Source organism: Capricornis sumatraensis, chromosome 2 (genome assembly GCF_032405125.1).
Source record: "Capricornis sumatraensis isolate serow.1 chromosome 2, serow.2, whole genome shotgun sequence".
Classification (NCBI taxonomy): Eukaryota; Metazoa; Chordata; class Mammalia; order Artiodactyla; family Bovidae; genus Capricornis; species Capricornis sumatraensis.
Window position 1 is genome coordinate 88,832,366 of NC_091070.1, and position 72,089 is coordinate 88,904,454.

At 42.5% G+C, this 72,089-nt stretch overlaps 2 protein-coding genes across 3 annotated transcripts; one reads left to right on the top strand and one right to left on the bottom strand.

Moving 5' to 3' along the window:
• Window positions 1-5,859: 5,859 nt before the first annotated feature.
• Window positions 5,860-31,547, top strand: SPG21 (SPG21 abhydrolase domain containing, maspardin). Of its 2 annotated transcripts, none has more exons than XM_068964754.1 (9): window positions 5,860-6,071; window positions 9,884-9,970; window positions 12,617-12,778; window positions 19,918-19,998; window positions 20,935-21,080; window positions 22,929-23,037; window positions 23,697-23,804; window positions 25,837-25,977; window positions 30,921-31,547. In XM_068964754.1, exons 2-9 carry the CDS (start codon window positions 9,908-9,910, stop codon window positions 31,035-31,037), a joined length of 927 nt encoding a protein of 308 aa, XP_068820855.1. In that variant the 5' UTR covers window positions 5,860-6,071; window positions 9,884-9,907; the 3' UTR covers window positions 31,038-31,547. The 2 variants fall into 2 exon arrangements, with proteins under 2 accessions (XP_068820855.1, XP_068820856.1); XM_068964755.1 differs by lacking the exon at window positions 5,860-6,071 and adding an exon at window positions 9,511-9,610.
• A 2,024-nt stretch (window positions 31,548-33,571) lies between these two features.
• ANKDD1A (ankyrin repeat and death domain containing 1A) lies at window positions 33,572-58,771 on the bottom strand. Its single transcript, XM_068993510.1, is given in 11 exon segments — window positions 33,572-33,613; window positions 36,276-36,316; window positions 44,053-44,121; window positions 44,124-44,177; window positions 47,615-47,793; window positions 50,111-50,208; window positions 51,802-51,900; window positions 53,299-53,324; window positions 53,327-53,396; window positions 55,840-55,930; window positions 58,389-58,771. Coding segments are annotated over 11 exon segments (1,152 nt in total).
• Between the last annotated feature and the right edge of the window lie 13,318 nt (window positions 58,772-72,089).

A 72,089-nucleotide genomic window follows, 5' to 3' on the forward strand; every position in this document is an offset into this window, starting at 1 on the left:
TACTGATTGCTAGTCCCCTTTCTAAGGATTCAACCCGAGCTTTCTCATTTTATCTTTACAATAACCCTATGAGGTGGGTAGTGTTATTGATCCTCGTTTTTCCAGACGGTTAGATAGCTATTAAGTGGTAGAGCTAGAATCCATACTTGAGTAGTCTGACACCAGACTGTAGGACTAACCACTTTACCTCCCTGCCTCTATTACAAACGCTTTTTATCCATGATCAAGGAATTAATGTACTAGGCCTTGGTGCTCAGAAATTAAGAAGTAGGAGCACATGTTAAATTGGCTGTCATATGCAGGAACTAGGCTAGGCATTTCAAAAAGGTTTTTCCATTTTAGTTACTATTTAACCACTGTCTTTATCACCTCTAAGAATTCATGAAATTTTCTAGAACCCTACAGATAGAAGCTGCTTTATTTTGAATTATAATAGTGCAGCTCTTGTTTCCCAGGATTTTTTAACTGCAGCTCTCCTTCCAGAAGGTAGGTTATCACATTGTTATTTATGGAAGAAACACTAACGAGATGCTAGGTTGACAGATGATACAAGATATGTGGTACCTTTGCTTCAGCTCAGTTCAGTTCAGTCGCTCAGTTGTGTCCAACTCTTTGCGACCCAATGGACTGCAGCCTGCCAGGCTTCCCTGTCCATCACCAACTCCCAGAGCCTACTCCACTCATGTCCATCATGTTGGTGATGCCATCCAACCATCTTGTCCTCTGTCATCCCCTTCTCCTCCCGCCTTCAGTCTTTCCCAGCATCAGGGTCTTTTCAAATGAGTCAGTTCTTCATATCAGGTGGCCAAAATATTGGAGTTTCAGCTTCTGCATCAGTCTTTCCAATGAATATTCAGGACTGATTTCCTCTAGGATAGGCTGGTTGGATCTCCTTGCAGTCCAAGGCACTCTCAAGAGTCTTGTCCAACACCACAGTTCAAAAGCATCAATTCTTTGGTGCTCAGCCTTCTTTACAGTCCAACTCTCATATCCATACATGACCACTGGAAAAACCATGGCTTTGACTAGATGGACCTTTGTCAGCAAAGTGATGTCTCTGCTTTTTAATATGCTGTCTAGGTTGGTCATAGCTTTTCTTCCAAGGAGCTTTCTTTCTTTTAATTTCATGGCTGCAGTCACCATCTGCAGTGATTTTGGAGCCCCCAAAAATAAAGTCTCACTGTTTCCATTGTTTCCCCATCTATTTGCCATGAAGTGAGGGGACCGGATGCCATGATCTTAAGTTTTCTGAATGTTGAGTTTTAACCCAACTTTTTCACTCTCCTCTTTCACTTTCATCAAGAGGCTCTTTAGTTCTTCACTTTCCGCCATAAGGGTGGTGTCATCTGCATATCTGAAGTTATTGATATTTCTTGTGGCAATCTTGATTTCAGCTTGTGGTTCATCCAGCCCAGCATTTCACATGATGTACTCTGCATATAAGTTAAATAAGCAGGGTGATAATATATAGCCTTGACCTACTCCTTTCCTGATTTGGAACCAGTCTGTTGTTCCATGTCCAGTTCTAACTGTTGCTTCTTGACCTGCATACAGATTTCTCAGGAGGCAGATAAGGTGGTCTGGTATTCCCATCTCTTTAAGAATTTTCCAGTTTGTTGTGATCCACACAAAGGCTTTGGCATAGTAATGACCAAACACTAACTTGTCTGAGAAGTCAAAATACTGTTTCCATAAAGAGCAGTTTTGTGTGAGCCTACTTTTTTAAAAGTTTGATTGGAGGTAAGTGATGGTGGGGGAGTTATCAGAGCAGAGCAGCTTTGAGGAAAGGCTATTGTGAAGATTCTGTAATATGGCTCTCATAATTACATGGAATCTAAAATCTTGGAATTGGAAAGAACTTAGAGATCATTTAGGGCTTCCCTGGTGGTTCAGAGGTTAAAGCGTCTGCCTGGAATGCGGGAGACCCGGGTTCGATTCCTGGGTCGGGAAGATCCCCTGGAGAAGGAAATAGCAACCCACTCCAGTACTCTTGCATGAAGAATCCCATGGAGGGAGGAGCCTGGTGGGCCACAGTCCATGGGGTCGCGAAGAGTCTGACACGGCTGAGCGACTTCACTTAGAGATCATTTAGTCTAACTTTGGACTCATTCTACAGAGAAGAAAACTGCACCTAGAGAGAGGAAGTGTCTTTCCCAAAGATAGAACTCGGGTTTCTTAACTCCCCTACTCTGTGGCCAATCCCTGTAATCCAGTATAAAATATCCATGTCACAGACTGGGTCTGGCAATGAGGAAACAGTATTCTTTTTCAAACTTGGTTCTCAGCATAATTTGATATATAACGCTGCAGTCAGTTGTACCCTGAAAAACTTAAAAGGATGGTATTCCAAGAATTGATATTGTTTTGCTCCTCTTTTGCTTTTTCACACATGCTTCCCAGGGGCAAAATAAGGGAAATTCAGTCTGGTGGGTAAAGTGGGGTGGGGCAGGTTTGAGACCCCTTGAGAAAGTCAGACCCTGCTGTAGTCCATACAGTTTGCACTTTAACTTGAAGGCAATGAGGAGCTATTGAAGGATTTAGAGCAGCATTTAAAGCATGAATATAGTTGCTTTTAAGTATTTTTTAAAAATCACAATAACATATGGGTTGTTGTGTAAATTCAGACACTAAGTCTAAAGCCAAGTTCTCCTTCACCACCCCTTCTATTTCCAGTCTCCCCTCAGAGGTAACCACCACTCTGGTGTGTATACATGCATATCAGATATAGCTAGGATTATTTCGCACATGTGTTTTAAAACAAATATTATCCTGTCAAAAAAATCAATTTGAGGAAGAGCTTGGGTTTGGGCAGTTTTGAGAAGCAGCTGGCCACCTGTTTACTCTGCTTGGTGTTCACAGAGTATTTTGTGAACATTCCAGTTTGTAAATGAGATTCTCACACAGGGACTGGTGCTGTGGGAACCGTCTGGCAGACCCCAACCATGACAGCTGCAAGCCCTCCCAGCCACACCCACCAGGCTGGCTTGCCCTTGGCTTGCCCTGGGTCCAAAGTTTGCTTCCTGCAGTTGTGCGATTATAGGGCAGCTGGAATCCACAGATATTAACTGTTTCTTGTTCACAGATTAGGGAAAGGACATGTGCTTGCCATGTGTTATGGAACAACTGAAGGTCCAAATATGACCACGAGTTCCTTTTCTAAGGGAAACAAAAGATTCATGATTTGGGGTTTGATCTTTTAACGAAAGTATAAATATAACAAAATAAACAACGTAATGAGTACCTATAATGGGTTTTGCATGCAACCAGTGATTTGCCAGTTATTCTATTCATTAAACTTCTCTAAATCTTTAAGAAAAACACTCAAGGTTAAAATTCTTCCACAAAAACATTCAGAACCTATGCGGTGTGAAAAACAGAAGATCACTTTCTGTTGTTGTATACTCAGTCGAGTCTGACTCTTTGTGACCCCATGGACTGTAGCCTACCAGGCTTCTCTGTCCATGGAATTTTCCAGGCAAAAATATTGGAGTGGGTTACCATTTCCTTCTCCAGGGGATCTTCCCATCCCAGCAATGGTCTCTTGTATCTTCTGCGTTAGCAGGCAGATTTTTTAACCACTGTGCCACTTGGAAAGCCTACTTTCTGTTATTGATTTGAAATTCTGAAAAGGTGATTTGGCAGGGGTTTAGCGGGGTGGATATGTTACTGTGTTCTTGGGAAATGTGTCTGGGATTTGTCCCAATTCTAGACTGGGATCCAAGGCTCCTAAGCAGGAAGGCAGAGGTCATGATGCAGTTTACTCAGATTCTTTCCTGCCCTTAATCCCCAAAAACATTTGCCAGGATAAAGGCAAAGGACTTTAATAAGGTACAAGTTTTCCCTGAAACAGATTAGGGACAGGTTTTTTTCAGCAGGATCTTACTGCGAGATCACTAAAAAGCTTCAAACAAGGAGCTTTATATGTTATTCAACGTTTTCATACCTCCAAATATTTTAATGAAAAGGAGGGTCATGAACTTTGCAAAATCTTACATAAGTGATTATAAATATATTCAGTTCAGTTCAGTCGCTCAGTTGTGTCTGACTCTTTGTGACCCCATGGACTGCAGCATGCCAGGCCTCCCTGTCCATCACCAACTCCCAGAGTTTACTCAAACTCATGTCCATCACATCGGTGATGCTGTCCAACCATCTCATCCTCTGTTGTCCCCTTCTCCTGCCTTCAGTGTTTCCCAGCATCAGGGTCTTTTCAAATGAGTTAGTTCTTTGCATCAGGTGGCCAAAGTATTGGAGTTTCAGCTTCAGCATCAGTCTTTCCAATGAACATTCAGGACTGATTTCCTTTACGATGGATTGGTTGGATCTCCTTGCAGTTCAAGGGACTCTCAAGAGTCTTGTCCAGCACCACAGTTCAAAAGCATCAATTCTCTGGCACTCAGCTTTCTTTATGGTCCAACTCTCACATCCATACATGACTACTGGGAAAACCATAGCTTTGACTAGATGGATCTTTGTTGGTGAAGTAATGCCTCTGGTTTTTAATATGCTGTCTAGGTTGGGCATAACTTTTCTTCCAAGGAGCAAGCATTTTTTAATTTCATGGTTGCAGTCACCATCTGCAGTGATTTTGGAGCCCCCCCAAAATAAGGTCTCTCATTGTTTCCATTGTTTCCCATCTATTTGCCATGAAGTGATGGGACTGGATGCCATGATCTTAGTTTTCTGAGTGTTGAGTCTTAAGCCAACTTTTTCACTCTCTTCTTTCACTTTCATCAAGAGGCTCTTTATTTCTTCTTTGGTTTCTACCATAAGAGTGGTGTCATCTGCATATCTGAAGTTATTGATATTTCTCCTGGCAATCTTGATTCCAGCTTGTGCTTCATCCAGCCTGGCATTTCACATGATGTACTCTGTATGTAAGTTAAATAAGCAGGGTGACAATATACAGCTTTTTATTTTGACAATATACTCCTTTCCCGATTTGGAACCAATCTGTTGTTCCATGTTCAGTTCTAACTGTTGCTTCTTGACCTGCATACAGATTTCTCAGGAAATCTGTAGGTAAGATTTCTTCAGGTAAGATGGTCTAGTGTTCCCATCTCTTTAAGAATTTTCCAGTTTGTTGTGATCCACATAGTCAAAGGCTTTGGCATAGTCAATAAATCAGAAGTAGATATTTTCGTGGAACTCTCGCTTTTTCCATGATCCAATTTGATCTCTGGTTCCTCTGCCTTTTCTAAATCTAGCTTAAACATCTGGAATTTCACTGTTTACGTACTGTTGAACCGTGTTAATAATGTTAATAAATATATGAACATTCTCTATTCCTTTAAGGGAAAGTGATGAAGGAGCTGGCGGGTCAGCGGGAGCTGTTCCTGGAAATTCCCAAGACCTCAGCACAAGCCTGGAAAGGGAGGTGAAGGTGTTACAGTGGAGGATTATGGGGGGCATTTGTGGCCGTGCCAAAGGAAAAAAATTCTTGTCAAGAAAAGAGAGTATACAAAGCCCTGTTAATCAAAGCCTGTAACCTAAAGGAGTTCCCTCAAAGCTTTATGCCGCGAACTGCAGGCGAGGCAAGTCCCAAGGGTCAGGCGCCCCTTTCTTCCAGTCCCACAACCTTTCCCTTGGTGCTCACGTCACATGAGTGACCTAGAACTGACCCTTGAGTCTCTCTGGGCCTCCTCCCGGAGCCCCCGCCCCCGCCAGAGCAGATGCCAACTCTGCAGCCGGCAGGATGTAGGGAGATCGTCGAAGTCTCACCCTGTGGTCCAACCCGCCCCGTCGCCATGGTGACCGCTGGAGTCACGCAGCTCCACCCCTTCCTCGCGACGTGGCCCCACCCCTCCGAACCCGGAAGCTCGCGGCTCGCGCTAGCTGCGAGAACAATTCCGGAGGAGGGAGGGCGGCGGTCCAGTCTCGCTCTGCCGCGCGCCCCGCCCCTCGGAGGCCGGCCCTCCAGCGCGCCCCCACGGCTCGCGGCGCTTGCAGATACTGAGCGCTCAGGCCTCCAGCCCCAACCCGGGCCCCAGCAGCCTCCGAGGCCGGCCCCCTTTCTGGAGGGAAGAGCCGCCTTGGGAGGAGGGACAGGGACCCGGGGGTGGCCACGGCAGGTGAGGGGTGGGAGGGGTCCTGGGAAGCCTGGGATCTGGGTGTATGATGTGTTTGTGGCAGCAGGTGAGAGTGGTTTGTAGCGAGCACGGCTGCCTCTGTCGGTGTGACTCTGTGTGTGTGGCCCTGAGTGGGTCGGCTCATGTGACCATGCACGTGATTGCACGTCCCTGTGTGTGTCTAAGGTCGTGTCTGAGTTCATGGGGGTGATCGGTGTGCCTGTGACCCTGCCTTTGTGTGGCTGTCACCCGTGAGACTGGAAGAAGGTGGAGATCTGTGTGTGGTTCTCCTGGGGTGGGGGGTCGGGTACTTGACCTGGACATACTCCTGTAATCCCATACTGGGGCTACACTGCTACAGCCCAGGAACGCATTTTTCCTGTAAACTTTGAAGAACTCTGAGCAGACTAGTCATTTTGGAGATTGCACCTCAAGCCTGAAAGTGATAAATGCCTTTGTCATTGCTGAGCACGGGCCAAGTGTGAGGAAAGTGGCAGGGCTAAGCTGTCTCCTTTCCTCTTCTCCTTGTCCTCGGGAGTCCTAAATTCTGCATTTATGCTGCTTCTTTGTCTCCAGCTACAATGTTCCAGCTCTTCTTGGCACAGAACTTCAAGAGACTGAGGGGTAATTGAATAGCTGTGTGCAAATTTCCAAAAGCTTTAGTACTAAGACAGGGTACAAGATGAGATGTGACGGTCAAAATGTCAAGTAGTCAGCTTTTCCTCCCATGAGGTTTAGAAGATAATAGAATAAGTTTCTGAAGATAAGGATAAATCTTCCCCCCAGGAAACCTAAAAAAAGAATAGCTCTGTATTGGTGTGGTGAGGTAAGGAGACTTGCATTAAACAGCCAATGGCATCATCCAGAGACCCTTAGGTTCTAATATTTCGCTGTTGCTTGTGTCAGTAAGAATCATAGATTGTCCGTACGTAGAGCATATGATTGAGGAAAAGGATCAGAAAATCTCTGACTAGTTGAACTGGTTAGATGACTTAAACATTTGTAAAGGCGATTTCATTGGCTGTGAGTTGGCAGGGTCTGTTGAAATCCTGAAGGATAAGTGGACTGTAAAGTGTCTGGTTCTGGTGAAACCTTGATGGAGAAGTGCATGGAATTCTTGGTGCACACTCAAAACTGGCAGTTTTATCCTGGAGCAGCACAAGGGCCAGAGAGGACTGTGTGTCTAGCGCTCTCTCTGAGAAGGGGGTTTCCTTAAGCAAGATGAAGGGAAAATTCCTGCCACCCATTTCCCAGCAGCATGAACAGGTGCTTTTGTTTTTGTGAAGAACTGTGAGAGATCAAATCAGCGTTGAGCTTCTGGTCCACATTCTTTCTTATTTAATACCGGTCAGTTGGATCACAGTCTCAGTGAACCTTTTTTTTTTTTTTTTTGCCATATGCAGAATGTTCCCCTTGTGACTTGGAAAAGTATTCCCTTGTAGTGGATGAAAGAGAGCTAGGAGAACAAAATTCCTTTTCATACCACTCACAGCTGCTTTCCCTTTGCAGCAGTTTTTTTTCCCTCTTAAATGTCAGTTGGTCATATGCGACATTTGGTATCTGTCTTACCTTTCATGTACTGCCAAATTAGCACAAGTGTTCAAATCACTTGCTTCTATAAAAATCTAGTCACCGTTCGATGGAATCTCTCTAACCAGTGAGATTGGTTATAAAATAAATGTTATAATATTGAGTGGTTGTGGATAATACTGAAGACTGTGGTAAGGAACCTCTTTCTACTTACTCCTGAGGGAAGAAGTGAATGACAGTGAATGTGTATGTCTGTGTACAGTGTGTGTGTGTATGTTTGTATGATAGTTTGGTTTGTATGTTACAACTGATTCCAAACTATGAATCATTTATTTTATCCCAAGTTTGGTGAATCTAGAAGCAAAATTTCTGAGTTTAGTTAGCCAAAGTGTTTTGAGTAGGTGTTTTGTTCTGATCTGTTGAGTAGGGATTTTTTTTTCTAAACATGTTTTTGATACTTCCTCCTGTAGAATAATGATTGTTTATAGTAATTGTATACTAGAAAATGTCTTGATTAGGCAATAGTTAGATGACATAGGAATAGTTCAAGTCTGTCCAGGTAGAAAATTTTCCAGAATTAACTATATGTGCCAGTTGCTTTCAGTTAAAAGCAGTGACCAGCTTAGAGAAAGGCTATAGTTCAAATGGCTTCAGTTTTTTAACATGTTAATATTTGTTAAGAGAAAATGGGTATGCAAAGAATGATTTTCTTTATTTCAGTATGAATAAGAACTACATCCATGCACATTGATTGTCTGTATAATACTGGCTGATGATTTTCTTCATATGTTAGAACCACTGAAGATTTCAATAAACTTTTCTCAGAACCATCCCAGCCTTGAAAGAAAAGGCCAATTATTACAGTGTCAAGGTTGTAAACCTAGTTTAATATTGGATGTCTACATTTACCATCTCCTTGGGGGTCAGTTTAGTATCCCCCAAGGCTAGAGGTAACAGTTGAGATTGCTGAGTGCCCTGTGTTTTGAGGGAGCAGATGTGGAGGGCCAAAGAGGAAGATTCATTGGCTTAAGAATCCCTGGCACCTGACCAGCCCAGAAAAGCCCCTCTAAGTTCTCAGTTCACAGTCAAGCCTAAGACTTAAGTCCTAGGGTCTCAAACTCATCCTAGCCCTGCTAGGAAAACCCAGGCTTGTGCTGCAGTAGAGGACATGGTGCAAAGGAGCATTTGAGTCCTTCCAAACCAGTGGTTAGAATTTCTTCATCTGGCAATAAGAATCTGCAACAAGGAACTATAATTTTCAAGTTCCTGTTACGACACAACATAGATTTTTAAGCAAACAGGGGCAGCTTTAAGTTGGGCAGGCCCGGCCAATGTAACACTCATAGGTACCCAGGTTAAAAGGGATTCTAGGATTGACTAGTTTGGCCTGCTTAGGATGTAGTCATTCATTTAGTCGACAGCTAATGCCTGCTGTGTATGAAGCACTATTCTGCACTTTAGGGAGAGAGTAGTGAAACAATCCTGGATGAGAAAACAAGCCCCCGAAGGGTCAGTGACTTTTCCCAGGTCATAGAACTGTAAAAGCTGGAAATCGCTAATCTCACAATAGAAGACCACCTGTGTTTTAAAGGCACATGTTTTATTTTGTTGCTAGTTATTGTGCCTTCAGGAATGTTCTGGTACCTTATCATGGATCTTTCAGAGTGTATTATATCACTTTCACCACATCCATATGAACAGCAAGTTTTTCCTGTGGTTTGCATTACAATCTATGTGTGTTTCTGAAGCTGTCTCTCCTTCTAGAGTTAGATTTATGGCATTTTATGAATTTATGAGGAAGCAGGCTTACATGAACTCCTGTTTCTAGTGTGGAACTGTTCCCTAGAATTCTGCCAGACAGGACCATCTTTATTAACATAGATTCTTAAGATTTTGTTGGCAGACGGGTTATTCTACTGCATTTGGAGTCACGTAACTAGGACGGGCAGTCAGGTGTCAGGAAAGACTGTCCTCTGTCTGGTCCTGGTTTTGCAATGGCCATGGGATCCTGGGTAAGTCATTAACATTTTCTAGACCAGATTCCTCTTTTGGAGGAACTAAGGGGGTTGGAATAATTCTCTCTCAGGGTACTTTTTGCTTGCTCTATGATTATAGGATTTCACCAGTTGTTTTCTGTAGTTTTAGTATATGCCGGCAAGGTAAAACAGCCCATTTCCTCAGTTTTACCTTTTAAAATATTGTTGGTAGAACCAGACCAGATTCTACATTTAGTTCTGATGTAAACATGAATTCTTGACGTGAAACATCACATGCTTTTATTTCAGGGTTAACCTCCATTTCAGCCAACCATGGGAGAGATTAAAGTCTCTCCTGATTATAACTGGTTTAGAAGTACAGTCCCCCTTAAAAAGGTATGTATGGTTTTACTACAACTCTTCTTTGCAAAATCTTGTATTGTTTTTCATGTGTGATTTAGACATTATGTCTTAGTAGTGTTTGAGAGTAAAGGTTATTGCCAAATATCACGACTGGATTGCAGAACATAACGTTCAGCCCCTTCCCTGTCAAGTATAATCAACTTTTGAGACTCATTCAAGAGTAAAAGCGAGAATACCTGTACTCATTATTTTACAGTTGCTTGTACGTATTCAAGCAAGCAGGAATATGTGTACTCCTCTGTATAGTTTGGTGGAAAGCATAAGCAACAGCACCTGTACAGTAAGTGCAGTTAGATTCTATTAGAAACCATTTTCCTGTTCTTCAAGATTGCAGATTTACATTAGAGATCCTCTGTTTGCCATAATCTGTACTCATTCTGCCATAGTCATCTTTCAGAAACTTTATTTGCCTGGGTTGTCCAAAAACCCCAAACACTTATGTTGAAGTCTGTTGACTGTGAGTCTCAAATTCATCCCAAATGCTTGGGGATCGCATTGACAAAAGTTGTGTCAGAATGAAATCTTTGCTGATCCCCTTGCAGAAGTATTAGAGTACTGTGATCTGAAGATCATCTGTGTTTCTGTGAAAATTATTTTGTCAGGGTAGATAGCTGTGGAAGTAGCATGCAAGTTTGAGTTAATAACAGAGTTACTCTTCCTGTAGAAATTTGAGGTAGAGTTTCCACATATAGACAGAATATCTTTCACTATTGTAGGAAGCCCCCAAATATCTTAATTATTTCAACAGTTTAACAAAGTGGGTAGTGATGTGCCCATTTTACAGATGAGAAAACCAAGGTTCATGGAGGTTAACATGTTAAAGTCACATAGAGTAGAGTTTGGGTTAAAATCAAATTATCTGGCTTCAAAGCCAGAGCTACTTGGCAGCTTAGCAAAGGGAACCTGCCTTTCTTCTTGCTACCCCAGGAACTGCTGTCTGCGCTAGAAGAATTGCCACTGGAGTCCCATCCCCTCAAGTAATTCACTTGGGCTCCTCTTGATGAACTCATTCAGCAAGCTAATCAGTTGACCCAAAGCAACACAAACTTATCGAAATATACTTGGAAGTAGTTGTAGGAAGTAGTTTCACTGATGTAGTGTTCTCCTTTGGTCAGTTTGGTCCACAAGTGATGAAAAGTTTGCTTGAAATTTCATGGTGCTAGATTTTAATTTCAGAAATCTGAATATCATATCTCATGTTTTATTACTAGAAGGTTGAAATTTACTGGATGCACTATCAAAGGTCACTGAGATTTTTGCTACAATCACAGCAAAAAGAAACATGAAAAGCAAAAATATGAGTGGCAGAATCCAAAGGGCAAAAACATAATCATGAGATACACTGTCACTTGTGGAAGTCCAGAAAGTATTGGATAGGGCCCTCTAGACTTTGCCCTGCCCTGTTCGTCTGCTAAGTGACTCCAGTTAGCATGCTGCCACCCACATTGACACATAGGCCCCACAGCACTGCCAACTTGGAGCTCTCAGAAGATGGAACCTTGGGATTTCCCTGGTGGTCCAGTGGTTAAGACTCCATGCTCCTAAAGCAGGGGGGCATGGATTTGATCCCTGGTCGGGAAAATAAGATCCAGCATGCCACATGGCATGGCCAAAGAAGAAAAAAAATAGAACCTTGAACCTTTTAATGTAAAAGTAGGATAAGTATTGATTTACATTGGCATAAGTTCAAGCAGTTAATGTACTTTTCCAAATAGCACCAAAAAGTCAGCCAAAGAGAACAAAAATTAGCTATCATGCAGTGCATACTGTAGCTAACACTTTTGACACTATTGAACACTCAGTATCTGCCAGACTCTGTGCTGAATGCCTGATTTGTTTCAGCTCATGTAATGCTCATCTTTTTCCCTTACTGGGTCAAAAGCCACTAAATGAGGAAGGTTTCTGATGACCTTCCTCCTTCTCATCCCCTTTTCCCCCAAAATCCAGTTTTCCTCTGAGCCCATTCCCCACACCTGATGCCAGAGAGTTTGAAATACTCTCTGGGGACAATGACACCTACACCTGCCTCATCCCTTCTCTCTAGCAGAGGTCTCTGTCTCAGAGGCTTGGGCTAGATCAGGCTCCTGAAGCATCTCAACGTGTGGTCCCATCTCTACCCAGTTTATCCTCAGAGCCTGGAGTCTTTTCTTTCTCTCGTCTCCCCTTTCACACACTAACCCTGCTGATCCCAGCCAGCCCTCTGGGCCAGCCCTGGAGAATGACTCTGCAAATTGTCCACCTCCTACATGTGTACATGCACACACACAGCCAGAAATATGGGGAAGAATTAAGATGCCACGCACAGAGTTTACTGTTTAATGGTAAACAAAATAAACTTCAAATAATCATGACTGGAAAGGAAAATCCCAAGCTGAGAGAAAAAGGAGCTCTCGGGAAAAGCATAAAGCAGTTCCGTGGACTGTGTCAGTTCTGAAGATGGAAAAGGAGACAAGGCTGTTTATTATATGTACTAGTCTGGTGTGATCCCCACCTTAGTGTGTAAACCACCAAGACAGTGGTATTAAAATTGTCAGCGAAATTATGGTGTCGAAATAACTATTGATATGTAAAATCAAATCCATGAGATTTTTCATTTTCCTCTTATAACTTTCCCTCCAGATTATTGTGGATGATGATGATAGTAAGATCTGGTCGCTCTACGATGCAGGCCCCAGAAATATCAGGTGTCCTCTCATATTTCTCCCTCCCGTCAGTGGAACTGCGGATGTATTTTTCCGGCAGATTTTGGCTTTGACTGGATGGGGTTACCGGGTTATAGCTGTAAGTATTACTGATTTAGGATAACAATGCAGGTCCACATTTTCTGATTTTGTGTGTGTGTGTGTGTTTCTGAGTATAGTAATGGGCATGTTTCTTATTGTAAAATACTGTTTTTCATTTTTAAAATGTGAAAGGGAGTTTTTTTGAAGGAAGGTGGTGTGGTTTGAAAACAAACGGAGGTGCAGAGGAGACAAACCTTTATTGAAGCTTTCCCTACCCTCAGCTTGGACATGCATTTCCTGAATCAGTCTGACTGGTAGGAAGCATTGTTCTTGTTTATAGATGAGGAGGCTGAGGTCTGGACATTTTAGAGATGGCTGAGGGTCACACAGTCAGTAGGCAGCAGAAGGAGAATCTGACCCCATTTCCTCCCCCCTTTTATTCCATCATTGCTTGGGAGCAGCAAAGGGTACTGAAACCTTGCTTTACTGTGAGTCTTTGACAGGTGAGGTGAGGTTCATAAATTAGCTCATATTCTTCATGTTTGGTCAACAAGTTTTTTGTTTCTAATTGTTATCACTGAGTTTGGTCTAAATCTAGTTTTGCATTGATCGTTCTTTAATCTCCCTCTCTGGGAGGAGGGCGTAGGTGGGAAGGCACCGTTGCTCACCATAGAGTGTTTGGCACGCCTTGACTAGGTCAGGACTGTGGACTTCGGTTTCCTAACTTCCCCGAAGCAGAGGCCCTGGCTTTGGAGCTGGCGGTTGTTTTCTGGGACCTAGAATATTAACACGTAAATGGTACTCCCCATGGGAGTACTGCTGTTGGTATACATTTTATTTACTGCCTAGAGGAGAGAAAACGTGGACCCAGGCTCTTCTCTCAGAAGGAAACTGGCTGCCTGCTGACTTTCCCCCCCAGGTCTTGTCTTCTCCAGCTAAATCTCTCCAGATTCTTTAACCATTCCTCATATGGTGTGTTGGAAGCCCTGCCACATAATCCTCCCTTGTTCTGGGTTTTCAGTAATCCCTCTCTGTGGACAGCATTTTAGGAGAGGAGGGTGGTAGCCGCCCTCATCCTCGTCCTTTGCAGCTGAAGTGGTGACAGTTTGTGTCTAGGTGATCGCTGTTGGTTGGCCAGGGAGAGGGAGACTGAGCAGCCCCCCAGCTGTCTGTCTCACTTTTGAGCGTTCTTCAAAGCAGTCAGCATGTTTTTTCTTCTAAACTGACAGGGCACACAGCCTTGCCTTTTGCCTGGATATTTCTTCTTGCCCTCAAGCTTCCTGATGTGGGCATTCCCTATTTCTTAGCTAGATAAAGAATCAAGTAAAAAGACAGCAATGTCTTCAAAATCACTTCATCCTTAAGATTTGATCAAAGTGCCAGGAGATTTCTGAAATTTTACCAGACATCTGTTAGTATCTTGCAGTTGAAAATGCATGGATCCTTTTTTCATTTACATTTTTATTGAAATAATTATAGATTCCCATGCAGTTGTAAGAAGTAATAGAGAGATACCCCTTATATACTTTGCCCAGTTTTTCCCAATAGTAACATTTTATAAAACTGTAGTAGAATATCACAGCCAATATTGATGTTAATGTAATCCACCAACCTTGTTCACATTTCCAGTTTTACTCATACTCAATTGTTTGTGTGTATATTAAGTTGTATACAACTAGAACACAAATTTTTTTTAATTTAAAATTTTTATTTTATAGTTGATTTACAATGTTGTGTTAGTTTCAGGTGTACAGCAAAGTGATTCAGTTATACATATACATATATCCATTCTTTTTCAGAATCTTTTCCTATATAGGTTATTACAGAATATTGAGTAGAGTTTCCTGTGCTATAATACATCTATTTTATATGTAGTAATACTACTATGTATCTATATATGTTAATCCCAAACTTCTAATTTGTCCTTCCCCCAACCTTTCCCCTTTGGTAATGATGTTTGTTTTCGAAGTCTGTGAGTCTGTTTCTGTTTTGTAAATAAGTTCATTTATATCATTAAAAAAAATTCCACATATAAGTAATGTCGTGTGATATTTATCTTTCTCTTCGTGACTTACTTCACTTACTATGACAATCTCTAGGTCCATGATGCTGCAGATGGCATTATTTCATTCTTTTTTATGGCTAAGTAATATTTTATTGTATACATGTAGCACATCTTCTTTATCCATTCCTCTGTCAATGGATATTTAGGTTGCTTCCATGTCTTGGCTATTGTAAATAGTGCTGCATTGAACATTGGGGTGCATGTATCTTTTTGAATTATGATTTTCTCCAGATATATGCCTAGGAGTGAGATTGCTGATTCAAATAGTAGTTCTATTTTTAGTTTTTTAAGGAACCTCCATCCTATTCTCTATAATGATTGTACCAATTTACATTCCCATCAGTAGTGTAGGATGGTTCCCTTCTCTCCACACCCTCTCCAGCATTTATTGTTTGTAGACTTTTTGATTATTGCCATTCTGACTGATGTGAGGTTATACCTCATGGTAGTTTTGATTTGTATTTCTTTAATAATTAGCAGTGTTGAGCATCTTTTCATGTGCTTTTGGGCCTTCTGTATGTCTTTGGAGAGCTGTCTATTTAGATCTTCTGTCCATTTTTTTATTTTTGTTTTTTTGCTGTTGAGCTGCATGAGCTGTTTTGTATATTTTGGAGATTAATCCCTTGTCAGTTGTTTCATTTGCAAATATTTTCTTCCATTCTGTGGGCTGTCTTTTCATTATGTTTATTGTTCCTTTGCTCTGCAAAAGCTTTTAAGGTCCCATTTGTTTATTTTTGTTTTCGTTACTGTAGGTGGTGGATCCAAAATGATATTGCTGTAATTTATATCAAAGTGTGTTCTGCCTATGTTTTCCTTGAAGAGTTTTATGCTATCCAGTCTTCATTTAGGTTTTTAATCTATTTTGAGTTTATTTTTGTGTATGGTTAGAGGATATTCTGATTTCATTAGAACATTCTAATGAATGTTCTAATTTCATTCTTTTACATGTAGCTGTCCAGTTTTCTCAGCAGCATTTCCATTGTGTATTCTTGCCTCCTTTGTCATAGATTAATTGACCATAGGCATGTTGGTTTATTTCTGGGCTTCCTATCCTGTTCCACTGATCTATATTTCTGAATTTGTGCCAGTGCCATACTGTTTTGATTACTGTAGCTTTGTAGTATAGTCTGAAGTCAGGGAGCCTGATTCCTCCAGTGTCATTTTTCTTCCTCAGAATTATGTTGGCTATTTGGGGTCTTTTGTGTTTCCATACAGATTTTTAAATTCTGTTCTAGTTCTATGAAATACGCCATTGGTAATTTAATAGGATTTTATTGAATCTGTAGATTGCCTTGGATAGTAGTCATTTTGACAATACTGATTCTTCCAATCTAAGAACATAGTCTGTCTTTCCATTTGTTTGTGTCATCTTCAGCTTCTTTCAGCAGTATCTTATACTTTTCAGAGTACAGGTCTTTTGCCTGCTTAGGTAGGTTTATTCCTAGATATTTTATTCTTTTTGATGCGATGGTAAATGAGATTGTTTCCTTTTTTCTTTCTGATCTTTCCTTGTTAATGTATAGAAATGCAGCATATTTCTGTATCTGCAGAAATAAAAATTTTACAGACTTTTGTATCCTGCAGCTTTACCAGATTTGTTGATGAGCTCTAGTAGTTTTATGGTAGCATCTTTAGGATTTTCTATGTATAATAACATGCCATCTATAAACAGTGACAGTTTACTTCTTCTTTTTCAGTTTGGATTCCTTTTATTTCTTTTTCTTTTCTAATTGCTGTGGCTAGGACTTCCAAAACTATATTAAATAAAAGTGGTGAGATTGGACATCCTTGTCTTGTTCCTGATCCTAGAGGAAATGCCTTTAGCTTTTCACCATTGAGTATGATGTTAGCTGTGGGTTTGTCATATATGGCTTTTATTATGTTGAGGTAATTTCCCTCTATGCCAACTTTCTGGAGAGTTTTTATCATAAATGAGTATTGAGTTTTGTCAAGAGCTTTTTTTGCGTCTGTTGAGATGATCATGCGGTTTTTATTCTTCAATTTGTTAATATGATGTATCATACTGATTGATTTGTGAATATAGAAAAATCCTTGAACCCCTGAGATAAATCCCACTTGATCATGGTGTATGATCTTTTACTATATTGTTGGATTCAGCAGTATTTTGAGGATTTTTGCATCTATGTTTATCCGTGATATTGGCCTGTAATTTTCTTATTTTGTGAAATCTTTGTCTGGTTTTGGTATCAGGGTGATGGGGGCCTCATAGAATGAGTTTGAGAGTGTTCCTCCCTCTGCAATTGTTTGGAATAGTTTTAAAAGGATAGGTGTTAACTCTTCTCTAAATGCTTGATAGAATCACCTGTGAAGCCATCTGATCCTGGACTATTGTTTGTTGGAAGTTTCTAAATCATAGTCTTCATCTCTTGTAATAGGTCTATTCATGTTTTCTATTTTTTCGTGGTGCAGTCTTGGAAGACTGTACCTTTCTAAGGATTTGTCCACTTCTACATTGTTCGTTTTATTGGCATATAGTTGTGTGTAATAGTTTCTTATTATCCTTAGTATTTCTGTTGTGTCCATTTAAGTCTCCTTTTTCATTTCTAATTTTATTGATTTGAGCCTTCTGTTTTTTCTTGAGTCTGGCTAGCTGCTGCTGCTGCTGCTAAGTCACTTCATTCATGTTCAACTCTGTGCGACCCCATAGACGGCAGCCCACCAGGCTCCCCCGTCCCTGGGATTCTCCAGGCAAGAATACTGGAGTGGGCTGCCATTTCCTTCTCCAATGCATGAAAGTGAAAAGTGAAAGTGAAGTCGCTCAGTCCTCTTGGACTCTTCGAGACCCCATGGACTGTAGCCTACCAGGCTCCTCCGTCCATGGGATTTTCCAGGCACGAGTACTGGAGTGGGGTGCCATTTCCTTCTCCAAGTCTGGCTGCTGCTGCTGCTGCTGCTAAGTTGCTTCAGTCGTATCTGACTCTGTGCGACCCCATAGACGGCAGCCCACCAGGCTTCCCTGTCGCTGGGATTCTCCAGGCAAGAACACTGGCTAGAGGTTTATCAATTTTGTTTATCTTTTCGAGAAATAGCTTTTAATTTCATTGACCTTTTCTATTGTTCTCTGTCTCTATTTCATTTCTGCTCTGATCTGTATGGCTTCCTTCTTTCTACTTTAGATTTTTTTTTTCCGTTTTCTAGCTGCTTTGGATGTAAGGTTAGGTTGTTTGAGACTTTTCTTGTTTCCTGAGGTAAGATTGTATTGCTATGAACTTCCATCTTATAACTGCTTTTCCTGTGTTCCATCAGTTGTGGATTATTGTGATTTTATTTTCATTTGTCTCTAGGTATTTTTTGTTTCCTCTTTGATTTCTTCAGTGATCCATTGGTTGTTTAGTAACATACTGTTTAGCTTTCACTTGTTTGTTTTTGTTTTGTTTTACAGTTTTTTTCCCTTGTAGTTGACTTCTAATCTCATAGCATTGTGATAAGAGAAGATGCCTCATACGATTTCAATTTTCTTAAATTTACCGAAGCTCACTTTGTGGCCCAGCATGTAATCTGTCCTGGAGGATGTTCCATGTGCACTTGAGAAGAATGTATGTTCTGCTTTAGGATAGAATGTTCTATAAATATCAATTAAGTGCATTTGGTCTAATGTGTCATTTAAAGTTTGTGTTTCCGTATTAATTTTCTGCCTGGATGTTCTGTCCATTGATGTAAGTGGGGTGTTCAAGTCCCCCACTATTATCGTGTTCCTATTGATTTCTCCTTTAAGCAGTTGCCTGTATATTGAGGTGCTCCTACGTCGGGTGCATATTTATTTACAATTGTTATATCTTCTTCTTGGATTAACCCCTTGATCATTATGTAGTGTCCTTCTTTGTCTCTTTTAACAGTCTTTATTTTCAAGTCTATTTTGTCTGACAAGAGTATCGCTCCTCCAGATGTCTTTGATTTCCATTTGCTTGGAATGCCTTTTTCCATCCTTTTAGTTGCAGTCTGTATGTGTCCCTAGATGTGAGTGTATCTCTTATAGACAGCGTCTATGTGGGTATTTATTATTATTAGCTTGCTTATTTTGGGCTGTGCTGGGTCCTTCATTGCTGCGTGGGCTTTTCTCTAGTTGCAGCAAGCAGGGGCTACTCTCTAGTTGTGGTTCATGGGCTTCTGACTATGGTAGTTCTTCTTGTGGATTCTTTACCACTGAGCCACCAGGGAAGCCCTGGTTCTTGTTTTTTGATCCATTCAGCTAGTCTTTGTCTTTTGGTTGGAGCATTTAATCCATTTACATTTAAGATAATTATCGATATGTATGTTCTTATTGCTGTTTTGTTAATTGTTTTGGATGTGGTTTTATAGGTCATTTTTTCCTCTTCCTCTTTTTTTTCTCTTCTGACCTCTCCGGTATTCTTGCCTGGAGAATTCCATAGACAGAGATGTCTGGGGCTGCAGTCCATGAGGTCACAAAGAGTTGGACATGACCAAGTGGCTAACATACTTTCACTTGCGATTTGATGACTATCTTTAGTGTTTTGTTTGGATCAATTTTTCTTTTCTATGTGTATCTATTGTGGATTTTTGGTTTGCAGTTACCATGAAGCTTTGTTACAGCATGCTCTCTCTCGCTCTCTCTCTTTCTCTCTGTCTCTACACACACACACACACACACACACACACACACACAATATTGTTCTAAGTGCTTGTCTCTTAATTTCAAAAGCATTTCTAATGTCTTGCATTTGTACTCTCCTCTTCTCATGATTGTTCACCCTTGAACCTCAGAGTTTCTTAGCTATTTGAAAAGGAAATTGATGTGAATTGAAATTGTTGTATATGTAGTATCACTAGAGTGTGATTTTTATTTTTATTTTTTTAATTGTTCTGTTAGATAAAATTGGAATTTAGGAAATTGATGTGAATTGAAATTGTTGTATATGTAGTATCACTAGAGTGTGATTTTTATTTTTATTTTTTTAATTGTTCTGTTAGATAAAATTGGAATTTTGAAGTCTAGAATAAGATGAGAGCTTATTTTCCCATGTTTTGAAAAAGGAGCAGAGATTGAGCAAATGAGAAACACTGTTGTGAGAGCCCTAAATTTTTCAGATACGTATGAGTTGTATTTTACTTTTACAGTTTTTAAAATAAATTTAAAACTTGTTATATTCTAGTTGCAGTATCCAGTTTATTGGGACCACCTTGAATTCTGTGACGGATTCAGAAAACTTTTAGACCATTTACAATTGGACAAAGTGAGTACCTTAAAACTAGTTACTCACATGTGATTTTATTTATTTATTTTATTTATTTTTTTCACATGTGATTTTAACGCAACATTTACATCATTGTCTGGTGTTGTCTTTTATTTTTTAATAACAGCTCTTTTGAGCTAGAATTCACATACCATACAGTTTACCCTTTTAAAGTATATAATTCACTGTTATTTAATATATTCAGAGATATGTGCAATCATCACAACAGTCAATTTTTGAACATTTTTTCCACCCCAAAAAGAAACCCCATACTTAGCAGTCACCACCCTTCTTCCTCCCTGGAGCCCTGTCTGTGGATTTGCCTGTTATGGATATTTTATATAAATATAAAGATGTAATTTGTGGTCTTTCGTGACTGGCTTTTTTCACTTCGCACGAGATTTTCAAGGTTCGTCGATGTTGCAAATTCTATCAATAATTCATTCTTTTTAATTGTTAAATAAAATCCCATTGTATGGATAAAACACATTTTATTTACCCATTCATCACTTGATTTGTTTTCCACTGGTTAGTTATTATGAGGGATGTTGCTATGAACATTCTTACACAAATTTCCGTGTAGACAGATGTTTTCAGTTCTCTTGAATACATGTCTAGGAGTGGAAATACTGAATTACCGAATTAAAATTTCTGTTTTCTTAAACAAAAACTGCAAAGTAGTTTCATTTTCTAATATAATCTGGAAATAATTTTTTTTTTTAACTACTATAACTTATGCACCATTGTATTTTTTCTTGACAGGGTATAGACATTGCATTTAAATACAGTATTTCCTAAACTTCTAACTGCTGTAAATATTTCAGTCTAATGACTGGTGATAACATTATATTCTGTGGTTGGTGATAATTAAAACAGTTTTTTGATACTTCAAGATCAGTCATTGTTTTTAGGATCCTTGTGTTTGTTTCCAATTAGGTTCATCTCTTTGGGGCTTCTTTGGGAGGCTTTTTGGCCCAAAAGTTTGCTGAATACACTCACAAATCTCCCAGAGTCCATTCCCTCATCCTCTGCAATTCCTTCAGTGACACCTCTATCTTTAACCAAACATGGACCGCAAACAGGTAAGAATGTAAACCTTCGACCGACAGTTTTGTTATTTTCAGTGGAATTGAAAATGGTGATGTTTGGTTTTTTTGAGGCATTAGGGAGGGAGGGAGGGGCCATATATACTTTTGTCTTCTGAAACCATCCTGGCTTTTAGCATTAGAAACAGTCACCCTTGCAAAGGAAAAGAATTGAAAGAATTCTAACTTCAGTGGTTCCCATTACTCTAAATCATCGCCTGGCTTTGTGTATTATGGTTCCCATGCTTTTACAGTTTCCCTTCGGTGCTTATCTCACTGATACTGTGTTCTGCTTGCTCCACTTAGTATTTTGTGTACAGAGTTCTGTGTAATGACTGTTACAGTTCTTTTAAGACCTTGGGCCTCAATTTTTCATCAGGTTCTACTGTAAATCTTTGTGTGTAAATTACTTTTGTTCTTCTCTTTCTGGGTCATTTCCTTGAGATAGGTTCCCCGAAATGGAGAGACTGTTTAGTTCGCTGGCACTTTTACAACATTAGTCTGCTTTTTAGAAAGATGGAGAGGGCAGAATGCTTTGCAAGGCAACCAGTGGGGTACCTGCTTTCTCTGAGCCATCCCTTCATTGATTTTATCATTTGAATTAGTTTTATAGATGTCTAATGGTACCTTAAAGCTGACTTCACTATATTTCTTTCATTGCTAGCAAGGCTAGGCTCTACCCCCCATAAGTAGCCTATTAACTTAACTTACCTGAGTGATCAGATTGGTTTTCACAAAATGTTCTAGGTAAACATTGTTTTCATGGTTTTCACAGCTAGTTACTATTGCATTCTGATTTTTTAAAAAATGTTTCCTGATGTTTTCTCACTTGTTTACTCAGCACTTGTGCAGCAATTTCTTGTATGCATTAGACAGATACTTCAAGTCAATATGATGCAAAAATCGTTCTTTTTGACGATTTTTTCATGTTGTTTTGATTGTCAGAAGCCAAGATTTCCCCCACTTGGTGCTCTTGTGTATCAGGAATTTTTTATCAAATATCTGAGTACTTACTATGTGCCACACAGAGGCTTCAAGGGTGAACAGAGCCAAGAAGATGACCACCCCTCCCCCTCACACACAGAAAACACCCAGGCAGCATCCCCTTTAGAAGTTAAGAAGCTGTTGGGATGGGTTGGAGTAGAGAACTTAGATCATTGAAGGTGACTGAAAGATGGCTAACTGGTCCTTATGAGGGACGTTTACTGAGAATGTACATCAGAAGGTGGTCTGTACCTTTTATAAGTTATTTTCAGCATAGGTTTAAAAAAATTCATGTTTATCCTATATAAGGGCTCCCAATGTAATTAATGGAGTAAACTCTTAACTAAAGATCACATATAGAAATACATGAAGACTGAATTGCCTTGAATTAGCCCAAGAATCCACTAGTAGCAATAGTAGGTATAATAACTCTGTAATTTTACTATTTTGAAATCTGTCCTTTAATGTTAATCAAAGGGTGATATAAACCTTCAGATTAATATAGTAAGTGTTCAGTTTTCCACAAGTAGCTTAGCCATTGAAAATAAGACCAACTAGAAAATAAAATCTTGGAATTATCAGAATGTTTATCTCAATAAAGGCATTTTGAAATATTGCTTATAATTATTCCCAATCCTCAAAAGTTTGATCATATGAAACCATAACTCTTTGGGAACTTGAGAAAGCATTTATAAAAACTAGATGGTTCAAAACTAGCTCTTTGAAGGAAGAGACTGGGTTTTTTAAATCTCTAAATCCCAAATGCCTAGCTAATACAGAGATTCAATATTGAATGAATACTTGCCACTCATGTATAGTCTTGTAAGTTTAAATGTAAGTTTTTTTGTTTGTTTTTTACAGCTTTTGGCTGATGCCATCATTTATGCTTAAAAAAATAGTTCTTGGGAACTTTTCCTCTGGCCCAGTGGACCCTATGATGGCTGATGCCATTGATTTCATGGTAGACAGGGTAAGGATCATGACCTTGGGGAGGGGACACCTTGACCTGGGAATTTTCATGTCTTCTTGGTTCCTGAGAAATACCTGTCTCGCTCAGTGTGTATTAGAGGTGTTTGTTAAGCATTTTTCCACATTAACTTTAATACATCCAGATGGATATTACAGCTGCTGAATAATTTATCAGAATCATTTGGGGAAATTAAAAAAATACAGATTCTAAGGCCTCACACTAGATCTTGAACTGGAGTCCCTGGCCAAGGGCTCTGGGAACTCCTCCACTTCTACCTCCCCAGGTCAGTGTGATGGAGCAAGTTTGTAGATGTGCATGTAGGAACTACTGGATAGATATTTTTTCTGAGGCCTCTTCCAGCTCTAAGATCACTGAAATGTTTCTCTGTCTTCATTAAGCTTCTGGAATGGGCTTGCTGCCCACAGGCACCTGGTTGAAGAGGCAGCTCAGTTTGAGGGTTGTGGAAGGCCCAGAACAGGAAAATATCACCACTTCCAGGGCCCAGTTATGGTCTCAAATACATTGTGTCTCCTCAGAGGTTAACTTACTGGCCCTACTGCACATAATGCCACCTTTATAAATAGGATATTATCTGTGGATTTAATGTAAATGTGAAAAAAATTTTTTTGAAAAAATTTTACCTGTGTTTTTTCCTGCAGCTGGAAAGTTTGGGTCAGAGTGAACTGGCTTCAAGACTTACCCTGAATTGTCAAAATTCTTATGTGGAACCTCATAAAATTCGGGACATCCCTGTAACCATTATGGATGTAAGTTTACTTTAAGTAAAACAGATGCTTTACCTTTTTTATATGTACATGTCAAGATCCACCTTACAAATCATTTTACGATTTTTCAGTATTGCTTCAAACACTGCCTTGAATTTGTTTTTACCGCCTGCCCCCCACACAGCTTTCTCAATTTCAAAAAAAATCTTTTATTGCTTATCCTGTATTTTTCCTGGAAGGAATAACACCACTGAAATAAAAATAAATTTAAACAAACATGGTAGTCCTTACCCATTTTGGTTTGCTTTGCTGTTCTTTTTAAGCTGTTACAAATCTGGGCAGCAAAATGAAGGTGCCAGAATTCCATAAAGTCTAGTTAACACAAAAGCTTGCTTCTTACATGTTTTTTAATTGTAGTAAAATACACATAACAAAATTCACCATTTAAACTACTCAAGTGTACATTTCAGTAGCATTAAGTATATTTATAGTGTGGTCCAACGCCACTGTTATCCATCCCCAGAACTTTCCATCATCCCAAACTGAAACTCTGTACCCATTAAACAATAACTCTTCCTTCACCGTTCCCCCTAGAGACCCTAGTAACCTTTGTCCTACTTTTTTGTTTGTATGAATTTACCTGTTCTAGGTACCTCATGTAAGTGGAATCATATAAATATCCTTATGTATCTGGCTTGTTTCATTTAGCATATTTCTAAGCTTTATCCGTGTTAAAGCATATGTTAAAAATACCCAGTTATCCTCCAATTAAAAATAAATTAAAAATTTTAAAACCCATTCCCTTTTACAGTTGGGTAATATTGCGTTGTATGTATATACCACAGTTTGTTTATCCTTTCATCTGTTGATAGACATTTGAGTTGTTTCCACCTTTTGGCTATTGTGAATAATGCTGCTGTAAATATTGGTGTGCAAATACACATTCAAGGTTCTGTTTTCAATGCTTTTGGGTGGTGCATACCTAGAAGTGGAATTGCTGAATCATTTGATAATTCTGTTTAACTCCTAGAGGGACTGCCTTACCATCTTCCACAGGGACCATACCATTTTACATTCCCATGAGCAGTGCATACGGTCTCCAATTGCTCCATATCCTCGCCAATATCCTTGTTATTTTCTGTTGTTTTTTTAAAATAGTGGTCACCCTAATGGATGTGAAGTGGTATCTCACTGTGGCTTTGACTTTTTATTTTAATCATATAACTGTTTGTCTCACAATAAATAGATTTATTCCTAAATGCAAGTAATATGGTATTTAAATTAAAAACTGATTTTTATCAGGAAATTATTATGAACATGTACAATAACTTACCATTTTCTATTATAATTGCTACATTCCAGCATTTACAATGACACAGAGTAAGCTTGTCAATACTCTCAAAGAAATACATGGTCCTCACAGTGCGTTTGCTCTGCCTGCACTTTCAAAGTTATGCTCACCACTTAAGTACATGGTCACTTAAAATGTCTAGAAGTTTTAGCAGAGTGGAGACGCACCTATCTTTATTTTCATGGTTTTTTTTTTTTTGGTCTTATTTAAATAATTTTTGCATGAGTTTGAACATAAATTTATGTGAGTATTATAAGTTTCTTGAGTCATATATTGCAAACTTCCAACAGTGGCTCCCCCAGGAAAGGGCCTGGACTTTTTATCTAATATTCTTAATTTTTTAGATAATATATTTTCATGGAGCATATCATACATATAACTGTTTTTAAATTAATACTAAGTTCTTTTGGGGTTTCATGATCTTTTTGAAATTGGTGTTTTCAGTGATTGTTTGCTATTAATGTTCTGTTAATTTAATTAACTATCTTTGACGACAAATGAAATTCATGGTAGAATTTTTTTCCCCTAAACAATGCAAAAGACATTTGGCAGTAAAATCTGGGCTTCTTTGGAGTTAGAGTCACTAGGGATGAGCAGAAGGTGGTGGCCCAGGCTTCAGAAAGGTTCAGCCATGTCTCCTGAAAGGAGTGCTTGGGGGGACACTTCGCTTAATGTGAAAAGAACACATTGAAATAACAGTTTTGTCCTCATATTATTTTAAAGGTGTTTGACCAGAGTGCACTTTCAACTGAAGCTAAAGAAGAAATGTACAAACTGTATCCTAATGCCCGGAGGGCTCACCTTAAAACAGGAGGCAATTTCCCATACCTGTGCAGAAGTGCAGAGGTGAATCTCTATGTACAGGTAGGCCCTAGTATGGAACCCAGAGCACTTTGACCCCAGAGTCTGTGGTTTGAAACATAAAGCTTTTTGGTGGTGGAGAGAGAGAACTATAGAATTCTCTGTAGGAATGAAGCACTAACTTGATAAAGGTGGTCTCCATGAATAATTTATAGAATTCAAGCATAGTAGAGACACCTGGGTGACTATCTGCCCACTCTCCCTTTTCTATGAAACACAGGCCTGAACTCACACACTGAAGTAGCCATTTGGTACCATGGAACCTTGGCTCCCAGATTCAAGGAATTCAGTCAGGACACCAGACTTAAAATGGAGTCAATCTGAAGTCCCATGACTTCTTCTTTTTTTTTTTTTAATTTTTATTTTTACTTTATTTTACTTTACAATACTGTATTGGTTTTGCCATACACTGACATGAATCCACCACGGGTGTACATGCGTTCCCAAACATGAACCCCCCTCCCACCTCCCTCCCCGTAACATCTCTCTGGGTCATCACCGTGCACCAGCCCCAAGCATGCTGTATCCTGCATCGGACATAGACTGGCGATTCGATTCTTACATGATAGTATACATGTTTCAATGCCATTCTCCCAAATCATCCCACCCTCTCCCTCTCCCTCTGAGTCCAAAAGTCCATTATACACATCTGTGTCTTTTTTGCTCTCTTGCATACAGGGTCGTCATTGCCATCTTTCTAAATTCCATATATATGTGTTAGTATACTGTATCAGTGTTTTTCTTTCTGGCTTACTTCACTCTGTATAATCGGCTCCAGTTTCATCCATCTCATCAGAACTGATTCAAATGTATTCTTTTTAATGGCTGAGTAATACTCCATTGTGTATATGTACCACAGCTTTCTTATCCATTCATCTGCTGATGGACATCTAGGTTGTTTCCATGCCCTGGCTATTATAAACAGTGCTGCGATGAACATTGGGGTACACGTGTCTCTTTCAATTCTGGTTTCCTTGGTGTGTATGCCCAGCAGTAGGATTGCTGGGTCATAAGGCAGTTCTATTTGCAATTTTTTAAGGAATCTCCACACTGTTCTCCATAGTGGCTGTACTAGTTTGCATTCCCACCGACAGTGTAGGAGGGTTCCCTTTTCTCCACACCCTCTCCAGCATTTATTGCTTCCAGATTTTTGGATCACAGACATTCTGACTGGTGTGAAGTGGTACCTCATTGTGGTTTTGATTTGTATTTCTCTGATAATGAGTGATGTTGAGCATCTTTTCATGTGTTTGTTAGCCATCCGTATGTCTTCTTTGGAGAAATGTCTATTTAGTTCTTTGGCCCATTTTTTGATTGGGTCGTTTATTTTTCTGGAATTGAGCTGCATAAGTTGCTTGTATATTTTTGAGATTAGTTGTTTGTCAGTTGCTTCATTTGCTATTATTTTCTCCCATTCAGAAGGCTGTCCTTTCACCTTGCTTATATTTTCCTTTGTTGTGCAGGAGCTTTTAATTTTAATTAGATCCCATTTGTTTATTTTTGCTTTTATTTCCAGAATTCTGGGAGGTGGATCATAGAGGATACTGCTGTGATTTATGTCGGAGAGTGTTTTGCCTATGTTTTCCTCTAGGAGTTTTATAGTTTCTGGTCTTACATTTAGATCTTTAATCCATTTTGAGTTTATTTTTGTGTGCGGTGTTAGAAAGTGATCTAGTTTCATTCTTTTACAAGTGGTTGACCAGTTTTCCCAGCACCACTTGTTAAAGAGATTGTCTTTACTCCATTATATATTCTTGCCTCCTTTGTCAAAGATAAGGTGTCCATATGTGTGTGGATTTATCTCTGGGCTTTCTATTTTGTTCCATTGATCTATATTTCTGTCTTTGTGCCAGTACCATACTGTCTTGATGACTGTGGCTTTGTAGTAGAGCCTGAAGTCAGGCAAGTTGATTCCTCCAGTTCCGTTCTTCTTTCTCAAGATTGCTCTGGCTATTCGAGGTTTTTTGTATTTCCATACAAATCTTGAAATTGTTTGTTCTAGTTCTGTGAAAAATATCGCTGGTAGCTTGATAGGGATTGCATTGAATTTGTAGATTGCTTTGGGTAGTATACTCATTTTCACTATATTGATTCTTCCAATCCATGAACATGGTATATTTCTCCATCTATTAGTGTCCTCTTTGATTTCTTTCATCAGTGTTTTATAGTTTTCTATATATAGGTCTTTAGTTTCTTTAGGTAGATATATTCCTAAGTATTTTATTCTTTTCATTGCAATGGTGAATGGAATTGTTTCCTTAATTTCTTTTTCTACTTTCTCATTATTAGTGTATAGGAATGCAAGGGATTTCTGAGTGTTGATTTTATATCCTGCAACTTTACTATATTCATTGATGAGCTCTAGTAATTTTCTGGTGGAGTTTTTAGGGTTTTCTATGTAGAGGATCATGTCATCTGCAAACAGTGAGAGTTTTACTTCTTCTTTTCCAATTTGGATTCCTTTTATTTCTTTTTCTGCTCTGATTGCTGTGGCCAAAACTTCCAGAACTATGTTGAATAGTAGCGGTGAAAGTGGGCACCCTTGTCTTGTTCCTGACTTTAGGGGAAAAGCTTTCAATTTTTCACCATTGAGGATAATGTTTGCTATGGGTTTGTCATATATAGCTTTTATTATGTTGAGGTATGTTCCTTCTATTCCTGCTTTCTGGAGAGTTTTTATCATAAGTGGATGTTGAATTCTGTCAAAGGCCTTCTCTGCATCTATTGAGATAATCATATGGCTTTTATTTTTCAATTTGTTAATGTGGTGAATTACATTGATTGATTTGCAGATATTGAAGAATCCTTGCATCCCTGGGATAAAGCCCATTTGGTCATGGTGTATGATCTTTTTAATGTGTTGTTGGATTCTGATTGCTAGAATTTTGTTGAGGATTTTTGCATCTATGTTCATCAGTGATATTGGCCTGTAGTTTTCTTTTTTGGTAGTATCTTTGTCAGGTTTTGGTATTAGGGTGATGGTGGCCTCATAGAATGAGTTTGGAAGTTTACCTTCCTCTGCAATTTTCTGGAAGAGTTTGAGTAGGATAGGTGTTAGCTCTTCTTGAAATTTTTGGTAGAATTCAGCTGTGAAGCCGTCTGGACCTGGGCTTTTGTTTGCTGGAAGATTTCTGATTACAGTTTCAATTTCCGTGCTTGTGATGGGTCTGTTAAGATTTTCTATTTCTTCCTGGTTCCGTTTTGGAAAATTGTACTTTTCTAAGAATTTGTCCATTTCTTCCACGTTGTCCATTTTATTGGCATATAACTGCTGATAGTAGTCTCTTATGATCCTTTGTATTTCTGTGTTGTCTGTTGTGATCTCTCCATTTTCATTTCTAATTTTATTGATTTGATTTTTCTCTCTTTGCTTCTTGATGAGTCTGGCTAATGGTCTGTCAATTTTATTTATCCTTTCAAAGAACCAGCTTTTGGCTTTGTTGATTTTTGCTATGGTCTCTTTTGTTTCTTTTGCATTTATTTCTGCCCTAATTTTTAAGATTTCTTTCCTTCTACTAACTCTGGGGTTCTCCAGTTCTTCCTTTTCTAGTTGCTTTAGGTGTAGAGTTAGGTTACTTATTTGACTTTTTTCTTGTTTCTTGAGGTATGCCTGTATTGCTATGAACTTTCCTCTTAGCACTGCTTTTATAGTATCCCACAGGTTTTGGGTTGTTGTGTTTTCATTTTCATTAGTTTCTATGCATATTTTGATTTCTTTTTTGATTTCTTCTGTGATTTGTTGGTTATTCAGAAGTGTGTTGTTCAACTTCCGTATGTTGGAATTTTTAATAGTTTTTCTCCTGTAATTGAGATCTAATCTTAATGCATTATGGTCAGAAAAGATGCTTGGAATGATTTCAGTTTTTTTGACCCATGACTTCTTGGTTTAATTTTAATGCATTAAAACATACACACAATCTAACACACACCACCTCTTCAAATACCTGCCTAAACTGGTATTAGAATAGTGGTGAGAAATGGCTGCTTTGCAATTTGGCAAATAGTATCAAGAGCCTTAAAAAACCAGTCATGTTCTTTGATCCTGTCATCCACATGTGGCTACAGATCCTAAGGAGAGGATTGTAAATACAAAACAACCTGATTCCCAGAGACAGTCATTATGATATTAGAACAGCAGAGGATGGGAAGGACCTGATTCCTAGCAACAGAGGAGAAGGGTAAACACCTGCTTGAGAAGCAGCATGCTGCAATTTAAAATGTTAGTAAGAATATGTAGTTGCCCAGAAAGACTGGTTACGTAATGATTTTTGACTTTTTGTTTTCTAATTTTCCTCTAGTTAGTGGATGGAGGAGCCTGGTGGGCTGTGGTCCATGGGGTCGCGAAGAGTCAGACACGACTGAGTGACTTCACTTTCACTTTTCACTTTCATGCATTGGAGAAGGAAATGGCAACCCACTCCAGTGTTCTTGCCTGGAGAATCCCAGGGATGGGGGAGCCTGGTGGGCTGCCATCTCTGGGGTTGCACAGAGTCAGACACGACTGAAGCGACTTAGCAGCAGCAGCAGTATTACTCTAGTTTCTCAGTGTTTGTATGTTTATTTTTATTGAGATATAATTGGGTTTTGGGGCTTCCTTGGTGGCTCAGACGGTAAAGCATCTGCCTGCAATGTAGGAGACCCAGGTTCAATCCCTGGGTTGGTACGATTCCCTGGAAAAGGGAATGGCAACCCACTCCAGTATTATTCCCTGGAGAATTGCATGGACAGAAGAGCCTGGCAAGCTATCGTCCACAGAGTGTCAAAGAGTCAGACACAACTGAGCGACTAACACATACATAGTTGGTTTATAATGTTAGATGTGGTAGTTTTTACCTTTTAACCTCATACCCCAGTCTTGGTTCTTCTCTGAGTACTCTGTAATTTAGAAGTAGAAATTATCAATATACAACAGTGATGTTTAAAATAATCATTCTGCATTTCTACAGATACATTTGCTTCAATTCCATGGAACCAAATACGCAGCTATTGACCCGTCAATGGTCAGTGCCGAGGAACTCGAGGTGCAGAAAGGCAGCCTTGGCATCAGTCAGGAGGAGCAGTAGCTGTTAGTGACGAATGGTCCAGCGTGTTTGTACAATCAGTGACGTCAGTGCCCACCAGTCGGCCTCTCTTCGGTTGGTCAGGTTCACCGGTTATCACTGTGTTTGGAACTAGGACTGATGGTCATCTTTGTGACAGGCGGCGGCTCTTCTAAGCCAGTGTAACTATTTCCTCTTCCGTTTTTTAGCTTTTGAACTTAAGTACTTTTGGAGACTCCCATTTTAAGAACTGTGAAAATTTTGCTACCGAAAGTATTTACCCACTGTGTTCTTAATTGTTAATTTCTTAGTTTGGAGGTTTTGTAGATTTTTTTTCCTTTTCTTTTTGTCTTCCTTTCTTCCTGTTATTTGCTGTAAATGCTGCATAGCCATGTTATATATCAGCACATTTTTTTTATGCTTTCTTGGTTATAACAGTTATTAGAGTGCCAAGGCCGTCACCCACTGTTTGCTCTCCTGCAAATCAACTACTTCTAATTTCCAGTTAAGCCAGTTGTTTTTAATTTTGGCTGTTGTCTTTCTACCCATTACAGTCTTTGGAATAAAAATTCAATTTCAATGAGTTGAATTTTATGATTTCATGATTTTTATGGCTTTTATGATTATTGCAGCTGCCAAATAGGCTGCCTACACATAGGACTCTGAGAAGCAGACCGTGGTGTTTGCCAAACCTGTGTGACTTTTGGTAAGTGACTTAATCTCTCTAAAGCACACTTTGTTCATTGTTAGATGACAAAAACAGTCATTTACTGAGCTGCTGCTCTGGCAAGGTACTTTTCATACCTGCTTTTTGCCCCTTCAGTGGAAAAATTTAAACACACATAGAGAAAATAGTATAATGAACTACATCCCCATCAGCTTCAAAAATTACCAGCTCATGGATGGTGTTTCATCATCTCTTACCCCACCCTCACTTTCTCTACACATACTCATATCACTGGGTTATTTTAAGGCAATTTCTGATATCTTATTTCATCTGTAAATTTTTTTCTATGTACCTCCAAGACATAATGCCATTATCACACTTTAAAAAATTCAGCAATAATTCTTTCATACTGATATCCAGTCAGTGTTCCTATTTGTGATTCTCTCATAAATTATCTTTTTACAGTTGACTTGTTCTATTTAGCTTCCAAAGTTCACACTTTGGAAGGACCAGAACCGACCAAAAAGATCCTCCATGACAAAAGATATTAAGAAGAAATCACAACCAGATGGGTAGGAGAGCACAGTTGCAATATAGCCAAGTCCCATACCCCCAGGTTGGGAACCCACATACAGGAGAATTATAATTGCAGAGTTCTCCAAAGAGGGTTCCAAGCCCCAAGTCAGGCTCCCCAGCCCAAAGGTCCTGCACTGGCAAGATGAGCCCCCAGAGCATTTGGCTTTGAAAAGCAAGCAGGGCTTACTTTCAGTAGTCCCAGAGGGCTGGGGGAGATAGACACTCCACTCTCAAAGGGTGCACAGAAAACCTCACATGTTCTGGGTTGCAGGGCAGGAGCAGTAATTTGATAGGAGCCTGGGTCAGACCTACTTGCCTTTTAAAGTTTCCTGGAGAGTCAGGAGGCAACTGCAGCTCACGCTAAGGGCATAGACACTGCTGGCAGCCAATCTTGGCAGCTCATTCTTCCATGTGGCCACTGGTGCTGGCAAGTGCCATCATGGAATCCTCCCTCTAGCCTGGCTCTGGCTCAGCTTGCATGCACCACTGCTGGGATGCCTTAGGCCAAGAGTTGAAAAATATACTAGAAGAAATCAACAGTAGAGTTAATGCTACAGAGGAATGGATCAGTGAGCTGGAAGATGAAGAAGTGGAAATCACTGAAGCCAAACAGAAAAATAATGAAAAGGAGACAAAGAGACCTCTGTGGCAACATCAAGTTCACTAATATTCACATTATAGAGGTCCAAGAAGGAGAAAAGAAAGCTTAGAACATACTTGAAGGCATAAAAGCTGAAAATTTCCCTAACCTAGGAAATGAAACAACCAACCAATCTAGGAATTGCTGAGTCCCTACAGAATTAACCCAAAGAGAAACACACTAAGACACATTGTAGTCAAAATGGCAGAAATTAAAGAGAAAATTAACCCATTACTGAATTGGGGATTTTTGCAGAAACTAATACCTGGGGCTATAATATGTCTCTGGTCCATCATGTGTTAAAAGCAGCAAGTGAAAAATAAAAGGAAGTCCTATAAAGCTATCAGCTAACTTTTCAGCAGAAACTCCACAGGCCAGAAGAGAGTGGCATAATATACTTAAAAGTGATGAAAAGGGAAAACCTACCACAGCCAAGGATACTCTACCCAGCAATGCTGTCATTTAGATTTGATGGAGAGATAAAGGCCTTACAGAAAAACAAAAGCAAAAAGAGTACATACCACCCACCTTTACAAGAAATGTTAAAGGAACTTCTCTTAAGCAAAAAAGAAAAGACCATAACAAGAAACACAAAAGTTATGAAAGGAAAAATCTCATCAGTAAAGGCAGACAGTAGAAGTAGGAACTCATCCTCACAGAAAGCTAGTAGGAAGGTTAAAACACAAAAGTAGTCAAATCATCTACATCCACAATAAGCTGTAAAGGGATACACAAAAACATTAGATGTAAAACATAATATCAAAAACAATAAATGTGAGGAGAGGAGAGTACAAATGCAGAGTTGTTAAAAGGCACTGGAAATTAATAGATCAGCAACTTAAAATAAGGCTTTCCTGGTGGCTCAGATTATAAGATCCCCTAAAGAAGGGAATGGCTACCCACTCTAGTATTCTTGCCTGGAGAATTCCATGGACAGAGAAGCCTGATGAGCTACAGTCCCTGGGGTAACAAAGAGTCAGACACATCTGAGTGAGTAACACTTCCACTTTATAACATATATATGTGTGTGTGTGCATAGACATACATATATGTAACAATTGCTATGTAAAACCCTCATGGTGATCACATATGAAATCTATAATAGGGCTTCCCTGGTGGCTCAGTGGTAGAGAATCCACCTGCCAGTGCAGGAGACACAGATTTGACCCTGGTCTGGGAAGATTCCCATGTGCCATGGAGCAACTAAGCCCGTGTGCCACAACTACTGAGCCTGTGCTCTAGAGCCCAGGAGCTGCAACTCCTGAGCCCACATGCTGCACCCCCGGAAGCCTGTGTACCCTAGAGCCAGTGCACTGCCACAGGAGAAGCCACTGCAATGAGAAGCCTGCACGCCCTAACTAGAGAGCAGCCCCTGCTCACTGCAGCTCAGGAGAAGCCCCAGCAGCAACAAGGACCCAGCACAGCCAAAAATACATATTTTAAAAAAATCTATAATAGATACACAAGAAAAAGGAATTCAGAACATTACTGCTGCTGCTGCTAAGTCGCTTCAGTCGTGTCCGACTCTGCGACCCCATAGACAGCAGCCCACCAGGCTCCCCCGTCCCTGGGATTCTCCAGGCAAGAACACTGGAGTGGGGTGCCATTTCCTTCTCCAATGCATGAAAGTGAAAAGTGAAAGTGAAGTCGCTCAGCTGTGTCTGACTCTTCGTGACCCCATGGACTACAGCCCACCAGGCTCCCCCGTCCCTGGGATTCTCCAGGCAAGAGTACTGGAGTGGGTTGCCATTGCCTTCTCCGCAGAACATAACAATAGTCATCAAATCACAAGAGGACAAAAGAAAGGAACAAGAAAGAACAATAAAAACAACCCAAAACAGTTACCAAAATGGCAATCAGAACATGTGTATCGGTCATTACTTTAAATGTAAATGGACTTAATACTCCAATCAAAAGGCAGAGTAGCTGAATGATTAAAAAAAAACGACCCATATATATGCTGTCTACAAGAGACTTACTTCAGACCTAACAACACACACAAACTGAAAGTGAGGGGATGGAAAAAGATATTCCTGCAAATAAAAATCAAAAGAAAGCCAAGGTAGCAATAGTCACATCAGACAAAATAGACTAAAATAGAGACTCTTACAAGAAATAAAGAAGGACATTACATAATAATCAAGAAATCAATTCAAGGAAAAGATATAATAATGCACCCAATATAGGAGCACCTAAATACATAAAACAAATATAAATGGACATAAAGGGAGAAATCGATGGTAACAGAATAATAATAGGAGACCTTACCACACTTAACATCAATGGATAGAAGATCCAGAGAATCAATTAGGAAACACTGGTTGACATGTTAGGCAAAATGAACTTAGTAGATATATGTACAGAATATCCCATACAAAAACAATACACATTCTTTTCAAGTGTAAATGGAACATTCTCGAGGGTAGATCACATGCTAGACCAGAAAACAATCCTTGATAACCCTAAGGAAACTGAAATATCAAGCATCTTCTCTGACTACAATGCTATGACACTAGAAATCAAATTCAAGGAAAAAAAAAAAAACGCCCCAAAAAAAGAAAATGTGGAGGTACACACAAATGTGGCGGCTAAACAAAGTGCTACTAAGTAATCAATAGATCACAGAATAAATCAAAGAGGAAATAAAATACCTAGAGACATACTCTTGCCTGGAAAATCCCATGGACGGAGGAGCCTGGTAGGCTGCAATCCACGGGGTCGCTAAGAGCTGGGCACGACTGAGCGACTTCACTTTCACTTTTCACTTCCCGGCTTTGGAGAAGGAAATGGCAACCCACTCCAGTGTTCTTGCCTGGAGAATCCCAGGGACGGGGGGCCTGATGGGCTGCCGTCTATGGGGTCGCACAGAGTCGGACACGACTGAAGCGACTTAGCAGCAGCAGAGACAAATGAAAATGAAAGCACAACTGTCCAAAAATCTATGGGATGGAGCAAAAGCAACTCTAAGAGGGAAGTTGACAGCAATACAAGCTTATTGCAGGAAATAAGGAAAATCTCAGCCTGACTTTACACCTAAAGGAACAACAAACAAGACCCAAAGTCAATAGAAGGAAAGGAATTGTAAAGATCAGAGCAGAAATAAATAGAGACCAAACAAATCAATGAAATTAAGACCTGGTTCTTTGAAAGGGACCTTTGTGTGTGTGTGTGTGTGTGTGTGTGTGTGTGTGTGTGTGTGCTCAGTGGTGTCCAACTCTTTGCAACCCTATGGACTGTGGCCCACCAGGCTCCTTTGTTCATGGAGCTTTCCAGGCAAGAATACTGCAGTGGTTGCCATTTTCTACTCCTGAGGATCTTCCCAACCCAGGGATCCAACTCAATGTCTTGTGTCTCTTGCATTGGCAACTTGAGTCTTTACCAGTGTGCCACCTGGGAGGCCCTGATAAACTTTTACCAAAGCTAATCGAGAAAAAAAGAGACAAGACCAAGAGCAATAAAATCAGAAATGAAAAAGGAGAGGCTGCAGCAGACACCACAGACATACAAAGGATCATAGGGAATACTACAGATAACTGAATGCTAATAAAATGAACAACCTGGAAAAAATGGACAAATTTCTAGAAGTATACAATGTCCCAAGACTGAACCAAGAATAAACAGAAAACATGAACAGATAAATTATCCATAATGAAATTGAATCAGGAATTTTTTAAAAATCCCAATAAATAAAGTCCAGGATCAGGTGGCTTCACAGGAGAATTCTACCAAAGATTTTGAGAAGAGTTAACACCTATCCTTCTGAAACTATTCCAAAAAAATCACAGAGGGAAGAACACTTCCAAACTCATCCTATGAGGCCAACTTCACCCTGATATCAAAACCAGACAAAGATGCCACACACAAAAAAGGAAAATTATAGGACAGTATCACTGATGAATATAAATACAAAAACCCTCAACAAAATATTAGCAAACCAATTCCAATGATACATATAAGGAATCATACAACATGATCAAGTGGGATTTATCCCAGGGCTGCAGAAATTTTTCACTACTCACAAATCAATGTGAGACAGCACATTAATGGACTGAAGACTAAAAACCATAGATCATCTCAATAGATTCAGAAAAAGTTTTTGATAAAAATTCAATATCCATTTATGATTTTAAAAAAGTCTCCAGAAAGTGGGTATAGAGGGAAACGTACCTCAACATAATAAAGGCCATATATGACAAGCCCACTACTAATATGCTCAACAGTGAGAAGCTGAAAGTATTTAAGATCGAGAATAAGACAGCCATGCCCACTCTCACCACTTTTATTCAATATAGAATATAGAAGTCCTAGATAGAAAAAAAAAAGAAAAAAGAATATAGAAGTCCTAGCCATAGCAGTCAGACTAGAAAAGAAAATAAAAATAATCCAAATTGGAAAGGAAGAAGTAAAACTGACACTGTTTGGAGAAAACATGATACTATACATTGAAAATCCTAAAGATGATACCACTAGAAAACTACCAGGGCTCATCAATGAATCTGCTAAAATTTGAAGACACAAAATTAATATACAGAAATCTGTTGCATTTCTATACAGTAAGAACAAACTATCAGAAAAGATATTAAGGAAACAATATCATTTACCATCACATCAAACAGAGTAAATAGGAATAAACCTACCTAAGAAGGTAAAAGAACTATACTCATAAAACTGTATGATATGGATGAAAGAAGCTGAAGATGACACAAACAGATGGAAAGACAGACTATATTCATGTATTAGAAGAATTAATACTGTTAAAATGACCAAACTCCGCAAGCAATCTACAGATTCAATGCAAACTCTATCAAAATACCAGGGCATTTTTCATGGAACTAGAATAATTTTAAAATCTATATGAAAACACAAAAAGACCCCCAAAAGCCAAAACAATCTTGACAAAGAAAAACAGCTCATACAGCTTGACATCAAAAAACACAATTGAAAAATGGGCAGAAGACCTGAATAGACACTTTTCTAAAGAAGACATGCAAATGACCAACAAGCACATGAAAAGATGCTCAACATAATTGTTAGAGAAATGCAAATCAAAACTACAATGAGATAGCACCCTACACCTGTTATAATAGCTATCATCAAGAAGTCTGCAAATAACAAATGTTGGAGAGGATGTGGAGAAAAGGGAACCCTAGTATACTGTTGGTGGGAATGTAAATTGTTCAGCCGCTATGGAAAACAGTATGGAGTTTCCTTTAAAAACTAAAAATAAAGCTGCTATATGATCCAGCAATTCCACTCCTGGGTGTGTATCCAAAAAAGTTGAAAACTCTAATTTGAAGACACATGAACTCCAATGTGTCCCCCAAATTCTCTAAGCCAGGCTTCAGCCATATATGAACCGTGAACTTCCAGATGTTCAAGCTGGTTTTAGGAAAGGCAGAGGAACCAAATTGCCAACATTCGCTGGACCATTGAAAAAGCAAGAGAGTTCCAGAAAAATATGTATTTCTGCTTTATTGATTATGCCAAAGCCTTTGACTGTGTTGGATCACAATAAACTGTGGAAAATTCAAAAAGAGGTGGGAATACCAGACCACTTGACCTGCCTCCTGAGAAACCTGTATGCAGTTCAGGAAGCAACAGTTAGAACTGGACATGTAACAACAGACTGGTTCCAAATAGGAAAAGGAGTACGTCAAGGCTGTATATTGTCACCCTGCTGATTTAACTTATATGCAGAGTACATCATGAGAAACGCTGGACTGGATGAAGCACAAACTGGAATCAAGATTGCTGGGAGAAATATCAACAACCTCAGATATGCAGATGACACTACCCTTATGGCAGAAAGTGAAGAAGAACTAAAGAGCTTCTTGATGAAAGTGAAAGAGGAGAGTGAAAAAGCTGGCTTAAAGCTCAACATTCAGAAAACGAAGATCATGGCATGTGGTCCAATCATTTCATGGGAAATAGATGGGGAAACAGTGGAAACAGTGTCAGACTTTATTTTTTGGGCTCCAAAATCACTGCAGATGGTGATTGCAGCCATGAAATTAAAAGACGCTTACTCCTTGGAAGGAAAGTTATGACCAACCTAGACAGCATATTAAAAAGCAGAGACATTACTTTGTCAAGAAAGGTCCATCTAGTCAAGGCTATGGTTTTTCCAGTAGTCATGTATGGATGTGAGAGTTGGACTATAAAGAAAGCTGAGTGCAGAATTGATGCTTTTGAACTGTGATATTGGAGAAGACTCTTGAGAGTCCCTTGGACTGCAAGGAGATCCAACCAGTCCATCCTAAAGGAGGTCAGTCCTAAGTGTTCATTGAAGAGACTGATGTTGAAGCTGAAACTCCAATATTTTGGCCACCTGATGCGAAGAGCTGACTCATTTGAAAAGACCCTGATGTTGGGAAAGATTGAGGGCAGGAGAAGGGGACGACAGAGGATGAGATGGTTGGATGGCATTACCAACTCAATGGACATGAGTTTGGGTAAACTCCGGGAGTTGGTGATGGACAGGGAGGTCTGGCTTGCTGAGGTTCATGGGGTCACGAAGAGTAGGACATGACTGAGCGACTGAACCCCAGTGTTCACAGCAGCACTATTTGTAATAGCCAGAACATGGAAGTAACTCAAGTGCCCATTAACAGATGAGTGGATTAAGAAGTTGGAGTATATAAATGTATATACTATGGAACATTATTCAGCCATAAAAAAGAATGAAAATTGCCATTTGCGGCAACATAATGAAACTCCAATACTTTGGCCACCTCATGCGAACAGCTGACTCATTGGAAAAGACTCTGATGCTGGGAGGGATTGGGGGCAGGAGGAGAAGGGGACGACAGAGGATGAGATGGCTGGATGGCATCACCAACTCGATGGACATGAGTTTGGGTGAACTCCAGGAGTTGGTGATGGACAGGGAGGCCTGGCGTGCTGTGATTCATGGGGTCGCAAAGAGTCGGACATGACCGAGCAGCTGAACTGAACTGAACTGAACTGAATATGGATAGACCTAGAAAATATTATATTTAGTGAAGTCAAACAGAGAAAGAAAAATCCTATATAATATCACATCACCAACTCGATGGACATGAGTTTGGGTAAACTTCGGGAGCTGGTGATGGACAGGGAGGCCTGGCATGCTGCGATTCATGGGGTTGCAAAGAGTCAGACACGACTAAGCGACTGAACTGAATATCACTTAAATGGGGAATCTGAAAAACAGTACAAATGAACTTATTTACAAAACAGAAATAGACACAGACATAGAAAATAAACCTGTGGTTACCAGAGGAGTGAGGGTGGAAGGGAAGGGCAAATTAGGGGTATGGCATTAACAGATATAAGTGAAAGTTGCTCAGTCATGTCTGACTTTTTGTGACCCCATGGACTATACAGTTCATAGGATTCTCCAGGCCAGAATACTAAAGTGGGTAGCCTTTCCCTTCTCCAGGGGATCTTCCCAACCCAGGGATCAAACCCAGGTCTCCCGCATTGTAGGTGGATTCTTTACCAACTGAGCCACAAGGGAAGCCTAAGAATACTGGAGTGGGTAGCCTATCCTTTCTCCAGGGGATCTTCCTGACCCAGGAATCAAACCGGGATCTCTTGCCTTGCAGGCAGATTCTTTACCAATTGAGCTTTCAGGGAAGCCCTAACAGATAGAAACTACCATACATAAAATAGATAAGCAACAAGGATTTACTGTATACAGAGAACTATATTTAGTATCTAATAAATACCTATAATAGCATATAATCAGAAAAAAAAAACTGAATAAAAAGATGTATACTTTAGGCTAAGACCATATTTTAAATCAACTGATTCAATAAAAAATTATTGATATAAATATTTTCATAGGTTTAGAAAAACATTTAAAAATTTAAAAAAAAATTGTTTACAGATTGATTGAAAGTGAAAACTGAAGTTGCTCAGTCATGTCTGACTCTTTGTGACCCCATGGACTGTAGCCCACCAGGTTCCTCTGTCAATGGGATTTCCCAGGCAAGAATACTGGAGTGGGTTGCTGTTTCCTTCTCCAGGGGATTTTCCTGGCTCAGGGATCGAACCCGGGTCTCCAGCGTCGCGGGCAGACACTTTACCGTCTGAGCCACCAGGGAATCCCACAGATTAATTGAGTAGACAACAAATCACTCATGGGAACTCTATAAATCAATCTTGTTAATCTTGTCTAAAGGAAAAGAACCAACCCACAACAAATTGTTTGAAATTTTCCCATTGATTTCCCAAACAAACAAAAGTATTGAATTTGAGAGATCTATTTCAACAGTTAAACTTTATTTAAGGACTTGCTTTTTTGTCTCAAAAAAATAAAAATTCACCCAGGTACGCAATCCAAGTCCTATGAAATGCCTTTCTCATATGGAATAGATGGTGGAGGAGTGTTCTCTATCTCAACACAGCATGTGTGATGACGGGTGCCACAGGGGAGGGAGGCTGTGTGCTGTGCAGAGGGCTGAATCCCACTGCAAACTGTGGGGCCTCGGGCAAAACACACCTCTCAGATCATCAGCCTGATGAGTTGGTTTCAAAACCTCTTTTTCTTTCTTTTTGTATGTTTTAGTTTCAGTTATTTTAAAAAATAGACTAGTTTTTTAAGAACAGTCTTTAAAAAACTGAACAGATAGTACCGAGTTTCCATACACCCTTCTCGTGGCATAGTTCCGCTATGCTCACTTGCACTCATGTTAGGATGTTTGCAAGTTTTTCTGTAGGATAAATTCATAGATGTGGGATTGCTAAGTCAAAGGGTAAATGTATTTGTAATTTTGGTGAATAATGCCAAACTGCCTTTCAGAGGACTGTACCACTGTGAACTGCCGCCAGCCATGTGTGAGAACTGGAACCCCTTTCAGCTCTAGCAGTTTTTATGCTATCTCCTTCCCAGGACTCAGGTCCAGTGGGTAACTTTGTGGGAAGTTTTTCTAAGACATGGGCTTCTAAACCGGCCATAGCAGGAGAGTACACATTAGACAGAAACAGTTTTCAGGCAGCACTTTCAGGCAACCCAGCACAGATCCTCTTCACATGTGAAATTTCCAGAGTCATATTTCCCCAGAACCATGCTTTCCAGCTGGTGTGGCTGAGCTATGCAATGACCTGTGCAGTCAAGGCACCTAAACGGCTTCAGACCAGCCCAATATGGTTGCTATTTGCCACAGGTGCTCTTTAAATTTAAAATTAAATCAAAAGCTCAGTTCTTCATTCCACTAGCCTCATTTCAAGTGGCAACCATATTGGACAGCGCAGATCTGAAACATTCCCTCCATCGAAGAAAGTTCTATTATACAGTGCTGGTCCAGAGAGGTGACCCTTTGTATGGCCCAAAATGGGCAAATGCAAGGTATAATCTTGAACCAGATCTTGGTCCAGTAAAATGACATGAAAGACCCAAATGACAAAATTTGAATAAGGTGTGAAGGTGAGTTAACAGTATCCTTTCAGTGTTAATTTCCTGGTTGGTTAATATTTGGGGAAGCTGAGTGAAGAGATTTGGAAATTCTCTGCACTATATCTGCAACATTTTTATAAGTCTGAAATGGTTTCAAAACTTAAGAGTTGACAACTTTTAAAAATTCTTTTAAAAAAAGAGGGGAAAAATGAGATTGTGTGCCTCTGGGGACAATCGAAATATACAAGTAAGCCATGAATAGAAACAGCTGTGCAGTAGGCACACCTTTCATAAAAGCCAGGGACTGAATTAAGGGGAGTCCTTTCATAAGGGATGTATGGAGACTTTCATCAGATGGGGGAGACAGATGGTGAATTTGACTCCAGACCTCACCACTTGATTAGCTGCTTATCCACCCTGAGCCCAGCGTCTTCTCCAAAAGACATCCCTTGCATCTCAGGGGGCTGTTGCAAGGCTCCAGTGAGATGCAGGAGATGAAACTGAGCTAAGAGCGGCCAAGGACTATACCTGTGGGAAGAGACTACCTACGAAACCTCAGACTGGCCCATGAACCAATCCTGTGAGAAAGATGACAGACATTTGCCTGCTGGTTCTGCTAACTGTGAGTGTAAGTGGAAGCAGCTGGAGGTCTCTTTACAGTGGTTATTTTTAGCCCTTAAGCAGTGGTCTTCCTCTGTTGAGCGGCCCTCACTCTGCAGTCGCATGTTCCTTCCAGTTACATGGCTGTGCACCTAGGGTCCTCATTTGCTTTCTTCCTGAAGCTTTCTGCAAAAGACAAGAATCCTATTGCCTCTGCCTCTTGTTGCCTAACTGCTGCCTCACAGGACTGGTTTAATGTTTGTCTGCCAGAGCTTGCATTAAAAGAAGATACAACAATAATATTTAAGAATATGTTGGAAAAATGAACCAAGTCATCTTTAATTCTTCCTCTCTGAAATGACTGGTTTCCCACTTTGCATGTGGCAGCTGGTGGAGACCCACCATGCAGGGGACTTTCCCTTTGCCCCTCGACAATATGCTATGAACGCTTTTCCTGTTGCCATGGTCCTTCATTACTATGGATGAATGCCTAGTACCCCATCCTGTGGTTGCCCTGTATATGTATAAAATGCCCCAGGCCAACAGACGTTACAGAGTTGAAGCCTTTTCATCATGAGCTGATTTTGTTATTAATGAGGGATCATTACTAGAACCTGTTTCGCTGCTTGTCTGATGGTTCCACATGGTGCCCTGAATCCCAAATCCCCAAAAAAGCTTTTGGGATTGACAGACTCAAATAGGTTGTGATGGCCTTAGAAATTTTATTTGATCAGATCTTTGTAGTTCAACTCATCTTAAACCAGTTTTGGCCCATAGGTCTTAATGTTTGTGAAAACCAACCCTGCAGGCTGTTCTCACCTTACCCCAAACTGGGCAAAGGGTGGGGGTGGGGACATGGGATCAAATCAGTATAGACAGCTGATAGGAAGAGATTGTAGCTTCAGTGACCTTGGGGCTGTGAAGGTCACAGGGACCATCTGGGCCACCCTCTTTGCACAGATGGGGAGCCTGGGGCCCAGAGGTACTGTGAGTTGCCTGAGGCTCTGCCTGGGTTCCAGGAGGAGGAAGGGCTACGACCAGCAATCTGGAAGGTTCAGAGCCAGTGCTAGGGCACTGTGGTCTGAGCAGCCTTGGAGGGCTTTGCTGCATTGCAGCAGGGCCTTGCTGGGGCCCAGAGCTGCCCTGAGCAGGAAACAGATGAGAAGGAGACACTTACCCCCCAGGTCCCTCCTGCCAATGGCCGCGAGGCCCTTGAATAGTGCTCTGGTGGGGTTCTCACCACACTGTGTGGCCAGATGAGCAGCATGCGGTGCCCATGTTCCCCATAGCTCCTGGTTCCTGGGGACCAGCGAGGGAGGGAGAGAGAGAGAAAAGGTGCCCACCCTGTCTGCCTTACCAGAGCCAGGTCTGAGCCCACCCTTACGTCCACCAGAACACCAGGCCCTTCTCCAGATTTCAGCAGAGCTCAGCCCAGAGATGGGGAAGGGAGTTGGAGGGTGGGGAGGGAGGGGAGGAGCAGCAGCCTCAGATGGTATGGGGGTGGGGTTTGGGGTCCGAGACACGAGGACCTCCCCAGCCCCAGACTTTTCCTGATCATCCACTGTGTATCCTGTTGGTGTCACTGGGAAGAGGGAAAGAACTAGCATTCACAGTGGTACCAAGATGCCTTGTAGAGGGCATCTCTCTGACTGCTTACAACCATCTCTGCTTTGCACACTCTTCCTCACCCTGCACCAGTGGTTCTCAGCCATCAGTGCTCACTGGAAACACCTGGAGTCCTCTCCGTCTCTGAGATTCCTTTGTACTTGGGAACGGGTGTGTCTAGGCAGGGAACGGGTGTGTCTAGGCACTGAATGGTGTTAAGCCTTCCTAGGTGATTCCAGTGTTTGGAAACAAGCGCCTACTCTCTTCAGTGCCTGCGGCAGCTGTTATTAAACTGTGACCAGGTCAGCTTTCCCAGGCTTTGGCACAGCCCTGGGGGCACAGTCATCATGTCCAAGTCAGTCACCCACTGCATCCTGATGTTCCGGTGTCTGCGGCCCCCAGCAGGCACATCCTCCTGGTGTTGCCAGTGATATGCCTGTGGTATGTTTCACTTGACCCATTTATTCACTAGCCCTTGTTACCAGCCTTGTAATTCATCAGTGCTCTTTAATTGTCTAAGAAACCTGCATCTGTAACAGAGCTTTCTTTTGGACTCACTCCATTACAGATGCAGATTCTAAGAAATCTGTATCTGTAATAGAGTTTACTTTTGGACTCCGGCTTCCCTGATAGCTCAGTTGGTAAGGAATCCGCCTGCAATGCAGGAGACCCCAGTTCAATTCCTGGGTCAGGAAGATCCGCTGGAGAAGGGATGGGCTACCCACTGCAGTGTTCTTGGGCTTCCCTTGTGGCTCAGCTGGTAAAGAATCCACCTGCAATGAGGGAGACCTGGGTTCGATCCCTAGGTTGGGAAGATCCCCTGGAGAAGGAAAAGGTTACCCACTCCAGTATTCTGGCCAGGAGAATTCCATGGACTATACAGTCCATGGCATTGCAACGAGTTGGACGTGACTTTCATTTTCACTTTTGGACTCCCTACTCTATCCACTACCCGATTTACACATGTGTATGTCAGGCAGAGTACATCATGAGAAACGCTGGACTGGAAGAAACACAAGCTGGAATCAAGATTGCCAGGAGAAATATCAATCACCTCAGATATGCAGATGACACCACCCTTATGGCAGAAAGTGAAGAGGAACTAAAAAGCCTCTTGATGAAAGTGAAAGTGGAGAGTGAAAAAGTTGGCCTAAAGCTCAACGTTCAGAAAACGAAGATCATGGCATCCGGTCCCATCACTTCATGGGAAATAGATGGGGAAACAGTGGAAACAGTGTCAGACTTTATTTTTTTGGGCTCCCAAATCACTGCAGATGGTGATTGCAGCAATGAAATTAAAAGATGCTTACTCCTTGGAAGAAAAGTTATGACCAACCTAGATAGTATATTCAAAAGCAGAGGCATGACTTTGCCGACTAAGGTCTGTCTAGTGAAGGCTATGGTTTTTCCAGTGGCCATGTATGGATGTGAGAGTTGGACTGTGAAGAAGGCTGAGTGCCGAAGAATTGATGCCTTTGAACTGTGGTGTTGGAGAAGACTCTTGAGAGTCCCTTGGACTGCAAGGAGATCCAAGCAGTCCATTCTGAAGGAGATCAACCCTGGGATTTCTTTGGAAGGAATGATGCTGAAGCTGAAACTCCAGTACTTTGGCCACCTCATACGAAGAGTTGACTCATTGGAAAAGAGTCTGATGCTGGGAGGGATTCAGGGCAGGAGGAGAAGGGGATGACAGAGGATGAGATGGCTGGATGGCATCACTGACTCGATGCACATGAGTCTGAGTGAACTTCAGGAATTGATGATGGACAGGGAGGACTGGTGTGCTGTGATTCATGGGGTTGCAAAGAGTCGGACACGACTGAGCGACTGAACTGAACCGAACTGATGTCAGGAATCTCTGTGTTAAATTTTTAGCTTTCTAAGTTGCGTTAGACCTTTTTTGCCTTTTTTCCCAGAGTATGTATTTATATATTCCCTGTCTCTTCTTTCAGATGAACTGTAGAATCCCCAGGTGGCGCTAGTGGTAAATAACCTGCCCCAATGTGGGAGAACTAAGAGATGTGGGTTCGATCCCAGGGTTGGGAAGATTTCCCCTGGAGAAGGAAATGGACCCACTCTAGTATTCTTGCCTGGAGAATCCCATGGACAGAGGAGCCTGGCAGGCTACTGTCCGTGGGGTCACAGAGTTGGACACGACTGAAGTGACTTAGCACGCACACATGTCAAATCCTTTAGTCAAGTTTCAAACACTTCGTATTTTGATTTGATTAAAATTGAATGAGGGACTTTCCTGGTGGTACAGTGGCTAAGATGCCATGCTCCTTTTGCAGGGGGAGGCTAGGTTTGGTCCCTGGTTGAGGAGCTAGATCCCACATGCCACAATTAAGACCCAGTGCAGCCAAATAAATAAATAGTAATAATAATAAGTAAAATACAATTGGATCAAAGCTTTAGTTGGGGGAAAATTGATATCTACATGACACTTTTTTTTAGCTGGAAACACAGGAATGTTGTACCACTTACCAAGTCTTCGTTCAAATAATTTGTATTGTCTTACTCATGTCACTCATAGTTTAGAAACACACTACTGTAAGTGGTATATTTTTAAAAATACCTCTATATATTTTGTCCACTTCTTGATGGTACAGAGGAATACTATGGTGTTTATATATTTAATCATATTTAGCCATTTCATTGAATTATTTTTTTCTAAGAGTTTTTCTGTTGACTCTTCTGGACTTTCTAGGTATATAATTATCGCATCTGAAATTAATAAATCTCTCTTCCTTTTCAATATTTACACTCATAATTTCTATTTCTGTTTCATACATCAATAACAGGGCCAAAATGTCCAAACAGATGTTAAATAATAGTGGCAACAACAGTTCCTTTCCTTTTTACAGGAAGTAAAGGAAGTGCCTTTAGCTTTGTGGGTGAATGATGGGTATCAGCTCAAGCTGACTCATGAGGCATGTGAAGTTCACAGGTCAGTTGTAGAGGGAGGGGCAGGGGGCTCAGCCTGTGCAAAGGCCTGGGGAGGGAAAGAGTACATGGCATGTTGGAAATAGCATGTGACTTGGTGAGGATTTTCCCCTAGAAGCACAGAAAGCTGAATACACCCACATGCCCCCGCCCCTCCTCCTGGGCTGCTCTGGGGCACTGAGGCAAGGTGGTCCACTGTTGCTCTGTGGCGTGGACATGGGCCTTGGTGAACTCCCAGCAGTGGAAGAATCCACTTGTGGGGCCGCAGGTACCGGAAGCCAGTTGCCACAGCACTGAGCAGAGAAGCTGTGTTTCCCGCTGATGGTCCTGCTTAATGGTCAAACTCTTCCCAGAGGGGTTACAGATGTCCCTACACAAAGAGGCAGTCCTGTGGGGCAGATCCCAGAAGTACAGCAGCCATTTTGGGGAAATCCCTGCCAGGCTCTCCCTTGTTCCATGAGCCTGGACCCAGAACTGGCATCATCACAGACCTGGGGCTTAGTGTCCCTTACTCTGGTTTTTGACTCTATGCCTAGCTTTGAGTGCTGGAACCTGAGCTGCTTACATATTTTTCCACCCAGAATTCCTTTCCTTACCTTCCTGTCTCTCAATCTCATTGCCATAGTCAAAAGACCACCTGTGTGCCACCTCTTCCAGGAAGCCTTCCCAATTTTTCTCTTTATTTGTGTTGTTATAGAGGGAATGTCAGTAGAACACCTCAGCAATTGTGGCTAAAACTAGGCAAGCCAAGAATCAGGCACTAACTAAACTTGCTGATTGCCAACAAGTAGAGAAGGGTGGGCTACAGAATTCTTTCCATGCAAAGCAGGTGATAAAATAAGAGGCTGCCAAAATTATGTAGTAGCACGTAAGTTAAACCCACAAAAGCCTAGACTGAAGCCAAAAAAAGCCCCTTGAAAAATGTGGATACTTAGTTCTGGCTGCTAAAAAGCTCAGGTGAGTCCTGGTGTCTGCAGCTTTGAACCTCACATCCTGGTTAACAGTGTCTGGGAAGTGATGACCTGAGAGCTTTTCTCCCATGTGAGGTGGTAAGAATTGTTTCTATAGAACAGTGCTCTCAGCTGCATCTTAAATTGGAATCATCTGACACCTTTAAGAACCACGGAAGCTAGGCCTTTACCTCAAGATTCTAATTGCACTGGTTTAGGTGTAGAAAGGAGGGATTTGTGATTCTAACTGCACCACTGCCTTAGTGTTGAGAACTTTGAAAGCCTGAGGTGGATGAAGATTATACATAGAGATGAATCAGTTCATTTAATCATTTGTCTTAATATTTAGGAGTAATCCGTTGTATGTAAAGAAGTTGTAATGTTGACGAGATGTGAAAGAGCAAAATCTTCTGATTCCTATGGAAATTTGTTATTGATTGATTGGTTTGGGGACAGTTATTGTTTTGAGAAGCGCAAGAGAATTTTACTGTTTGTATACAGTATCGGAGGGCTCCCGAGGTGGCTCAGGAGTCTGCCTACCAGTGCAGGAGACGCAGGTTTGATCCCTGGGTCGGGAAGATCCCCTGGTGAAGGAAATGGCAACTCACTCCAGTATTCTTGCCTGGGAAATCCCATGGACAGAGGAGCCCAGCAGGCCACAGTCCATGGGGTCACAAAGAAGAGGACACAACTTACTGACTAAACAAAAACAATGATACAATATCAGAATGTCTACGACATTTAAGATTCACTTTATAGGTTTAATTTACTGGATTTCATGGAATAATTTAAGAATTTAGGAAGCATTTGAAGTGCTTAAAAAGAGAACCTATTATATTAAATGTATTAATTCAGTTTAATATGTTTAAGGTAGTTTAATTAAGTTTAAACACAGGCCCGAACTTTAAACAAAAGGCTTCCTTGAGGGACTTCCCTAGCTGTCCAGTAGTTAAGATCCCATACTTCCAATGCAGGGAGTGAGGGCTTGATCTCTGGTCGGGGAGCTAGATCCCACATGCTGTGTGATGCAGCCATTTAAAAAAATATCTTTCTCGAAAGTGACTGTTAAAATTTACTAGTTGTATAAATACAATAATAAGAATGTAAAAATAAATTTAAAAGTTTAAGGAAAACTAAGATTTAAATTTTGTAAAAAAAAAAAAGTATTAATTTAAAAACTGAAATAAATGCAAACTTTTACTTTCTGTATATAAAAACAGCCACCAAATGTAAACAAAACACTCTCCACCCACCCCCATTTGTTGATGCTGGAACTGCAAATGCCTGACCTTATATTTGCTACTACTCTTGCCCAACTCCAGAGCAGATATCCCTAATCAGTCCCAGCACACTTGACCTCTGGGCTCAGAAAGTTGCTTGAATAGAACACCCCGACCCAGAGTTCCAATCACCTATAGCTGACAGTGAGCTGGAACCAAACTGTCATTTCTTTATTCATGCGTGTACGCATTCATCCGTCAACAAGGAGCTAGAGCAGTGTCTACCAGTATCTCCACACTGGTATGGACCTCAGTCAGCCTTATTTCAGGTGGTCTGGGTGCTCACCCATCTCTTTATAATCCCAAAGAACCCTAGCATTAGGTAAGGCAGCAAGTATCATTCCCTTGGAAACCAAGGGGTTCCTGAATTGGTCAGGGCTGAGGTTCAAAGCCAGCTCCACCTGAAGCCAGGGCTACTCCCTTTCCAACACAGAGAGACCAAGCACAGGATCTCAGCACCTTGTCCCATCTGTAGAAGTGATCGTCTTTTATGATCATGTCCACCAGGTTGCTGTGGTTGCTGCGGGCAGCCACTGACGGGGCAGTTTCTCCTTGCTGCAGGTGACAAAGGAGAAGGGAAGCCAGAGTCTGTACTCGAGGGTGTGTGGTGGTCTCCAGCTCTGACAACAAACCTTCCTGTCCAAAGCAAATGGTTTCCAGCAGTCTACACTGGAGGACAGAAACGTTTTCTGGGAGAAACTCCAGGTATGGAAAGTCACAGTAGACTAAGGCAATAATAATAATTCTAGCAACCACCCCTTGTGTTCCTTTAGAATAGGAGGCCTTGGAGTTTATAAAACTCAGCCTATGGTTCATGTTGATGTATGGCAGAAACCAACACAATATTGTAAAGCAATTATCCTTCAATTAAAAATAAATAAATTAAAAAAAAACCAACACCCAGCCTACATAACTCCTCAAGGTTGTCTGTGAGATCATGTTACCAGCCCCATTTCTCATATGAAACTGAGACAGGCCTGGGACCTGGAAGACTTTGCTGCAACGCTGGCACCTAGACACACCTCTCCTCAAGCAGCAAAGTGCAAAGAAATTATATGAGACTAAAAATAACTGCATGCTGGGACAGTTGGGGCAAATTCTGGACCCCAAAGATCAAAAGAGACCAAAAACCCCAGCTACCACTTGAAGAGTGTGGAGCTAAAACAGAGGGTCGGGAGTGAAAGCAGGGTACCGCACATGCCCCCTGCACACAGCACCAGCTAAGGGGTGAGCCAAATACCTAAGCTACCCTCCAGGCCTGCCTCTGGACACACCCCTGCCCTCAGCCCGTATAAGGAACAAACTTGCCCCACCTCGCTTACCCCTGCTGTAGCAAGGGCCCCAATATAGCTTTGTCTGAATTTCTTGTCTGGCCTCTAATCAATTTCTATCCATTGAAAAAGGCCAAGAGCCTTTGTCATAACAAAACCAGAACCCAGAGAAGGGGTCTGGGCCCCTATGTCATATTTGCTTCCTCCCCTCAGTCTCCCAGCCCTTGGCTCCAGGCCTGTGGCACAAAACTGGCTCAACCACCTCCGGGCACCTTGGGAAGATGGGAGGCTCTTCTTTGAGCTTGGCCAGCTGTCTGGGGGCCCAGTTCAAAGCAGGGAGTCCTGCTCAGGTCCAGCCTCCAGGCTTGTTCCCTGCCCCCACCTATTTCCCACACCATCCCACGGGCTGGGCCGTGTGTGCAAGGGCCCTTGCCCTCATGGGCCCGTGACCCCCTCAGCCTCATACCAAGTCTTCAGGTCTTCTTGAACCTCTAGCTACCTGAGAGTTGGCCACCCCAGAGGCACCATGACCCCGGAAGCTTCTGCAACCTTGTTTCACATGTGGGGTGGTGATGCACTGTCCCTCTAGTCTTCTCCCCCTCTCCCCAGCAGACAACTCAAGGAGCTCAAAGTCTGATGGAGCCCATGAAACAGAAGACAACTGTATCACAGACAAGGACCAAGAGAGGGGGGGGCCAAGTGCTGAGAGCCCTCAGAGGAGGCAGAGGAGGGTGAAGGAGGGGCAGGAAGACTGCCTGGAGGAGGTGGCCTTTGAGCTGACATGTAACAGTGATATGAACACTCTGGAAGCAGGAGGCAATTGCTGTAGGCGAAGTTGTGAAAACTGGAAAGGGAGGCTGGTTGTGAGCAGAAGTACTTTATCTCTTAGGTTTAAGTTAACCCCAGTGATGAGGAGCATCTCTGCTATGTCCCACCAGGCACGCTCCGTGGCAGATTGGAGGGGTGTCTGCTTCCTCTGGAGAAGAAGCCAAGGGAACGAAGAGCAGAAAAGCATGTAAGCAGGGTGTGTAGCTCAAAGCCGGGACAGGACCAAGAGGGGTCAACTCCCAACTGGGTCTTAACAGAATTTCTCTCTAATAAGTTATAAGGAAGGGTAAACTGGGTTTAATCATAAACATACTACTCAGGAGAGAAAACTTAGTAAAAAAAAAAAAAGAACAAAAAAACATACCACTCACTCCCTAGCCCACCCACGAGTGAAGTGACTTAGCAGCAGCAGCAGCAGCAGCCCACCCAAGTCAACCTCTGTTACAGTCTTAGCACATTTCTTCTAGTCTTTTGTTTAATGCAATTACTTTTAGTTTTATGGTTTTACATATTTGAGATCATTCTATATTACATTTTGTATCTATAGAACTTTCTGTATATTATAAACTCAATAAACACCATTTTTCATAGCTCCATAAAAGCCAATCTATGTCTGTACAGTAATTTTATGCAGGAGACCCAGGTTCAGTTCCTGGATTGGGAAGATCCCTGGGAGAAGGAAATGGCAACCCACTCTAGTATTCTTGCCTGGAGAATCCTATGGACAGAGGAATCTGGCAGTCTACAATCCATGGAGTCACAAGAGTTGGACACAACCTAGCAACTGAACCACTACTACCATAATTTACCCAATCACTTCTCTCTTATTAAGTATTTGGGCCCTTTTTGAAATGAAAACTGATACAGTGTTACAATGAATATCTTGGTGCATGAGCTCAATATATTTCCTGAGGCTCAATTTTCAACTGTGCAAATACTGACTTTTAAAGATACATGTTATATTCTGTCAAATTGCTTTCTACTACTAGTGGTTGTGGATGGTTGCCCTGAGGATTGTGTGATTAGAGGGTAGATTGCGGGGATGGGGGTTTTAAAACGACTCTGACTGATTACAACTTCAGGACTCAGAGGCCTTTTGTTATACAAGACGAACCCAGTCACTGCTGCCCTGGTAATTTTCCCTAAGAGGGGGAAAAAATCAATGAAAGGAAAAGGCTAAATATAGGAAAATGTTTAGTTTAGTGTTCTATATATCATGTGGAGAAGGCAACAGCACCCCCACTCCAGTACTCTTGCCTGGAAAATCCCATGGACGGAGGAGCCTTGTAGGCTGCAGTCCATGGGGTCACTAAGAGTCGACACGACTGAGCGACTTCACAAAAACTTGGGAATACCCAAATGTTCAACATAGAGGAATGGTTAATAAAATGTTGCTACCTTCAACAAATATTCAAACAGCTTTTTACAAGCTAAGAAAGCAATTCCTCAACTCTGGGCCAAGCTGGTAGACTACAGCCAAACTCTGCCAGCCTGGGAGGGTGCCCAGAGGTGCCATGGGGCCCAGATGGTTTCTGTAGCCACTTACATTGTCAACAGTGTCCAGATCATGGTGGCGTCCATAAGGACCTGCTGCAGGACAGTGACATTGTGCCTCACGGCGAGGTGCACAGGAGTGGCGCCCTGCTGCGGGGGGAGACACACAGACCAACTGATGGGTCCCTCCCAGGACTGCCCAGCTGCAGGTTGGTGCTAGAAGACGGGAGTTAGGAGCGTAGACAGTGCTTCTGAGTTTGGCCTCTCTCGCTTCTTGGGCAACATGAGTGGCCTAAAGCATTTACAGCCCAAAGCCTGAATTCCTTGGGCCCACTGCTGATCTCAGGGTGTGAGGGAGCCCGAAGTCCCACATTTGAGATCTTGATGTGCCAAGCATTCACCACACAACTTTGGGCAAGTCATCCTGCTTCTCTGCTACACTTCATCCGGCAAATGATGTCTGCTGCAACAAGCAGCAAGGTCCCTTCTAGGAACACCACCTTAAAATTCTCTGATAACTCATTTACTTTCCAGGAACCTAGCAAACATATAGGAAGGGTCTTCTTATTTAGTACTTTCATCTCACAAACGAGAACACTTAATGAGTTCAGAAAACTAACATGACTCACCCAACGACACGTAACTAACAGAGACCTTGTGTTATTGGACTTTCTACCCCCAGGGTCTAGGTAGGTGCCTAACAACTATTTATGTATGAAATCAATGAATGAGAGAGCCAGCCAGGACCAGAACATAGGTCTCAGTCCAAGCCCAACAGTCATCCAAGGCCTCACTCAGGTCTAGAGGATTCCATCCCCAGTGGTCCCCTGTGAACACTGACTCCATGATGAAGCGGGGATACTGCCACAGCACCCTTCTGTCTAGGTGTACAGTGACACATATATAGTGGGACGGGACAAAACCAGAAGAATCAATGGCATGGGTCGGTACTATTAATAACTGTGGAAAATACCCTCACATAATGAACAATAAAAGTTTATAGAACAGAACACACACACACACAACAAAAACACCCACAACTACCATTACTGGTTTTGGCCAGGAAAAAAGCAGTTTATGGATATCAGAAGATTTAACCTAGATGATTATTTGTAGGCAATGTGATTGTACATCTAGATGTGTTAAAACAGCTACTATACCCCAACCCCCCCCCCCAAAAAAACCAAAACCTAGCAAAATTAATGAAAAGTCATACAGAAGATAAAAATACCAGAGTCAATAACATTCCTATATTGAATCCCTATAAGAAATGACATGTTCTAAAAAGATAGTCTATTCACAATGACAGTCAAAATATATAAAGTACCTATGAAGAGTATAATTGGAAATGACTATTACAAAGGCAAACGAAAAACCATAGGACACCACTGAAAGATATAAAACAGGACATAAAGGAAATGGAAAGACATGTTCCTAGTGAAAAAATAAAATATTGCAAAGATGACCATTTTAGCTTATATTATTTACAGACTTAATGTAATCCCAAACCCAAACTGCAAATAAATGCCAAAAAGTATTCTAAAATGGGCTTCCCAGGTGGTGCTAGTGGTAAGGAACCCAACTACCAATGAGCAGATGTAAAAGACATGGGTTTGATCTCTGGGTCAGGAAGATTCCCCTGGAGGAAGGCATGGCAACCTACTCCAGTATTCTTGCCTGGAGAATCCCATGGACAGAGGAGCCTGGCGGGCTATGGTCCATGGGGTCGCAAAAGAGTCGGACACGACTGAAGAGACTTAGCACATCACAGCATTCTAAAACACATCTAGAAAAAAATTTAAAAACCCAGAAAAAACTTTCATAGAATTTCAACAGATCATTGCTAAATAACTGTGAAATTAAAATAAGGTCAAAAGAAGGTCTGCTGTGGGAGTGAATGGGCAGACATGGGAAACTGGCTCAAAGAACTATTCAGATGAGCTGGGAAACCCATCGGAGCTATAATGGTGGCTTTCCAGGAAGCAGCAGACCACAGAGATAAAGTCACCAAAGGGGCTGTTTACGGCCTTCATCCTCCTAGAAACAGGTGCGAGGGGCTGTGGTCGAAAAGGGGAGTGGCAAGAGATCAGTATTGCCTTTCATTGTCTTACACGTTATTTATAAAAACCAAAAGAACCAAAAAGAACAAAAGGATCTAGTGAGATGCCTTCTTCCCACCATTATCATCCAGCTGCTCGGTTCTCCCTACTCCCATAGTAACATCTTATAAAGCCACTGTACAATACTCTAAACCAGAATACTCACATTGATAATACCTATCTTACTCAGATCTCCCCAGTTTCACTCCCAGTCATTTGTATACATATGTATTTTATGCGATTTTTTCATTAATGGATACACATGTAGGTTCATGCATCTGTTACATAGTTCAGACACAGCAGCGTTCCATTACAGCAGCGTTCCATCACCACATGGGCCGCCTGTGTTCTCCTTTTATAACCACACCCTCCTCCCTCCTCTGCCCCCTGTCCCACCCTCAGCAACCACTAATCTGTTCTCCATGTCTATTTTGAGCAGCAAGTCATGGGAGATTCTTCAGTGTGCCCCCCTTTCATCCACGCCCCACACTTACGTGATCAGCCACATCAGTACTGCCTCCTGCCTGGATGACCATGTCCTCAGAGCCACCGAGGGCTGCATAGTGGAGGCAGCTCTGCTTTTTTCTAGAAGGAAACAGGCATCAGTGCAGCATCCCCTGGACCCCTCACAGTGGGGTTTACAAAGCACTCTGGGATTCATTATTCCATTTACAACTCACAACCCCCCATCCTGGGACTATTATCCTCATTAAACCCAAAGGAGGGAGAAATCAGTGACTTGCCCAGGCCTGGCGACTAGTAAAAGGACCACGCTATGGTCTCAGGATTTTCCTTGCCTCCAGTCACAGACTCCGGAACAAAAGCCAAAAGCCTTCACAATTCCTGAGCCAGTGAAGACACTCAGGGAAAAAAGACTCTGAGAAGATGGTTTTCAAAGAGGGGGACTGATAAGATCTGCAGTACAAGGAAAACCCCTCCCAGCATGTACTATCCAGCTGGAGCTGGTGTCAGTGGGTCCACAGAGGAGATTGGCAGGGCCAGAGCGAGGGCTTTCATGGGCCTTCATCTCGGAAGGTCCTGCTAAGTGACCAGCTGTCCCAGGTTGCCCTGGACTGAAGGCTCCCTAGAATGTGAGACTTTCTGTTTTAAGATTGGGACAGTATGAGGCAAACCAGGATGAGTTGGTCACTCTGCCAAAGTCTTGTCTGAGAGAGTACACAAGGTGGGTGGGAACCCATCCACCTCCCGGTGGGAAATGCAAACCCTTTGGGTTGGCTGCTCCTCTGAGACTCTGCTACATGACTTTGTGAGGCGGGGGAATGTTGGAATGGATCACGGCCTCTGCCAGAAACAAGTCAAGGCTGGAGCACGAGGCCCAGGGAGGCGGGCACCTCTAACCACCAATGATCACCAGCTGGACTTGACCTCCCGTCTCCTAAACTCCTGTGCTGATACTGCTGGGGAGGCGCCATGGCCTGTAGCATTCTTGCTCCTCCCAGCGCCTAGTGCTGGGCACAGAGAGAGGGCCTTGCTGATGGATGACCATAATTGGGTGCCTGGGGGCAGCCACATTCCTTCTCTGGGTTGTCCTGCTCCCCCCCCCGCCCCCGACATCCCTGGGATAGTAGACTCCAAACTTGCCAGGGGTGTTCTGCAAATTAAATGGTTTGTGGCTTATAAAGCATTATTGGCCAAAAAAAAAAAGGGAATTCCTTGGTGGTCCAATACATAAAAGACTGCTTTCACTGCCAGGGCTGTGGTTCAGTTTCTAGTTGGAGAACTAAGATCCGGCAGACCACATGGCATGGCCAAAATAATACTAATACTAATAATGAAGCATTATTTACATTTAAGGGCAGTTTTGGTCGCTATTGTTATTAAATTTACATTTGCCATTTTGCTATTTGTTTTCAGAATGTCTCCTCTCTTTTTTATTCTGTTTCCCCGAGACTGCCTTCTTTGGTGTCAAATATTTTTTAGCATATCCTTTTCATTTCTCCATTTTTGCTATTATTTATATTATTCACTATTAATGTTATTTTTGCTGCATTATTGAAATTTAGAACGAAAGAGAATTCCAGACCCTCAGACCCTCAACCATCCAAGAAAGATTATTTGTCACTGATCAAACAATAAAAAGCAAAACAAAACAAAAAAACCAACTTCCTACTTAAAGAAAGGTCACAATCCTCCCCCTGCCCCGGCCCCTTCTCAAGGACACAGAATTTCTAATGGCCAACTCACAGAGCACAATGGGAGGGGAGAAAAGAGGCCTGTCCCAGAGTCACACCCAGGCCTCAGCTCCATTTGCTGGGGTGGGCGGGCACAGCTGGAGACACACCACCCACCCCCACCCCCACTGGGCAAGGCAAACCTGTCAGGCCCCAAGCTCTGGAGTCAGAGAAATAGGCTTCTCAGACTCAGCTTTGCTTCTTACTAGCTTGTGCCCTGGGAAAGTCACTGAACCTTTTTCACCTGTAAAATGGGGGAAATTTTTCTGAGATAATATTCAACCATTATAAAAGGACTTTGTGAATCATCAAGTGTCCAACAACAAGACTCTAATGGGTACTGAGTTCCTATTAAGTCCCAGGCACTACACTAGGTATTTAGTCCTCACGGCAACATAAAAAAGTAAGTATATATTATGGGCTTTCCTGGTGGCTCAGACAGGAAAGAATCTGCCTGCAACGCAGGGGACAGAGGTTTGATCCCAGGGTCAGGAAGATCCCCTGGAGAAGGGAATGGCTACCCACTCCAGTATTCTTGCCTGGAGAATTGCATGGACAGCGGAGTACAGCCCATAGGGTTGCAAAGAGTCAGACACAATGAGCAATTAACACACACACAAGTACATGTCATCTTCAACTTATAGCTGGGAAAAGAGGCTCAGAGAGGATGAGTAACTTGCCCAAGGTCACGGAGTTCAGCAGTAGAGAAGCCAAGTCCAGGACCTGAGCCTGCTGCCTCGTAGCTTTGCTCACACCACGTTCAGGAATCACTGTGGCTGCTACAGTCACAGCCGACACAGTCACAGCTGGGCAGCTGAGGACACACGCTCGTCCTGAGGGGGCCCAGCTACCTGGGTGAGGGTGTTCGCGCTACCCCCGCCCCTAGGAGGAGCTGCACACAGGTGAGGCGGATCCCTTCCGCAGCCGCGTTAAGGGCGCTCAGACGTTCCTGAAGTACAGGAGTGGTGTGGGGGCGGCAGGAGGCCGAGCCAGAGCCCAGGGCGGAGGTCACCACTCTTGCTGGGGCTGCCGGGCTCTTTGAGCTCTCCCCTCCCTGCTCCTGCGGACGATGACCTGGTATCCGTGGAGTCCTGAGCCCCACGCCCGATTCTCGCCTGGAGGGGCATTTGGTGCATTCAGTGCCCCCCCCGCCCCCAACCCCGCAGCTCTGCTGGTGTCTCCTCACCCTCCTGTCTCTGATCCATCCCCCCCACCCCCGCTCCACCCTGGTCATGTGACCTCTCGCTCCTTTAAACACACACGGTGTTAACGACTTCTCCATAATCCCTGATGCCCGGTTTTCCTCTGAGCCTGGAGCCTTGTACTGCTACTCATCTTCTCCTGGCGGGCTGTCTGAGACATGTCCTCGTTCTTGGTTCCAAGGCCCCCCGCGGGGAGAAATCAGACAGCACCATGGGCTGTGGGCTCCTGGAATGCAGGGGACAAGTCAACGTCACACATCTCTGCCTTTTCCAGGTGGTGACTCACCGCATTCTGCTCCTTCAGGTCCAGCCTGACGGCCACGAGTCACCGCAGCACAGCCAGGTGGGCGGCCAGGTGAAGGGCTGTGTTCCCCTACTGTAAGGAGAGGGTCTCCTGAAGGGCCGGTGGGATCACGGACACTGGCAGGTCCTGGGGACCCGCTGGAGCTGAGGTCCAGAGAGGGGTGACACGTCCAGGGTGACGGAGCAGGTCTGTGACACGCTATCGCTCGGCCACCCTGCTTGGAGAGCTGTGCCCCAAACTACCAAAAACCAGGGGCATTTTCAAGGGCCAGGTTCTCATCTCTTTTTACACAGTTTAAGATAGGCCCATTACTTAAAAAAAAAAAAACAAATCCCTATTTTCCATGCTCCAGGTTAAAGCTGGTCCCAACTCAGTGAGCCCAGATCTATGCCTTTCCTCTAATCAGGCCACAGCCCCAGAGACTGTACTCAGGCTGTGCCTGGCAGCCACATGGCCCAATCTCTCACCTCCTACATCTGTTCCAGATGTTAGCTTCTTACTGAAGAGCACAGCCCACCCTGACCGTGAGATTGGAGACTGCACCTCCCCCCGATCCCCTTATCCTGCCCCACTGTTCCATTTCCCCCAAAGCGCTGACCGCCGAACACCCTCCACCAGCTGCTTGTGTACTGTATCTATTGTTTACTGTCCGAACCTCTTGGGTGGAACAGAGGTGCCACAAAGGCAAGGATTTCTGTCTTAGCTTATTCTCTAAAGTTTTCCCAAGTGCCTAGATTAGGGCCTGGGGCACACGGCAGATATTTGTTCTGTAGATGTTTGTTCAGTAACACATAACGGAGATGCAGAACCTGACCTGTGTCTCCTGGAACTCGAGAGCAGCCTCACCCGTGAGAAGTCTAAAGCTGACAGTTACAGGGCCATGGCAGATGACTCCACTGGGCGGGCAAAGGGCACAGTGTCCCTTGCAGTGGAAGTGGCCTCATCGAGGGCAGACTGCTGGGGGTCATCCTCAAAGAGGACTTGCTTCAGGAGGGTAAGAGGCCCCAGGGAAGAGGAGGCAGCCCAGGACATGGGATGTCCCTACAGGGGAGCTGCAGAGGGAGCCAGGGCAGAGACCTTGGAGTCACAAACAAAAGCATCCAGAAGGGAAGACTCAGCTTCAGCCATTCGTCATGTCCAGGAGACTGTGGGAACAATTGAGCTGAACCAGTTAAGGGGGCCTTTTGGCTCAAGGGCTCCCCTCTGCCCTGGCCTCAGCACCTTCCCAGGAAGGAATTCAATTTAGGGACTTCTCTGGTGGGCCAGTGGTTAAGAACCTGCCTTCTTCCAATACAGAGGACTCGATTCCTGGTTGAAGAGCTAAGATCTCACATGCCATGGGGCCATTAAGCCCATGTTCCTTGACTACCGAGCCCACACTCTCTGGAGCCTATGCACCAAAACCAGAGAAGCCCACACGCAACGAGGACCCAAAGCACCCAAAAGGGAAAAATAAAAGGCAAAAACAGACATTCAGCTTAGGCACAGATCTTTCAAGTGAAGATGCGAACATGTACTTAAAGTGGTTAAGCCATCCCCCACCCCATGATAGATCCACACACGCACACTATCTTACGGGGTCAGAGACGAAACATTCACATTTCTTTTATGATCGTCATCAGATTATATTTATAGGTAAAGCTAAGTTTAGAAAACCCCTTTGACCACTTGGTTCTACCCCTCTCCCACTTGCCGCCGCAGACGAGGACCAGGCTGAGGGTGATGCAGCCGCAGTGTGAAGCCTGCGTGTTCAAAGAGGCAGCAAGGAAGTGGGTGAACTGTGGGGGCCCGGCATGTGCCCCTGGGGAGACAGGCCAGGGGTTCCCTCTTCCTTCTGGATTATAAATATCTACTTCCTGTCCTTTGAAGCTGCAGGTGGCAGGGAACCCCTAACAGGGCCTCCCCCTCTGCCCAGGCAGGACAGCGAGCTGGGTGGAAGGAGGCCATGGCTTTGGGCCTGAGCTCTCCCCTCTACCCGAGGGGATGTCTAGCCTCTCCTCCTCTATGGGGCCCTGTCAGCATCTCCTTGCTGTTTCCCAAGGAATTAGTCACTCTCTCTGGGCTCTCAAAACCTCCCGACCACAGCACCTGCAGCGTGAGTTGTGTTGTCATCCGTTCCAACAGGTCTGTCCTGCTATGCAGCCTGGCGGGGGGTGGGGAGGGGTCGTAGCAGAAGTCAGACCTCCAGTGGCTCAAAGCCTTGAAAAGTTGACTGTGCCCTCTCCCCCAATGAAATTCAAAGTAAGAACACTCCTCAGTGGAAAATATTAACGCGACACTTACTGTGCATGCATGCTCAGTCGAATCTGACTCTTTGTGATCCCCACGCACTGTAGCCCACCAGGCTCCTCTGTCCATGGGGTTCTCCAGGCAAGAACACTAGAGTGGGTTGCCATGCCCTCCTCCATGGGATCTTCCTGACACAGGGATTGAACCCACATCTCTTATGTCTCCTGCATTGGCAGGCGGGTTCTTTACCACTAGCGCCACTTGGGAAGCCCTACAACACTTAACAGGGGCATGCAATTTTTAAAGCTGCTTTTTAGAATTTCCGATTGCAAGATTCTGTGTAAATTCATCAAAGCTGAACTTTTCTTGCTTTCTGGTATTGGTGTTCCTGCTCTCCTGGGGCCCTGAAAACACCTTTTTTTTTGGCTTCCTGGGTAGATGTGTCCTGGCAAGAGTTGTCCTTTACTCTTCTGTGTACTCCACCTTCCTGGCACAGGACCTAGCCCATATTTCTGAAATGAAGTACATCCGCCTGACCTGAATCTTGGAATCTGACTGGGCCTTTTTATCCTGGAAAGACGAGTGTGGGCAGACAAATCTGATGCAGATCCCCAGGGCTCAGGGACCCAGGAGGCAGCATAGCGAGAGGGAGGAGCACAGGGTCAGGCATCAGGATGCTGGTGGCAAACCCCAGCTCGACTCTAGTTTTGCTGTGTGACCTTGGTTAACGTATCCCCCTCTCTGGGCCTCAGTTTCCACATCAGTAAAATGAGAAGGTTGAACAGGCCCTTCAAGGACATCTTCCAGCTCTCTAAGATCCTGTGGTCCATTGGTCTATGAGCTTTGTCACTGGCTTATAAACAGGACTCCTTGTATATTGGCCGAGAATATTTATCAGAAAATTAACAATTCTTCTCTTTGTTGGAAGCAATGTTTAGAATTTGCTGCAATGTATTTGCCTATTGATTCACAATGGCCCATTGATACAAGTCATCTGCAGACTGGTCACCTTAGGTCCCCATCCCACATCCCTTCTCAGGTTGGTAAAATTCTGCTTGTAAGCTCTACTCTGAATAAACCGCTCCCTCCTCAATGCTCTTATCCCTCTTTTGCCATAATCATAGTAGATTACTAAAACAACAAAGAAAACAAATAACCAGCAGATGTGTAGCTACCATGCCCCTCACTCTTCCCCATTCCCTGCAGCAACAGACATCCCCAGTGAATCACAGCCCTGCTCAAACCCACCTCAGGCATCACTACCAACCAATCAGATTGCCATCCTGCATCCCCACGTTTGGTCACAGTTCTCACCTAGGATTGCGGTGTTGAATTCCTTGAGTAAGAAACTGTGTCCTGGGCATCTGTGCTCTTCACCCATAGCACAGGGTTCAGAAAGTGCCGGGTAGATGAATACCAGACATGCGCTGGTCTTCGGGCCCCCAGGCCCTGCAGCACACTAGAGTCAGAAGTAGACACGGGTGAGCTGCCAGTGACCACCCTGCTCAGGAGCCCAGAGCCTGGCCCTGGCCTGGGACCCGTGGTCACAGTTCCTTGTCTTTGAGACTGTGGTCAGAGCCAGAGCCCACAGAGAGGTCCAAAGCATCCAGCTGCCCGTGCTCTGCAGCCCAGTGAAACGCAGCTCTTCCTAGCTGGCCAGGGAGAAGAAAGTGAACCTTTCTTGCCCTGTCCTCCTGGTCTCATTTCCCCAGCTACTCTGGGCTTGCAGTGCCCCAGACACTCTCCCCTCCCCTTGCCCTACACATCCTGCCTGGAAAGCCCAGACCCAACTTCCCAGCAACTTGGGAGGGCCCCTCCTCCACTGAAATCTTCCTGTGGCTCCTTGCTGACAGTTCAATGAAGTACCCGTTTCTGAGGCTGGGGGCTGAGACCTCCACGATGGCCCCCAAGAACCTCTCAGAGTTTCACTCCCAAGATTTCAATCCTTGCCCTTTTCTACCAAAAGGCCCTTTTCTACCTCTAAAACTCTAGCAATGGTCTCTCCTGCATTTAGAATGTCTCCTACTTTCTAATCTTACTGACACGATCTGGTACATCCATCAAATGCCACTTCCTCCAGGAAGCAGAAAGCAGAGGCTCCCTTCTCTGATATGTCTAGTCCTTGTCAGAGTCTCTCTGAGGGAACTGACCGTTTCCGCTGGTGTCCTGGTCACCTGTGCCCTAAAGCCCCTTCTAGACAAGCAACTCCCTGAGGCAGGGTCCAGTCTGCACTACCCATGGCTCAAAAGATGCACTCAAGGAATGTAGACGAGGGGCCCTGCCCCAGGAATCCCAGGTCCAAGGGAAGGACACACAGCCTTGCGGCCACACTCGCCCTGTCTCTCGGTCAGGCACCTCGCCCTCCGGGTCCTCCATTATGAACCGCAGCACTGGCACGTGGCCTTTTGTGGCTGCGAATTGCAGTAAGGTCAGGCCAGCCCGAAACAAGCCCAGAGGGTCCCTGCAGTCTGCAAAGGGAGGCCCTGCTCACACGCTGGCTATCTCCCAAACAATGAATATTTGTGATCGGAACAGCTTTCCAAAGGAAACCACGCTGAAAATGGGAATGAGCTGCTGGGACAACCACAGCACCCACTTAGCCTCACATGGGCTGGTGGGGGTCAGGATGCCAGAGTTCACATCCCAGGTCCTGCATTTATCAGCTATGTTGTCTTGGGCATGTTATCTGTACCTCTCCGAACTCCTAGTAGGTCAAATTAGGATAATACAGGCTTATTGTGTTTCACTTTATTGAAGGTCTCTTAGCCCTGGAAGTAATATTTAAGTGAGGGATGAGGGAGGTTTGCAAATCCTATGTTTATAGCCCAGAGCTTCTACCCTGGTCTTGCATTACCACTAGATTGTCTGAAGCATGTTTTTGAAATAGATTGCAACCATCAATGGGTCATAAAAATCAATAGAACAGTCTTCTACATCTTGACAGTGATTTGGGTTACAGAGAAGTAGCGTTTGTTAAATCTCAATGTGTATTTCATTGTATACAAAGAATTTGAACTTTAGTTAATAATATGCTGATGTGTTTAGAGGGAGGTACCCTGATGTCTGCAGTTTATCTTGAAATGCATCCAAAATGTATTTAAAAATCTCTAGAAACTCATCAATAATAAATTACCCCAATTAAAAAATAATTTGCACACCAAATAACGTATAGGAATGACAAGTAAGCACATGAAAAAATATCTGACGTTGTTAGTCTTCATTGAAATTAAAACCATAAAAAGTTTCTAACAATAGAATATGAAAGGGAAAAATCTTAACATTCCAGTGGAGAAAGCTGGCACCATTTTAACCAAGTGCTCAAGCTTGATATTATGATTTACAAAAAGAAATATATATTTGATCTTCATCCTGGTTCCTGGCACAGAGCTCCAAAAATCCTAGGAATTTCCTAAATGGTCAGAGTGATAAAAAATGTCTTTTATGATGTTAATGAGGTGACCTGAAGCCCCTATGTAACCTAAGGATGGAAGCTGTCTGCTCAGGGGACCAACGGTGGGACTTCCAGTCCCACCTCCCCACCTCTGGGGAGAGGGGAGGGGAAGGAGGTTGTCAGTGACCAAGGATTGAGAATTTAATCTATCAAGTCTATATAATGAAGCCTCTATAAAAACCCAAAAGGACAGGGCTTGGAGAATTTCCAGGTGGGTGAACCAGGTTACATCCATGTGCCAGGTCCCAAACTCCATGGGGACAGAAGCACTTGCTTTTGGGACCTTGCCTTATGCATCACTTCATCTGGCCATTTATGATTCGTATCTTTAATATCCTTTGTAATAAACCAGTTATAAAGTAAGTCAATGGTTACCTGAGTTCTGAGAACTGCTCTAGCAAATCAATTGAACCTAGAGAGTAGTCCTGGAGAAGGCAATAGCACCCCACTCCAGTACTCTTGCATGGAAAATCCCATGGATGGAGGAGCCTAGTAGGCTGCAGTCCATGGGGTTGCTAGGAGTTGGACACGACTGAGCGACTTCACTTTCACTTTTCACTTTCATGGATTGGAGGAGGAAATGGCAACCCACTCCAGTGTTCTTGCCTGGAGAATCCCAGGGACAGGGGAGCCTGGTGGGCTGCCTTCTGTGGGGTCGCACAGAGTCGGACACGACTGAAGTGACTTAGCAGCAGCAGCAGCAGAGAGGAGGTCAAGGGAACTTCTGATTTATAGGCTATCATATAGCCATGCAACCATCTGCACTTGTGATTGCTATCTAAAGTGGGGGCAGTCCTGGGACTTCCTTGGCAGTCCAGTGGTTAAGACATCATCTTCCAATGCAGCACATACAGGGCGGGGGGACGCAGGTTCAATCCCTGGTTGGGGAACCAGGACCCTGCACGCTGCACAGTGCAGTCAAAATAAATAAATAAATAAAGTGAGGGCAGTCCTGTAGGACGGAGCCCTTAACCTGCAGAATCTGACACTATTTCCAGGTAGTGTCAGAACAGAATTAAATTTGTGAACGCCCAGTCAGTGTCCACAGGGAATTGAGTTAATTGCTTGGTGAAAAAACACACATCAGAATTGGTGTTAGAACTGGCTCAAGAGAACATCACCAGTAACAAATCACAATGGTATCAAATGCTCTCTGATAGGAGGTGATGAGAAGGACATTTGACCTCTGTGGTCTCCTTCCCCAAATTCCATAACCCCAATTTAATCATGAGAAAAACATTAGACAAAGCCACATTGAAAGACATTCTACAAAATACTTGACCAGTACTCATTAAAAGTGGCAAGGTCATGAAAAACAAGACAGTCTGAGAAACTGTCACAAGATCAAGAAACATGATTGTGGTACTCTTCTCATCAAGAGGAGGAATCTGGTTCTTTCCTCCCCCTGAAATGAGGCTGACCCTGTGATGGACTTTAACCAGTAGAACAGGGTGGAAGTAATATCTCAAGAAACCTTGGGACTTCCACTCTTGCTTTTTTGATATTCTAGTCGGGGGAGAGGGAGGGAGGTGGTCAGGGAAGGAAGTTTCTGTGAATATCAGCTACCACCTGGAGACATACCATTCCTGACATTCCTCTTCCCTGCAGAGGCCCCAGACATGTGCGACTGTGTTCTCATAAGTGAGCCTAGGCAAGGCCAGAGGAAAAATATATAAAAAATATATACGTTATAAAAAATAATAAATCACTGTTACTTTAAGCCATTACATTTTAGGATGATTTGTTCCCCAAAATAGATAAGTAATATGGAGTGGATTTGCTTAACTAGAAGATCCCAATATAAGAACCCTGCTTTCCTCATACATCTGAGACCTCACCTCCTTCATTCTAAAACACTGCTGCTCATTCTGTGTTGATAGCAAATATCATCTTGACAGCTACTGGATTTCCCAGAACCACTGAGATTCTCTCTAAGGCTAAGCCAGGACTAGACAGGAAGACCCTCAACTTGAACCTGGGTATCTTCACAGGGTGCCCTTCTGAGGGCCCTTCTCTCACCCCTACACTCTTGGCTCAGATCCTGTGGCCCATAACCTAGAGAGATCCTTCAGATGGGAGCTGTCTGGGAGCTGTCAGACATATCCACTATTGCCAACAAAATCCTGACAACTGGACTTCCCTGGGGGTCCAGTGGCTAAGAATCCACCTGCCAGCCAGCTGAGAAGCCCGAAATGGTAAATATTGTTTGGTAAATATAAAGAGACCCTTCTCTTCATCTAAATATTTTATTTGGCTGCTGCTGCTGCTAAGTCACTTCAGTTGTGTACAACTCTGCAATCCCATAGGTGGCAGCCCACCAGGCTCCTCTGTCCCTGGAATTCTCCAGGCAAGAATACTGGAGTGGATTGCCATTTCCTTCCCTGTATTTTATTTTAAAGATAGTCATTTAAGGCAATAATAAAAATTAAAAAAATACTGCATCTATACGCATTGTGAGGTGTATAGCATGCATGTAATATATAAGGAAATGCATTGTGAGGACTTCCCTGGTGGTTCAGTGGTAAAGAGACTGCCTGCCAGTGCAGGAGACACAGGTGGGATCTTCCTGACCCAACTGGGAAGATCCTTGTTATCATCCATTTATTCATTCATCTCAGATTTGGAACCTACAACATTCCAGGCATTATAATTCATTGTGGGGAAAAAAAAGTGAGAAAAGCATCACATTTGCCCACAAAGCTATAATCCTGGGGGTGACAGGGAGTGACTAAGGCCAGAAGAGAATTTAGAAAAGAAAAGGATTAACTTCTAATTGATAAAATAATAATACTACCTAATTTCTGAATTATTAGTCTATGCAAGGACCTGTTCTCAAGGTTTTACTCATAAAATCTCTTTCAAATTTTGTGACAGTCTTGGAAGATAGGTGCAATTGTCTCTATCATATAGATAAGGAAATGGAGTAACTTGGCCACCTGATGTGAAGAGCTGACTCATTAGAAAAGACCCTGATGCTGGGGAAGATTGAAGGCAGGAGAAGGGGATGACAGAGGACACCGAAAAAAAGAAAGAAAGAAAATACCGGCCAAATGACCAAAAAATATGCAAAAAAAGACTCCATTCATAATGTTTCTCTGACCTCTGATTCTCAGATCTTTTCAGTTGTAGCATAATCCCTGATCTCTAGTTCCCCAAAGCATGTTATCTGTAATGTTCTCAAGGCAGTTACAGCACTTCTGTTCAGACAGCCATCACGGTCTCTCTTTCACGTGCTCAGAGTGTTAATGGCAGCGAGGAGCCTTTGGCCCACGAGGGAAAGATGCTCCCCCAGATGGGCTGCTTCTCCATGCTCATGCAGATGCTTATCGGGCCTCAGCCTGACAGTTGTTTTGTTGTGAAAGAAAGCCAACCAAAGGGCATTCACTCACAGACTAGCATTACCAGAGATTATGTCTAAAGGGAAGCTTTCGTTAGGGAATTAGTTATCTTTCTAGCTTTCTATAGAGTAGAAATCTCCATTCAAATATGTAAAGCTATTTTTAAACTTTTGTAATTTGAACTTTTATATATTTTTAGAAATACATTCTATGTCTCCTCTTCCTTTCTAGGCTTCAAAATGTTTGAGGAATAGATAGTCACCTTTTTTTTTTTTTGTCTTTTCTCATAATACCATGAACAGTGGAAGGGCGAAAATAGATTATAAACATGCATTGAATAAAAGGTTCTCTCCTTCACGATTTCCCAAAAACAGAAGTATACTCAATAAGAGGCTGCTATAACTTGGTCAGAGATTCCTCTATATCTGAGAGGAATACTATTACTTCAACAAATAAAGATTTTTTTACTTAGGCTACCCAAAGGTGAAAATAATAAAATGGAAGAGGAAATATTTTTGTTCTATATTTTTGCTATTGTCATAGACATTGTGGAAATTAACATTTTAGTTTTATCCAGAAACTAGAAATTCAAAATTAATAAAATTAACAATGTGAAAAGTTTATTAGGCAATTTAAAAGTTGTAAATACAACGTTGTCTTATTGACACAAAGTTTGGTGAAAAGATTGGTGCCTGCTCTTATAATTCCTCTCAGGAATGAGGCTGCTATTGCCCGTCTGGGGATTCCAAGTACAGCCTCTGGGTGGAGGAAATGTGAGCTTACAGTATAGAGTGGTATGTGATCAGGGCTTGCTTTCCTTGCCTCTTCACAGCTGCCTAACTTATTGAAACAAGTCTTTAGATCTCAGCTGATAACAATGAGGTAAAATTTCCAATCTGCCAGATAATTTAAAAAAAACACAAACTACATGAACTCAGAAGTCAGTCCAGCCTTAAAAATTTTGCAGTGTATCCATCCATGCTTTGGTTATAGAGAAATGAAATCAAATATAAAGAGAAGGAATGAACTTGGTTGTTTTTGCTTTTACTTTTTGCTATTTAAATCCTAAAACCAGTGAGAATAATAAAGCACAGTCAAGTCAAATCTTATAGAAGGTATATTTTTTATTGAAGCTCATAGGACCTTATCAGTTCAGTTCAGTTGCTCAGTCGTGTCCGACTCTTTGCGACCCCATGGACTGCAGCACTCCAGGTCTCCCTGTCCATCGCCAACTCCTGGAGTTTACTCAAACTCATGTTCATTGAGTCAGTGATGCCATCCAACCATCTCATCCTCTGTCGTCCCCTTCTCCTCCTGCCTTCAGTCTTTCCCAGCATCAGGGTCTTTTCAAATGAGTCAGTTCTTTGCATCAGGTGGCCAAAGTATTGAAGTTTCAGCTTCAGCATCAGTCCTTCCAATGAATATTCAGGAGTGATTTCCTTTAGGATGGACTGGTTAGATCTCCTTTCAGTCCAAGGGACTCTCAAGAGTCTTCTCCAACACCACAGTTCAAAAGCATCAATTCTTCGGCGCTCAGCTTTCTTCACAGTCCAACTCTCACATCCATACATGACCACTGGAAAAACCATAGCCTTGACTAGATGGACCTTTGTTGGCAAAGTAATGTCTCTATTTTTTAATAGGTTGTCCATAACTTTCCTTCCAAGGAGCAAGCGTCTTTTAATTTCATGATTGCAGTCACCATCTGCAGTGATTTTGGAGCCCCCAAAATAAAGTCTCTCACTGTTTCCATTGTTTCCCCACCTATTTGCCATGAAGTAATGGAACCAGATGCCATGATCTTAGTTTCCTGAATGTTGAGTTTTAAGCCAACTTTTTCACTCTCCTCTTTCACTGTCATCAAGAGGTTCTTTAGTTCTTCTTATAGGACCTTATAATGACTCTTAATTCATGTGACCTTGAGAGAGACCCAGAGGACACGGCTAAGCAGACCCAGACTCACCCAGAAACACGGAAGAAACGTTTCAAGTCACTAGATTTAGGGGTGATTTTCTCTGCAGTCATAGGTAACTAATGCAATCATGACTATTAAATGAATGGACATACAAATCATATGCAAATCCATAGCATACTTTGTTGATGAATGTTTAAAGAATCTTTCTGCAATGTGGGAGACCCAGGTTCAATCCCTGGGTTGGGAAGATCGCCTGGAGAAGGGAATGACAACCCATTCCAGTGTTCTTGCCTGGAAAATTCCATGGACAGAGGAGCCTGGGGCCAGGTGGATTACTGTCCATGGGTTGCAAAGAGTTGGACATGACTGAGCAACTAACACACAGATGTGATACATGAAACACTTACAATAGTGTACTAGGCTACAAGGGAAATCTCAACAAATGTAAGCAGGCAGAAATCCAACAGATCATCTTCTCTGATTAGGAAACACATTCATGTTTAAGAGGAAACCAAGACTCTCCAAATGCTTGGAAATGTTAACTTTTGTGTGTGTATCATTCACACTAAAATAGTGCATAAAATGTGCATGTATTGTTTAAATAATAAAGTGAACATTCAAGTAAACGCCATGCAGGTCAAGAAACAGAACCAGAGGTGAACATTATCCTGATGTTTGGATAACCACGCTTTCAGTTTTTGTTATTTTACCACCTAAATGTATATCATGAAATGGGTACTCCTGTATCTTTCTCCCTAGCTTAGTGCTACATCTCAGATCAGATGCAGTACTGCAGACAAGAGACAAAGGTTCAGTGTGTGTGATCTGTGAAGTCTGTGCTCTCGGGAGTAAGGCAGTGAAGGAAGCCAGGACAGGGCAGCTACAAGTGCCAAGCAAAGATGTCTCAGAGGTAGCCTGCTCCCTGAACAGCCCTGGAGCCTGGAAAACACCACAGTGCTGGGCCCACATGTCTTAGGCAGTCTTTGGCCAGGTTCTACTGGGGGCAGGGGGACCTTCAGGTCAAGGGCAATTTTCCAGGGGCTTCTCTGGTGGCTCAGTGGTAAAGAACCTGCCTGCCGATGCAGGAGACACGGGTTCAGTCTCCGATCTGGGAAGATCCCACATGCCACGGGGCAACTAAGACCATGCACCACAACTGTTGAGCCTGTGCTCCAGAGCCCGGGAGCTGCAGATACTGAGTCCACATTTGGCAGCTACTGAAGCCCATGTGCCCCAGATGGAGCCTGTGCTCTGCATCAAGAGAAGCCATCAAAACGAGAAGCCTGAGGGCTGCAAGCACAGAGCAACCCATATTCACACAACTAGAGAAAAGCCTGTGCAGCAACGAAGACCCAGCACAGCCACAAATAAAAAAAAAAAAAAAAATGGGGGCAATTTTCCAGAGCAGAGGCCAGTGGGTGCCCTGGCCTGGAAAGGAAAATCTGGGGAGCTTCCACTACATATTATGTTTGAGATTCACCTCACTATATAGCTGCAGTTCACATGATATCTATGCCAAATAATGTCCTATTGTGTGAATATATCATATGCTGTCAATGTCAGACATGAAAAGAGTATATCTAAGGCATATGCCTTGGAGAAGGCAATGGCACCCCACTCCAGTACTCTTGCCTGGCAAATCCCATGGATGGAGGAGCCTGGTAGGCTGCAGTCCATAGGGTCTCTAGGAGTTGGACACGACTGAGTGACTTCACTTTCACGCATTGGAGAAGGAAATGGCAACCCACTCCAGTGTTCCTGCCTGGAGAATCCCTGGGATGGGGGAGCCTGGTGGGCTGCCGTCTCCAGGGTTGCACAGAGTCGGACACGACTGAAGCAACTTAGCAGCAGCAGCAGCAGCAGCAGCAGCAGCAGCAGCAAGGCACATGCCTAGGAGTAGAATTTGGGGACTGTAGAGTATGCGCATCTTCTATTTTATTATATTACAAAAATTGTTTTCCAATTTACACTACCATCAGTACTGTTTGATAGCTCTCATCACTCCATTTGTAATTTTGGACTTTTTATTTTAGCCATTCTGGTACCTTTGTAATGGTAGCTCACTGAGTTTTATAATGTCCTTTCCTTGTTATCAATGATGCCATATGCCTTT

What these genes read in the sequence shown, in the direction of transcription:
- SPG21 (XM_068964754.1), top strand. Translation starts at nt 9,908, where the DNA reads ATGGGAGAGATTAAAGTCTCTCCTGATTATAACTGGTTTAGAAGTACA. An exon ending in GTACAGTCCCCCTTAAAAAG is followed by an intron (nt 9,971 to 12,616) that starts GTATGTATGGTT and finishes CTTTCCCTCCAG; the next exon opens with ATTATTGTGGATGATGATGA. An exon ending in ACCATTTACAATTGGACAAA is followed by an intron (nt 19,999 to 20,934) that starts GTGAGTACCTTA and finishes GTTTCCAATTAG; the next exon opens with GTTCATCTCTTTGGGGCTTC.